Here is a 72,089-nt window from a genome sequence, read left to right on the forward strand (position 1 = left end):
CGGATAGTTCTTGCCAACTTGCGGGTCATCTCCTGAAACAAACCTTCATGCATTGAGGGACTGCACATCTGCAAAAAGATTTTGGGACTCAATCCTTATTCCCTTTAAGTTATCACCTTCTTTCAACCTTAGCTCAACGGAATGGCTCAAAATCAACTGCCTCTCCACTGAGCTTCACTTATCACCCACCTCTTGGGCCATTGTCTTTCCCCTTACTTGTTGGACCATTTGGAAAAACCGAAACTCTGTCTTCTTCGAGCCCACTTCTCCTAACCCACTCAAATTACTTGGACCATTGCTATGGCCACTGAATGGTATCACCTCTCAAATACCAGTAAACCCTATGCCACTAAAACCATTGCTTGTAGTTGGAACCCACCTCCCATACATTGCTTCAAACTTAACACCGATGGCGCGACAAATGAAAACCATGCAGTCGCAGGTGGTATCATTCGCAACAATCATGGCAATTGGGTTTCCAGTTTCTGTAGATTTCTGGGCAAAACCAACAGTCTAACTACAGAATTATGGGCCCTTAGAGATGGTCTCAAATTGGCTCTTGACATGGGTCTCATATCAATTGAAGCTGAATCTGATGCTCTCACTCTTGTGTACATGGTATTAAATAATTGCAATGATCAACACCACTTTAGCAATATTGTTCATGACTGCAGGTTCCTCCTAGACAGCCTTGGATCACCAACTGTTAAACACATATTTAGGGAAGCAAATCAAAGTGCGGATGCGCTAGCAAATTATGGGCTACTTATGATGGATGAGAATTTTCATGTCTTCTCTTACCCTCCATCTACCTTTATATCACAGATGGTTATGTATGATGCTATGGAAATTCTATATCCTAGAACTATCTTGTACTGACCCAGTTATTTATTTTATAACAACCTTATATTTACCAAAAAAGAAGAGAGAGAGAGAAAAATAAAATGGAAGGAAAAGTGGGAGAGTAGTTCGTAAATATTAGTGTGTTAAATTATTTTTCTGTCTTAGGATAAAGATGAAATCATGATCAAATAATTGGAATAAGTTGTATTTAGTATTTTTAGTTTTAATTTGATTTGGATACTGTTGTATAATTTTTAGATATTTTTTATGCAATAAATGTTTTATTCAAATTATGTTATACAATGATTTTCACTGCTGTATATTAGAATTTTTAGACAAGTCATACCTAGTAAGACGGGCTGTGCATCAAACTGTAGTTTAGTGGTTGACGGTTTGTGCTAAGCGAAGATGATTCGTGACTTTCTGGTTTTGATAGACAAATTCTCTTGACGATGTATTTTTGATCAACTTATATCACAGTATCCAAATCAATAATTTTCTAAAGATTGAGTACAATTATTCTCAATTATGAGGTTAGTGGTGGGCTTGAAATCCTAGGATATTTATTTTATTTTGTTTAATTAATTAGTTTAATGTTCACTTTAAATATTTGCAACCAAATCTAAATTTCTAAAGTAAATTATTCATTATTAGTCCCTGTGGATCTACAACTGATATTAACTACTACTCTACAAAGTAGTAGTTATTACTTGGTTTTAAATAAAATATTTTGATGTGCAAACGACCATATCAAATTCCAAATAATTTATCAAATTTTCTACCAAACCTCTTACATGAATGTGGGGTTCACACAAACTCACATGTGTGTGGATCCCACACTCATGTGAGAGGTTTGATAGATTATTTGAGATCCCTAGCATAACTCATAAATTTAATTTTTATAAATTAATATCATTGAAAAGATATTAATGATATCTTTGAAAAGAGACTAATATTAAATATATAATTTTAAAATTTAGAATAAATAAAAAATACATTATTTTTAAAAATTGCATAACTAAAATATAATTAAAGTTGATATGAATAATAAGACTCTCTAAAATTACTTAAATAAAAAAATATTATTTAAGTCTCTAAGTAAAAATGTAAAAATTAAAACAATACAGTTATACTGAGTGCAAATGATAAAAAAAAAAAAAAAAAAGAAAGAAAGCTAACTTAACAAATAAAATAAAATAAATAAAAAATCATCATTTTACAGAATTTTCTCATTTTACATCAAAAGTTATTTTTAAAAATAGCACCATCTAAAAATAAGAATAAAAATAAAAATTGAAAATATCTCCTTATTCTTAATATATATATATATATATCTTTGTATATTACAACTCTACTTCCTCTACCTACTTTTTCTGCCGCTGATCCCTCTACCCTTCTGTATCCTCCCCTAACACTCTTTCATTACTCCTACACACACCTCCGCCACCCTCAACCGATCCCATAACGTTTGTCACGCCCCACTTTTATTACTCAAGTAATATTACTAAATCATTATTATAAATAATTTCAGAGATAACAAACTAAAGTCTCAATATCTTAATAAAGATAAATAAACGAAAATTCTGTCATTCGTATATGAAATAAATGCAACATGTGACATAATTAAATAAAATTGCCTGCAGGCTTACGTCATTACTCAAAAGAGAAAGGGTTCAACCCTTTTACAACAACAACATTCAGCCAATAGTTAAGAGGCCCCGTGACCAACAGATAAAGAAGCTCCTCAATCTTGAACCACTTCTCGACATTTACCTGAAAAGGATTAGCAACGTGGGATGAACATAAAATCCAATAAGGATCCCAACATGATCTTTAATAATAACAACTACAGATAGTTATGATCATGAATGCTTTATGTCATATAATATACATATGTGTTGGTTTATACATGAAAATATACTTATATAGATAATTTTCTCAAAATCATTCAATTTATCCAACAATCACAAAACCGTTGACTTTTCTTTTTTCTTGTTACCTCTTTATTTTACATTTGCCAAACGATAATAAGTATTTGAAAATAAACCCACGAAAGCTAATTACTTTTCCCCAATTACTGAACTTACACCCAATTCTACATTACAATTTCCGAATTGAAGTATCCTAAACGAACATGAAGACGATACATATAAAATACTCCTTGCATAACCATATAAGACAATTGACATCCTCCACGAAATAATCATCACCATGCATGAAACACATAAATAGAACTGAGATGATAATGAGAAACCTAACTATGTTCTACCTGCCTCAAGCACGGTAAGCTAATGATACACCTTTCCAATACTCACCCCAATTTGCCAGTCACAAGCTAGAAGGTAATGGTACCTCTGCTAAGTTCTCCAGGCACTAGCTGGAAGGTACTGGTACCCCCACATTCTCAGCGCAACCAATTTTCCAAGCGGTAGCTGGAAGGTAATGGTACCCTTTATTCTCAGCTCATGCACGTTTCTAACCATCACATAATTCAACAAACATAAATAACCCGAGTGTACTACATGCACATAATTTATTCAACATCATAATGTCATCCTCCACCGATGACCAAACACAAAACCTCTAAGTATAAATATATAAACACACGTAATACGATGATCTGATACTCATTTGACCTTAACAACATTGAAAAGTTTCAAAATCCAGCTTCAAGTTTAATTCTAGATTTACAATATGCCATGGTTTCTTCCTCTTATTTCTTTCTCTTTTCAAAATCAACTCTTTTATTTTCCAAATTAACACGCCCAATTCCTTTTCTTTCCAAAACCAAATTTCCACATTTCAATAAAACCACATCTATGATTTCCAAGCCACAACTCGACTTAGCTTAAGATGAATATCCAAAAAAAAAGAAAAAAAAAATTTCCATTACCAACATTGATTCTCCCTTTGTGCTATTAACACAATAACACAACTCAATATTAACAAAACACACACACTATTCAACTTTACCTCCTTTTTAATTCAATAGGTCAAATTATTAAATCAGTGCTTTCCCTTCCTCCCAGCATAAACACGTTGAACTACTCTCCAATTAACCCAAACAACCATTAATTTTACAATTCCAACCTTTAAACCCTAGATCCCCTTTATATGGTTTTTGAAAATTCAAAATGAACATGCTTTTTATGTTATGGAATAAAATCTACCACATGTCTATCTATAGACAAGGTATTGAAGATAAACAAAGGAATCCCTACCTCTTGAAGCGATGAGGGGAAAGCTGAAAAATCCACGGTGATGAACACACGATCCGTTTAGATTAAAATGAAGCCCTTGCGACCCTTTATGTTTTGGTCTAAGGGACTATGGGTCAAAGATGGGTAGAAGTAGGTGAAAACCAGATGGAAAGAGCTTGGAAGCTTAACAATGGCGGATGGAGAGAGAAGGGAGATGGCATCTTCGTTTATGTATAAGCAACAGTAGTTGTCAAACGAAGCTTGAGAGATTGTGATGGTGATTGGGGTTTTAATTGGAGTGGAATTGATGCCAGTGATCAGAATTGTACATCGATCGGATTGAGGGCTTTGTGACGAAGATGGAAAGAAGAGACAGAGAGAAGGATGTGTGTGTGTGTGTGTGTGAGAGAGAGAGAGAGAGAGAGAGAGAGAGAGAGAGAGAGAGGTTGTCAATTGACGACGATAGAGGTGGTGATAGTTGGTCGGCGACGATAGAGAAAAAAGATGAGAGACAAAGAGAGGAAGAGAAGAGAGAGAGAGAGAGAGGTGGTCAACGTAGGGTTTGGAGCGTAATTCATGTGTATATATATGTATATACTTGGGGTAGTGTGGTCATTTTACAGAAGCTTGTCCTTATGGATAATGAAAATAAACGCCTAGACCTTTCACCAACGAAAATTTAATCTTGGACTTTTGGCCCGAACGCTCTATATTATTGTATCAAATATTCAGTGTTGGTTTGGTTTGGTTTGATTTTTTAAATGAGTTTTTTTATTTTTATTTTTGGTACTCAGTCTATAATTTTGAATTTTTTTACGCAAAAGTCTACACTTTAAAATATTTTATCTATAAGAACAAACACCTGCAAATGATCAAACTGTCCATGTATATATATATGGTATATACGATTAAACCAAACCCTCTCACATTCTTTTCCCTCCCCTCTCTTTTTCTTCTCTCTTCTTTCTCTTCTTCATCAATTGACTACCTATCTAGGTCTTTGCTACCGCCGTCTTCTTCGAGATTCACGAACTCTGGCGACGAAGAACGAAGAACTCCGTCTCTTTTCCCTGCCACCGCATATGGTGTTTGTCAGTGTTCTCAGTTGCAGATGGTGTTCGCAAATCGATGACATCACTATCTCTTTTTTCTTCTCATCTTCTTTCTCTCCTCCATTGCCCTCCTTTGTTGTTCCGCTGCTACAACAATCAATCTATTCAATTTTACCGCCACCTTTTCCGTATTCGATCCACACCGATCTCTCTCTCTCTCTAGATCTGGCAAGGGGATTATGTCGATAGTGGTAGATTTGGATTAATAGAGAACGCTACTGATCTGAGTTGAAAAATCTTTTGTTGTTCTTAGAGATTCAAATTTGCCTTGTGCCATGTTATTGTTATAGATGATAATTTGTCAATGACTTTTTCTTGATCTCTATGCCTAGTTTGGGAAGACTAAATAAGTGCACTTTTTGACTTTTTTTGTATTATGTGTAAAAAAAGTAGAGAGGAGATGTTGATTGATATGACCAAAAAAAGATAAAAAGATGAAATAAGTGCACTTTTTTCTTTGTAGCCAAACTTGGCCTTATTTTTCAGCCATTTGTTGAGTATTGGTAATAAGTCTGGATGAAAATTGAGATTTTGTGGAGAAGGCCATCGATCTGTTCAATTGAACAAATCTCAAATGATGATGATGTCACTGTGGTGATCTAGTGTTTATTTTATTTTTTATTTTTGTTGTTGTTGATGATGAAGAAGAAACAGATTGCATAGATTAAAAAAAAAAAATTAACAAATTAAAAATTTTAGACAGATTTGTTCAAAATTTGAATAGATAATAAATTTTGAATAGATTTGTTCAAAATTTGAACATATAGTGGCTTTGTGTATTTGAATAACAAAGATTTCAACAGATAAAAAATCAACCAATTGAATTCAGGGAAAAATTTAAACAGTTAATAAAATTTGAATAGATAGATTTAAACAAATAAGTGAAAAAATTAAATAGAAAATAAAATTTAGAGAGATTTGAATAGATAATGGAAAAAAATTGAATAAATAGTCAAAAAATTTGAATAGATAAAAAATAATTTGAATAAATAGATATAAATTTGAATAGATAGTCAAAAAGTTAAATAGATAAAAAAAGTCAACCGATAAATTAAGGAGCAAAATTGAAAATAAAATATCCTACAAAATAATAAAAAGACTTCTCACCAAACTATTTCACAAAGAGTGAATCTCTCACCAACAAAAAATATTCACTGGACCTAATCCTTTATACCTTCCTTAGATTGGACATTTTAATAATTTTATCTTTTTTTTAATTATTTAATTAATTGATTTTTTGATGCTTTAATCAATTTGTTTTTGTACTTTTTAATGCACCTAATTAATATGCATTTAATCTAATAAAAAGTAAAATAAATTCATAGAAATATTTAAAAATCACTAAAAATAAACAAAAAATTGAACAAAAAACTGTGAAAATTTATTACAAATTTTTGTTCGCTTTTAATGATTTTTTTTTCATATTTTAGCCTTTTTTTTTTAAATGCATCTAATCTTGATATATCTAAAAAATATTTTTAAAAAGAGACGAAAATATGAAAATACAAAAAATCGATAAATAAAAAAAATATCTATTTAAAAATAATTTCTATACTTTCTATGTCATTCTTTCAACATTAATGATCCTCTTGGTAAAAACGAAAGCATTGATGAATCGTATTTAATTCGTAATAAATTTTAAAAATGTACAGTATACGTATACTCGGTGATGCTGTATGTACCATTGATGTACACACTGTACCAACTAATGTTATGTCATTATTACTGACCCCACTTATTATACAAATTATAAATACTCAAAATCTATAAAATTATGTCACATAATCTGTTAGTGTATTAGTTAGTATATTAATTGGTACATATAATATTATTTATGTATAATTGATTACAGATGTACCAACTCTATGCAACAAAGAGATCTTTTATGGACATTCCAACAATGTATGTAGGAGTTTTCTTAAGTGTGCAAGTGCACACCATGTGCCACTTACACAAAAAGTGTAAGTGTAAGGTATAAGTATAAGTATAAGGTGTAAGTGTAAGGTGTAAGGTGTAAGTGGGTTGCATATGGTGTGCAACCTCAAAAAAGGTGTAAGTGTAAGGTTTAATTTTTTACAAAAGGTGTAAGTGTAAGGTGTAAGTGTAAGGTATAAGGTGTAAGGTGTAAGTTGCACACCATAACCAAACTAGCCTTTACTTTTTGTCACCAAACCACCATTGATCCATTGCATTCATTCATAACTGTTTTCTGCCAAATCAAAAACAATTACAGAACTCAAAAAACTTCCAAGATAAAAGAAATGAAGAAAGACAGGTGGGTAAAGAAAGAATAGTGTGCATCCCAATTGTCAAAACCTCCCACCCAAAAAGTATTTTAAATGTTTCAAAAACAAAGGAAAATATGCTTCATCAGGAAGGTGCTGGAAAGAAAATGCTGTTTATACATCCAATATCAGTTTCATCTGAAGCCGGTTCATCACGAGATAAAATCATCTGCATTAAAAAAGAATAATGCTTTTACACAACCTGCTATTTCCACAAGTGAAATGGAAGTTTTTTCTACTAATATATAGGCTGAGTTCTCAAATCTATCCACAATGAGTGAAAATCAATTTCTCATTCTCAAACTTTGATATGAAAATTACTTATGGATATTATAAGAATCTGAAACTTCGACGTGCTTTTTTAGACTTGCCTGTTGCTGCCATTTAGGAGAACAAGACAAACAGGATCCTGGGATGAGAGATAGAATAGCTGTTGGACAATGTAGGCGCATGTTGTGATGCTGGAAAAAATGAAGCGAAAATTATCAGTACTAACTTCAAAAGCATTATAAGAAATACTTTGGGAACTTGGGTATTTTAATCGAAATTTTAAATTTTTGGCTATTTTAGCCTAACTAAAAAATTATCTTTGAGATGATGCTGCTTTTTTTTTTTTTTTTTTTTTTTTTTTTTTTTTTAAGTTGATTTAATGATGTGAGAGAATAAGTGAAACGATTATAGTTTTGATGTAACATTTTGTCCTATTGACTATTTTAGCCTATTTTATTTTTATAAACAATAGCCAAAAAGACTCCCAACCTAAGTTCTCAAACACCCCCATATATGATGCTGTATAATACCACTATTCCAGTTATAAAATAACTGCATAACGATTGCTTTGTTTTGCACATAAGCTGCTTATCCTTTCTAATGAACAGTATCCTGAATGTGCATATTCACTAATGCAGATAGATAATTAATTGTCTATATATTTATGGTTACCGTAAGAAAAATAAGTACTAAGTTTGTAGAAGAAGAAGAAGAAAACAGGTTAGATAAAGTGACGTAATTACCAAAAATGTATCTGTGCAAGAGATCATGTAATCAGGGGTGGAGCTAGGATTTCAACGTATGTGGTGGCACCCGCTGAGTGGACAGTGAGTCAACCAGGTCAGTTTAAATCTTTCAAAATTTTTTTATTTAATATAGGTATACCACATGATTGAATGATAAAATCTTAACCTAACAACCTTGAGATTATAATTTTAAGTCACAGGACAACCACTTAACACACTACGCTAACACTGTGTTTGATTGGAGAATTTGGGAAAGGATTTGGAAATAGAATGGGAAAAGGAAAGAGAAAATGGGGGTGAAATATAAATAAGTCTCCGTTTAGGAAGTGGGTTGGCTTTTTGACTTTTTTGGCTATTTTAACCTGGGTTAAAAAGCTTTGTTTGGTAATGACTTTTTGACTTTTTTGACTTTTTTTGTAAAAGAAGAGTGTAATGATTATGGGTTGGATGTGATATTTTGTTTGTTGTGTCTAAAATAACCTATTTTGTCTTTCGTAGCTAAAATAACTCCAAACCTCCTTGCCAAACGGACCCTAAAATATACCTATATTTCACCTAATTTTACACACTTTTTTCCCTTTCTCTTTCCGAATCCCTACGCTAGGTGTCCAAACTTTTCCCTCTCAACCACACATTAATATATATTAATTGAGAATTTATTTTTATTTTTTATTATTTTTTTTATAAGTATACCACATTAAAAAACAAGCAATTTAGTTTACTTGATTGACTTGAAATCATATTAAACCAAAAATAAAAAAATAAAACTAAAAGCAGTAAAATTATGTTACAGAAAATACATTGGTCTCTTGTGTGGATTTTTCTATAATTTTTCAATCAAATCAAACCACTGGTGAAGTTTTACGGGCCCAAGGAAGTTTTACGGGCCCAAGGCATTTTGAATAATCTATATAATAAGGGAGAAGAGTTTTTAAAAATGTCTTATGTGGCAAGAAATTGTCATAGAGATACATTTATGACCAACGGTTCAGATCAATCTTAATCAAAATCTAAGGGCCAAAATCAAAATCTAGCATAGTCAGCCTCTTTGGATTCCTCCTAACGAGTACCAAACACACTTCCCTATCTCTCTCTCACAGTCGTCCTCCTCTCTCTCTCTCTTCTCTCTGGTTTTCAAATTTTGATCTATTCTCTCTGGTTCTCTCTCTCTCTCTCTCCTACCCACTCTCCGTTCTTGGTTTTATGGCAACTTGGTTGAGATTTGTGTGCACTGTTTGATCAAATACAAGGTAACGCAACTAGCGAGAAAGAGATCGGTATCACTCATGAGATTCGAGGGCACTGTTTGATCAAATGCAAGGTAGATCTGTGTTTCTCGGTTCAAATTTTTTATGTGTGTCTCTTTGTATGATTGGGTCTCTAAAATATTTAACAGTTAGGGTCTGAAATATTTTCACTATGTCCTGAAAATGATAAATGATTAGGTCTCTGAAATATTTTTGTATGATTGGGTCTCTTTGTATGCCTCAAAATTTTTATGATTGGGTCTCTTTGTATGATTGTGTCTCAAAATTAATAAATGATTGGGTCTCTTTGATGCCTCAAAATTTTTATGTGATTTGTTTCTCATTTGGGTTTGATTGTGTTTCTCATTTATATTGCCTCAATTAAAATCTGTCTCTTTACCCCTCTATGTTTTGTGTGTGTCTTCATGCATACACTATGTTTGGTAAAATGCCTCAATTAAAATAGTGAGTGAATTTATAACATTACACGCTAAAATGTTTTGTGTCCGCTGAATATATAAAATGTATTATGTTTTTCCTTCTAATGTCCGCTGATCTGAGCCATGGTTGATTGCTAAACCCTTCTCCCTTTCACTCAATTTATAACATTACCCGCTAAAATGTCCCAAGGTTAAAATGCCTCTCTTTTTAATGCTAGCTGCTTATATAATTCTACATTTTTGTTGTTAAAATAGTGAGTGAATTTATTATAACAGGCCAAGGAAGGTTTAGCAAAATAGAGGTATATTCAAATTGGTGATACAAACAGTGGGAGTTGGATGTTATTTTTAATCTTTAATGGAGTTTGCTTACTTATATTTTCTAATCTTTGGAATGACATAGGCCTGAGATTGAGGCATATTACTTGGAATTAATCTTCTCCTGTCCAATCTTGGGATTAATCTAGACAAGGATGGTAAGTACAGGAAAATAAGTGTTTTCATTTGGTGATTGTTGGGAGTATGTGTTGAAAATTTAAACCAAAAAGAAAATGTGCATGATGAGGATTGAAAAAAGAAAAGAAAAAGGAAGATATACATAGATAAATCTCTTTTTCTTTTCTTTTTTTTGGTGAACACACAGACTAATCTTAGTAACAAAATGCCTTTCTTAAGACAATATACATTGGTAAATTTTGAATTACTTTGGAAATAACTTTGTGCTAAGTTTTGGAATCCCCCATTGTCAAAATAAAAATTGATGTCTAATTGTCTTTTAAATTGGTTTTTCAGGATTTATAAATTTACATTTTATTTAAGAGAAAACTAAAGTTGTAGGTTCTTTTCTCCTCTCTATTTCTGTCTTCTCTTTTTTAACCTCTTGAAATATGAGGACAACAAAATCGTGGTGTAGAGTTTTTGTTATCCCATTGTTCTTCTTACCTGGTTTAGTTAGTAAAGGAAAACAAGTGTTTTCATTTTTTGTCAAGTACATAATAAAGGTCGTAAAACTAGACAAGGAAATATGTGAAGAAAGTGAGTTGGACTGTGTGTGATGGCATTGGTTTGAAATATGTGAACAATTGATGTCAAGTACATAAGAAAGTGAGTTGGACAATTCGAAAGTTTATTACATACTATGTGACATTGATTTGAAAATACTGAACATTAGACATTTTTGCTTTAATCCATCTAATCTAACTTTATTATTATTTTGCAAATTTAATTTTTATTTTTTTTAATTTCAGGTATCGATATTAGAATGGCTATTGAACGACTTTCAAATCCTTTTAACTTTGGCCAATTTTTAGGGCAGCAATTTCATTTTTAAAATTGTCTTAGTTAATGTAATTGATGGCTTCTTACAAAAGTACAAAATAAAGAAGAAATAATCTTGGGATTAATCTTCTCCTATCCAATTTTATTACGGGTATACACTATCATCCCAACATTAATCTTGGGACAAAATGTTTGGAGCTATTGGGATTAATCCCAACATCAATTTTATAGCAACTGTCATCCAAACATTAATCTCAAAATGTTGTCATTGGGGTTTGAAGTAGTATTTTCATGTCATAGAGAAGAGATATTATATAAATTTTTCTTTCTTCTTCACAATGTTTTATTGATTTTGCAATTTTTGTTTTAATGATAGAAGAGTTTTCTTTTTCAATAATCTATTGTTTGATTGTTTTACTTGTTTTAATGATAGAGGTTTATTTATTTTCTATTTTTTAATTAAGGTGTGAATTGTTTTACCTGTTTTAAGATATTATATAAATTTTTCTTTCCTTTCATTTGCCTGAGATGAAAGATTTAAAACTTCCATTGCCTCTTTCTCTCTCTCTGATGCTTTTAATTTTATTTTTCGAGTTGTAGGCCCCTATTTGGGTACTCTCTCTCTCTCTCTCTCTCTCTCTCTCTCTCTCTCTCTCTCATGCTTTTGTGGTTTTGTGGATATGTTATGATTTGGTAAACAATTTCATCAATATTTTAACAATATCAATTGATGAGCGGTTCTCTTTTTCCCTTAAAATGAATTGTTTCTTCACTACATAGCCGTGGTGTGTCAACCTCTTAAACAATTTCGGTGTTCAAACAGTGCACAATATCAATATCAATATTGTGGCCTAATTTTTACTTTTTTTTGTTTTTTTGTGGAATCCAAATTTTGTTCTTTGTTGTGGCAGTGCGTTGGCTGCTTCCCATGAGCAAACAAAATGGATCCAAAAGGGTTGGTTCATATTTTGCTTATGGGAGGATTGAACAGTTGGAGCTATTTGAATATTTTATTTTTTTGTTTTTGTTTTTTGCAGCTGCTGTCCATAGCATTTTAATGCACCATGTTAACCCATTAAAGGTATAGTCTTTAATAGGATGCTTGGCTTCCATTGGGAATAAAATTGTTCAATCTATTTTTAGTTTACGAATTTTTTTTTAATTTAATATTGTCATTTCTAAGTTACTGAAAATGATAAATGATAAAATCTCTGAAATATTTTTTTAAAATGGGTCTCCAGAATGCCTTAAAATTTTTATTTGGATTTTCATTGGGTGTCTAAATTTTATGTGATTTGTTTCTCATTTGGGTTTGATTGTGTTTCTCATTTATATTTTGTGATTTGTTTCTCATTTATATTGCCTCAATTAAAATCTGTCTCTTTACCGTTCTATATTTTATGTGTGTCTTCATGCATACACCATGTTCGGTAAAATGCCTCAATGAAAATAGTTTAATTTTTAATGCTAGCTGCTTATATAATTCTACTTTTTTGTTGTTAAAATAGTGAGTGAATTTAAATTGGTGATAAGGTTTAGCAAAAATAGAGGTATATTCAAATTGGTGATACAAACAGTGGGAGTTGGATGTTATTTTTAATAATAAACAGTGGCAAATTTTAGACAAGGGATGATGGAGCTTGCTTACTTATATTTTCTAATCTTTGGAATGACATAGGCCTGAGATTGAAACTTTCTAATCTTATATTTACTTATTAAGATCATTTGAAACTTTCATTTGCCTGAGATTAAAAATTTAAAACTTCCACTGCCTCTTTCTCTCTCTCTCTGATGCTTTTAATTTTATTTTTCAAGTTGTAGGCCCCCAAAGTCCATCAAGGACCAAGGTTGAGAGCTGCAAGTTTTCTCTTTTCCAACAACTCTTTTCCAGTAAGTCTTTCCTTTATTCCCATTCTTAGTATTGTTAAATTAAGTTCCATTTGGATATTCTCTCTCTCTCTCTCTCTCTCTCATGCTTTTGTGTTTTTGTGGGTATGCTATGCTTTCTTTCATGTCTTGGGTTCTGTCAATTGATTTGGTAAACAATTTCATCAATATTTTAACAATGCCTTCAACAATTGATGAGCAGTTCTCTTTTTCCCTTAAAATGAGTTGTTTCTTCACTTCATCAATTGATGAGCAGTTCACTTTTTCCCTTAAAATGAGTTGTTTCTTCACTACATAACCGTGGTGTGTCAACCTCTTAAGCAATTTCCGTGTCCAAATAGTGCACAATATCAATATCAATATTGTGGCCTAATTTTTACTTCTATTTTTTTTTTATTCCAAATTTTGTTTTTTGTTGTGGCAGTGCGTTGGCTGCTTCCCATGAGCAAACCAAATGGATCCAAAAGGGTTGGTTCATATTTTGCTTATGTGGGAGGATTTGAATTGTTGGAGCTATTTGAATATTTTATTTTATTTTTTTTTGTTTTTTTGCAGCTATTATCCATAGCATTTCAATGCACCATGTTAACCCATTAAAGGTATCCTAATTCTTTAATAGGATACTTGGTTTTCATTGGGAATAAAATTGTTCAATTTGTTTTTAGTTTACAATTTTTTTTTTTTAAATTTAACATTGTCATTTCTGAGTTACTAAAAATGATAAATGATAAAAGCATATGTACTCATTTCTTATTGCAGAACATTTGTTATGTCATATGGTTGCTTGGTCTAATTATTAGTTCCCTATTATTTGTCATATGTCATTTTAGCTACCATTTAGCAGGTTTGTTTATGTAGTGTTGATTGAATTTTTTTTCTTCAATTTCTTTATGGATAACTGAAAGAGGAGTGCAGAGAAGTGGGGCATAATTGTTTGTTTCTTTATGGTTTTGATTTCATACGATTTGCGATTTGATTCAGTGAGTAATCAATACGAACAGGTTGTATAAATCACAAATAGCCATGAATCGTAGGTGAATCGGTGAACCAAATCGGTGAATCGTGAAGTGAATCGATTCGATTCGCTAAAATCGATGTTTGACTTTCCTTTTTAGTTTTTTATTGTTGGAAAAGGGTTTACATAACCTTTTTAAGGTCTTTAGGATTACTATATGCCATCTTTTGACTTTCTCCCTCCCTCTTTTGTTAGTTTTTCACATCTCTTTATCCCCTTAACATTATATCCGTAAGTCAGTGGAGTTTTGTTAGTTTTATTTATAGATTTATTTATTTTTGTTGTTGTTGTTGTTATATATAAAATTAAGATGAATCTTCTTTTTGAATTTTGCAAACCCTTCAGCTCCTTCATCTGTGTTGGACACACACACCTTTTATTGTTGTAGTTTTTTGTCTTTTATTTTTTTACTTTTTATTTTATCAGGGAATTAGTTGTAGAGAAATTATCAATTCATTTAAGGCTGATGTTTTTATTCTTAATGCTTTGTACATGTGATAGAGGCATCAGAATTTGGTGAGGAGAATAGTTCTAAAGGCTCCATCAATAGAGGTAATCAAGATTCCATCCCTTTTTTTGCTTCTATTTTTTATTTTTTGTACATTCATGATGTTATAAGTTGATGATTTAATCTTTACTTGATTTCCATAGTTCAAAGACCAACTTCCTTATGTCACTTGGAATAAATTACAACCTATTTCCTATTATTTTAATTAAATTTATTGTTATTCATTCCATTCTAAGGATTTCAGTATAGTTTGCAATAATTGAAGTTCAAAATAATTAGTTTTACCACTATAATTTCTGCTACTACAATGTTCACCAAATGTTTGATAAATTGTTTCTCGATTTGATGTGTTTAATGTGTTTATTAATTCACAGTGAATGGAAGGTGAGGGGGAGATTAATCAAATGATCAAACTTTTGATTGAGGAAAAAGTTCTCATTTGCTAAACTTTTGACTGGGGTGAGGAAAAAGTTTCCCTTTGCTTGACTGTGTTGAGTTTATGAATTTATCTATTTTTTGGATAATATTCTCTTTGCTACTTATTTTTATTGTTATTTATTGTTTTTGGGAAAGACCAAAAAAATTGGCAGTTTTTTTGTTTTTTGTTTGCATTATTTCTAAATAGGTTGAATGCTCTCAATTGGATCTCGGTTGTGAGTTTATGAAATCTTTCTTTTGAGATTGTGGTTTGAAGATTTTTGAAATGGGTACTCCTTCCATTGTGGTGCCAAAGATATCCATGAAGGTCATCAAAGAAAGAGCGGGTGCATAAATATTTGCTACATAGATTAAAAAATAGAGATGGTGTGTGTGTGTGTGGGTGTGGGATGAGGGAGAGTAGAGATAGAGGGAGGCAAAAAGTGGAGATAAATGAATAAAATGGTTTGAGACAAATTGCATGTTGAAAAGTTATCTACCTATGTGCTGAATTCCATGTCTCCAAAAGATTGACATTCTCAATTTTAGGAATTAAATATATTTGCTGAATCATTAGTGCTTGATGATGAAAGGAGGCATTTATAAACATTAGTGCTTGATAATGTGTTTAAGAGCTAAAATCTAATAATGTGTTTAGAACTTTCAATTAGTGCTTGATGTTTTCAGATTGATGTAATCCATAGACATATATGCTTGATTTGAGGGTTAGCTGATTGCTCAAAGAGAGGTGGTTTTGTTGATTAAGGTTTAGTTTCTTCTATTTTTTTTTGTTTGTTGATTTTTACTTTCTATTTTTCTCTTTCTTTGTAATTAGCAAGAGAGAAGTGTAATATGAAGAGTCTGAGACTTAAGCTTAGGAAAGTGAAATGAGTGTTGTAACTAACTAATACTACTAAGACTTTAGTGTAATATGTTCATGACATTGATAATCATACATTTTATTTAACTAATTGATACATTTTTCTTGCTACATTTTGGGTTTTGATACACTTTAATTTTGCACAATGGGGGTGAGTAGCAATGCACGATTTTTCTTTCCATGCCTTCTCTTTTTAGACATTACCTTTCAATAGTTGACATGAGAGATGGTTTGTTAATATTGCAATCACTAAGATTATATTCTTTTTAAATTTTAGCCGAAATTCAAATGTGACCAACCTCTTCAATTAGAACAAGAAAGATTGATAGCTTGGGTAAGTATAACAGTAATGGTATAAGAAAGGAACAATTTTTCTGTGAAATTATTTTATGAATAAATTTTTCATGTACTACATAAAAGTTGGACAGGAAAAGATTAATCCCAACATTATTTTCACCGTGCCTTTAGGCACGGGCATACACTAGTATACCAATAATGAGAAGTGGGTAGCAAGTCTAAATCCATTTTTTAACTTGAGGCTGAATTGAATGTTTTAAGGACATTCCATAAGGCCTCCTGGGAACTTTCCGTTTTAGTAAAAAAGTCAAAAAATTATTAAATTAGCCAAAAAACTAATAATTCATACCAAAAAGTCAAAAATTCTCTTTTCTCTCTACTTTTTGCATATCTTTTCGTAAAAAACCAAAAAGTCATCCCAAATATACTAATTTTTTTTAGCTCGTATTTTAGCCAAATAGCCAAAAAGTTACTAAATTAGCCTGTTCCCAAACGAGGCTTAAGGTCATGTTTATTTGGACGGACTAAATAAAAGAGAATTATAATCTATTGGACTATTAATCTTGAGATATATAGTTCCTAGATTATTTGGTTAGAAATAATGTGTATCTCATGTTTATTTTCTCATGAGATTAGATATCTGAAAATCATGATCTTATTAAATTCAAGAATTGATTGGGATATTATAAAGAATGATAAATACTCAAAAGACTATCTTACCCTTTTCAATTATTTACTAAGTAATAACAATGTTAAACCCATCTTTAATATTTTAATTCCTTTTGGCTGGATTAAATAAAATTTTATTTCATTTTATTTTTTTAAAAATTAAATAAATTTATTTTTAAAAATAATGAAATTAAATAAAATATCAATAAAAATTTAACATTTAAATATAATACATAATTAAATCAAATACTTGGAGGGCAAATATATCATTTTTACCATTTAATTATCCCAACAATTCTATCCCATATACAATAGTCCAACATATGATGGATTGATAGTCCAACCAGACTCCTAATCTGGCCTACTAATTTGCAACCGAACAACGAATTCCATGATTTTAAAGAGCTATTACATGGGTTCCAAAAAATTTTAAGGGTAGCTTTACATAAAAGTAGGATTTCTCAAATTATTACACTGATACAAGGTTAATACAATGGACTGGTTTATAATCATGGGTAATCCCAAGAATTATACTCATTATTTTAAGGCCATATGAATAGTTTTAAGGTATAACAACATAGTATGTCACATGTTGAGCATAAAAACAATAACGAGGCCCAAGGCATAATGATATACAAATTTTGGTAAATCCACATCATGATGTTAAAAATTCATTAAATATTATCAGGTCATTAGTCGACCTAACATTTTAACTGTCCAAAATAAAAAATGCTAGAGATCCCAAAAATTCTATCAAAAGTTTTACCAAATGTCTTACATGGGTGTGGGACCTATATGGGACCCACATTGTGTGGGTCCCACACCCATGTGAGACATTTGGTAAAACTTTTGGTAGAATATTTGGGGTCTCTAGCATTACTCGCCCAAAATTGATATTAGCACAAAGAAATTCTGGAACCTTATAGGCCAAACATTTATAACACATCAAAACCAGTTCAACAATAAGCCAAGATTTTTATCCATATTATCAATGATCATATAACCAACAAAAAAGAAGACTAATTTCAAATAAGTGATAGAAGGATGGGGATTTCTAATTATGTCAATCCTAATTCCATGATTACATATATTATAAATAAGAAAAGACTCTAGCAGTTCTTACTTTATGATATATGAATTTAAAAAACAGCATGGTAGCATTAGCAGATGAAATTTCTTTCTTGGTACTGAAATTGGATAATGGTTGGAATACAAATACATGAAAGGATGATTACCTGCCAAAACATATCAATAAAACTATCCAAATGAATGCGCTTATCCAACTTGACTCTTTGTATGCTACCCAAACCTGAAAAAAGCATACGTAAGCAACCAAAGATAATATAATTAAATCTATACATTCACACACATCTCATGATACGCGAACACACAGATAGACATACAGACATCTTGTTTGACACATAATAACAGTTAGAAAGTTGGCTACTTGACATCAAATTCTACAGAGGTACAGAGATTCTGTCTATGTATGTCTTTAAATGTTGAAACCAAGATCACCAGATGTCGGGGCAAAGGGATGCCACTGTATTATTGAAGTGCCTAATTTTCCTCCTTTTACCAAGTACTTTCAGAAAACTGGGTGACAGGCCTTACTGAATAAAATATCTGCCTATCCGGGGTAACTACGAGCAATAAAGAATTTATCATAAAAATTCTTTTTCATATTATCACACTCAATGCACAGATTATTGCCAAGAATTAACCTTGTTGATTCCCTTGCAGCTTAAAAAAGAGGTAGATTAATCTTCAAGCAGCAATAGAACTGAAAGGATGAAGTAACAGAGAGTTGACACATACCGATAGAGCCACGACATTGATATAGAAATCAATTAGCGTTGCTGTCATCCACCTGTAAACATATTACTATTAATAAATTCACATTGTACAGAAACTATGTACCTATACATAAATTTTGAAGGCAGATGCACTTGACAAATGCATGTGCACATATACATGGATGCCTGTGCACCCCGATTAAGGCAGTGCTTCTAGGATCACCGGCCAAGTTCTGATAAGCAATAACGAAGGGAAAGAGATGTTCAAACAAATGACATACATCAGCATGTGATTCAATTATTCCAAAGCTATAGGTTTCAGGGATCAAGAAATGCATGATGTAAATAAGAACAAAAATATAATACGTTGCCGCTGGCCAATGATTGTCATCGTTGACACCTTAAAAGTTAAAACCACAATGATCAAAGGAGACCAGACACCTCAAAGACATAAGTTTTATGCACACTTTCTCATTGATCGAAGGAGACCAGACACCTCATCCATCACCATTAATACTGCCACCACATTTCTATCATAGCCATACTACTAAGTACTAACACCTTCACCCCCACCCCATCACCCACCAAATATTAAATATTTTAAGAAAAATGAAACAAGGAAGATGATTAGGTTTAACTACATCTTCATTCTTCTAAAACAATAGTCTGATTTACGGGATCCAAAATCAGAACGAAAAAACTTACGGTGTCAAAAGCTCTGTGCGAAATGGAGAGCCATCTGTCAAGAGAGTGTAAAGCAAAGTTCCCAGCATCAAAAAACCCAGAGCAGTGAAGATAATTCTTGTAGTTACAACAGAAAACCTCCTCTTGTGTTCCATTCCATCCCTAAAATAACAAAATTACTTAATGCATGAGAAAATCACATTATATGAGAATGAGTGCCAGAAAAGAATGAGGAAACATGCAAATATCAGGATGTTGCCCGGCAATAAAACAGAAAGGGCATGTTCACACAATAGTATGCAGTCATCTTATTCATTTTTAAAATCCTTGCATATATTCCTCTCATAAGTTCATAACCAAACAAGGGACTTTTGAGGCAATATGACCGAAGAAGGTAACTAAGAAATGAGTTACCTTAATATGCTTGAAAGATTACCAAATGCAGCAAACAACATTGTCTCTAGCATTGATGATATATTTCCAACTTCCATGAATACATCCAACAATATGTTTATACAACACTGTTCAAACTGGTGCAAATACACATATAGAAATAGATTCAGAATATAAAATTTTCTCACTTTCTTAACTCAATGTGGTAGAGAATTGTTTGTGGATTATTTATGAAATTTGGGCAGCAAATTAACTCAAAATGTGATTCGACTTCAAAAATATAACAATCCACATTTCTCTGTTCTCATTCACTGATAGCAAGACAATTCCTACATTCAACCAGTCAGGACCAACGTTCCAGAAAGATGATTGTTTTGGTATGTGGAATTCTAGGAACCATGGCTAAACCTCAACAAGCAGGTCAATATGCCCACTGAGGATATTATATCATGTTTCTCCTACTCAATGCAAGTAAATAAATACGGTCTATTGAAAGATAATGGAGAAAAGCTTCACTCTCAAATACTATGAAAGACAGTAGAAGAGAAACCAATAATTGAATCCCAAACCCAAGCTTCACTCTCAAACACTATGAAAGACAGTAGAAGAGAAATCAATAATTGAATCCCAAACCCTGCTGTAAAGCGGGAGTCTTGTGCTGAGTACGACCTTATTTAATTGACAATAAGCTATGATCTAAATATGAATCAACCACTAATTTTCTTTTTTTCATTATTAATCAAAGTTTTTGGTACTTACTTGTTAGGGCGTCGCATTAAAACGTAATATATTGGATCTTCTGAAGATTCTCCAATTGACAATTTCAGCAATTGCAAAACAATGTAACAACATGTTGTAATGCTGTAAAAAAAACAAGCAACTTCACATCAAATCTGTAACAAAGATCTAGATTTCACTATGCAAGGAATATTATAGAAGTATACGATGAGGCAACATTGGTCTATTGCATTGACTATCTCAAAAATAAAATAAGGTAATAATCAAAATTTAAAAGTTGTGGGCAACTTAGAACAACATCATTTGGTTTTGAACAGTTTGACAAGTAGACTTATGGTAGTTAGGTTAAAAACCAATGTGCAGGATAACTAGGAAAAATGGTCAAATTCCTGCTAATAAAAAAATAAGAGAACTAAATTAAACAATTAAAAGAATGAAAGTTATAACTAAAATTTTCCAATTATTACCCAATTGGAACTACCATAATGGCAATTTGCACAATGTTATTCCAATTAATGCTACCATTTTCTCTAAGAAAAAATATGACAAGAGAAAAGAGAATATTTTGCCTTTAAAGCTAGGAGTGGCATCTATTTAGTGAAGAAGTTGGTGACAAGAATAATTTGAGGTTGAGAAATATAGTGTTTTTTATTTTTTTTTTATTTTTTTTTTTTTTTAAATTGTTAAAAAAGGAAAATAAAAAGAAGCAGCCTTCTCCTCACCCTACATTTTGAAAATATTAGATTCTTAATAAAAAAATCCCTGCTTATCAGACCTTACTGTCAGTGAAAACTGGAAGTACAATAAAAAGAACAGAAAGAAGCCTACCTTCCAAAACATACTAGCAGAACTACCCAAAGTGATGCACTGATCCAGTTCGATTCCTTGTAGGAAACCCAAGCCTGATACGATGAGCAGACAAGTACATAAGAGACCACTTCCTTTGAAAAGAAAAGAAAAATACTGATTATCAATTTCCAGACAAATTCTTTGGGAATGGTATGTTTTAACCTTTATTCCAAAGTATGCACATCTCTAAAGGATTTCAATTTACAAGTGAAACAAACCACTTATTCCTCCACACTGTAGCCGCCCCAAAAAAGACTAAAGAGAAAATTATGAAAAAGGAAAGATGGAACAGAACCGATGAACAGAGATAATTTGTGATGCATTACTTGTATCTTCGATGGAAATATAAAAATAATATCACAATTCATGCATTTAATTTTCCTGTACATGGGCAAATGTTTTGCAAACGGTAAGGACATTATAAACAAGAACATGCATATCCATACTTTAGAATCCAATTATTTCAACTTTGTTCCAACTCTAGACCACATTTCACTGCAGTGGTATAAATCTGAGTTCGTAAATTTCAAAACTTCATTTAGTTTGCGTTTCAAGGGCTGCTTGGCTCAACGGTTAGGCTTGTCACTAGTGTCTCTGGTGGCTTAGGTTCGAGTCATGAAAATAGCCTCTCAAAAATTGGGGGTAAGTCTATGTACATCTTGCCCTCTCCAGAGCCCACTTTAGGGGGAGGCTTGTGGACTGAGTCCGCCATTATTTAGGTTGTGTTTGAACTTGTGGATCATTAAAGGTTTATGGATCCAATGTTTTTTTAATGTAAAACATTATATTATAGATTTCAGTAATAACCTAAAATCTTCATATGAATAGATTTGAATTACAGTGTAAGCAATCCACCCCAAAAAGGATTTTAACATCACAAGAATCCTTATGAATATCTCTCCTCCACCTCTACTCAATTCTCCTTCTGGTATTTCAATACAACACAAATAGCTAAGCCTCCTAAATTTTTGTTTATCTTTACCTTACAACCCTTCATTTCAAATTCATCCATCCAAAAGCAACCTTAACCCATTTTCCAAGTGCAAGAAATAAAAAGAAGTATAAACTTCAACAATTAAATTCAAAACCAAATGGTAAAAGTCGCCAACTTTCAGAAATTCCTCATTAGATAGTCGAAGATAGCATTAGGTGAACAACAAAAAAACACATATGTGATCTTTGATCATTTAGCGATATATGATATCCTTTTCATACCCCTATAGCAATGACATTAATATAGAAATCAATCAAGGTTGCCACCATCCACCTGCAACAAAATTTCATATACCAAAATTTATCAGAATGATATTACTTAGAATCTCTTAATAATGCAAGCCATCAAATCCACAAGAGGAGTATAATCTTAGACAAAAATCATTTTTCCAAAAAGTAACAACTCTGAACAAGCCAACAAACTGAGGAAGTTCCATGACAATAGCAACACCAACAGTTTATAAGCCATTAATTTCCATTGCGCATGCATGAATGATGGAGGAAGAACATTATAGTGTTAGTCATAAAAGTAAAAAACCTGAATACTACCTACTATTCTCAAGATAAAGCATGCAATGGTGTAATTGGCTTTAAAAAAAAATCAATCAATCAATCATAATAAGCTCGTAATAACTAGGATTTTTCTTAATTGTAAAATTAGTTTCAAATCATCTTCTCATCGACTTCCACATTAGGGCTTGCAGACAAATTCTTGAGAACTTCAAAACGTTTCAAGCAAAATTGAATCAAACAAAGTATTTGTAATGCAACATAATATTAATGTAAATCAATGAATATGATGGTTAAGATTTATGGACAAAAAAAACTCCTCAGATTGACATTTGAAGCACCTTGATGAAACACCCCTAGGCCAAGAAATTGGATCCATGTGGTTGAATTTGCGTATTTGCTTCATAGCAATTGTTAAATGCCAAGGAAAACAAGTCAATCCATAAAGCCAACTTCAGGTATTCAGGATGTTGTGGGTGTATCTTGAATTCAGCTTGGATTTTGCTTATCGCCCGTTGATGACACGCACAACCTGATTAATGGGCAAATAGTATTTGTATTTGGGTATATTTTGTCCCAGTTTGCTATTTTCAGATCCTTGTATACATATAATGTTTTATTTTGGAGTTCGAACTTTTCAGCTTTTGTAACAAAGGTTTGTTGAGAGAGAGCCGGCTCATTGTAATTTCTACTTTCATAGGGAAACCCCTTGACCATTTTTTGACTAAGACTTACCGCCAAGCCAAGTAAATCCTTTGTGTGCTTGTTTGTTTGTTCTGGTTTAACTTTTCTCAATTTTGCCCTTTCCATAACATACGAAACGGCTTTGATTGTTTAATTGTTGTTGTTGTGTTTTTATATTTTTACAGTTACATATTTTCTTCCCTTTTTTAAAAATAACACTGAAATCCAAAATAAAGTGGAATTTGATCTTAGGTCTTTGGTATAGTATCATCGAGTGACTGTACCAACTAAATTAGTCAGTTATACCATCTCCGACCCTTAGATATTTCAATAAATTTGAATTTGATGAAAAAGCTTACTTTTTGGGCTCCAACCATATTAGCTCTGTTTAGTAGAGCTGTGAGAAAGTGCTTATAACTTATATCTAAACAGCTTATAGCTTATAACTATGAACATAAGCTGATTTCTGACTTCCAAAAAGCTATAAGTTATAAGCTATAAGTTAAACCAAATACATCAAAATAACTTAAATTAAGCTGAAAACTGAAATAAGCTGATTATAATTTCTGTCAAACAGGCACATTATCAAACTCATATTATCAAATTAAAGAAGGATTTAACTTTTCATCAAATTTCGCAACTGACAGTTGAGGGATGATTGGGTGGACATCCAGTCGGTCAACCAGGTGGATGACCAGCCAGATAACGGGTGGACGATCGGATTGGAAAGATTTGATGAAAATTTACTCTGGGCCAGATGAGCCGTCAGGTTTGATGAAACTATTGGAATGCATCAAACTTTTACTCAAATTTTTATTCAAATTTGATGAAAATGCTCTTAGCACCTTCAATTTTATTGTTTATTAGTTCTACTACTACTTCTATCTACGCTACAAGGGTTTGGATTTTTTGTTCTTTGAAATGTTCGCGTATCAGTGCTTGAATTCGATCGGATTCGCAAACAAGCTTCAGACTTCAGAAAAAAAAAACGATACAAATACTCATGTGCACACAGATAGATAGAGACAGAGAGAGCATACGGGGTGAGAAGGTCTTTACGGAAAGGGAGGCCATCGAGGGAGAGAGTGTAAATGAGAGTGGCCACCATCACACATCCCAATACGCAAAATACAGTTTTCAACCCAATTGCCACCGATATTGCCATTGCTCTCTCTCTCTCTGCTTGCTCTGTGTGTGTGTCTTGTGTTGTGTATGAGAGAGAGAGAGAGAGAGAGAGAGAATGAAGTGTGAGCGACGACGAAAATGTGAGAAGGTCATGAGTCCACGTCTTCAGTATTCGAACGAACGGACAGGAAAATAGACGACGCCGTCTTCCACAAGCCAACACTTAAACGGCACCGTGTTAAGCGCCACCATTTGTCTTCTACACTAAACCCGTTTGTTTTCAAAAGTAGAATGAATGAGGTGGACAGTGAAAGGATTAATAGTAAGAAAATTATTAGTGAGGAAATTAAATAAAATTATATTTACTTTGATAATAATTGTTAGTGTAGGAATTGTTAAATTATTTTTATATAAAATAATAAAATAAACAAAAAATATAAAAACATTAAACATTAATGTTTTAAAAAAATGCTCAATATTAAAAAAATTTAAAAAAATAAAAATAAAATAAAAAATTTTCAGAAAAAATAAAACAAATAAAATAATAATTTTTATTTAACAAAAAAATATAAAAAAATTAAATATTAATGTTAAAAAAAATACCCGAGATGTAAAAAATAAAATAACAATAAAAAAATTTTAGTCCGTCCGACTATTTTTCTAATACTAAGTCTTGGAGGCCCATCCAAATCTCCTTGGGAAGGCCCATCCTAATCCGGAGCTCACCATCAATCCCCTCCCCATCTTTCAAAAGAAACACAATATTAGTGGGTCTTACCTCACTACCAATCCCAATCCCCCTCTAACTCTTCAAACAATCGGGGCCTAAATCAAACCGTTTTTCAAATCCGTTCGAAATGGGTGGAGGCTTTTTTTAGTCCAAAACAGAGTCGGATTAAAACCATATCCCAAATCAAAGAAAAGAAAATGAATAAACGCTCTAGCAGAAAATATTTTTTTTTATGTTTGAAGGTGGTGGTGGTGGTGGAACGGAGGCAGAGGTGGTGGGGCGACGACAGCGGTGAGCGTGGTGATGGTGATGGTGATGGTGATGGTGATGGTAAAGATGAAAGTAATGATAATAGTGTAATGACATTGATAAAATATTAGTTCGAAATTTTTTTTCTATCCTTTAAAATGAAAAATATTTTCTACCAAAATAAATTTATTTTTCATTTACTATAAAAAATATTTTCTGTTAATTTTCTTTTCTATTATACCAAACACCAAAAAAATATTTTTTAGAAAATGATTTCTATCCAAACAAATGGAGCGTAAATTTTTATCTTTTATTTTTATAAATTACATTGAAATTAGAATATAATTCCCAAAATGAAAGAAAGACTCAGGTCGAGGGAATTAATTACCTGACTTATTAACAATCTCACGTAACTGAAATAAGCAGTCTCATAGGAGCATCCGCATCAGGAAGCTAATGTAGAGACATCAGTTCATCAGTCTTAATAAATTTTTTATAAATTAAGGTTTTGTTAAATTTACTACAGTATCTCAACAAAAATAAAGAGGCACGGTTCATTAGCTACATTATTTTTTATTATATTTTCTGAAGCAAATTTGGGTCAAAATCTTTAAACCAGTCATCCACTTGGATGTCCTCCCGGATATCCAATCGGATGTCCCGTGAGTGCCTGTAGCAAAAGAAAAAAAATGTCAAAAATTAGTTTAATCGGTCGACCGAGTAGTCGACCGGCCAATCAACTGACCGGTCGACCGGTCAAAAGCATTTTTTTTTTTAAGAATTATTTTGTGATGCCTCATCAATTTAATAATTTAAAAAAAATAACAAATACAATAAGAAATTAATGTTTTAATAAAATTGAGTTAAAATAGAGAGTCTGATGCAGTAAATACTAAAAAAGTGACTAGTTAAAATAGAAAAAATGAATTTTGGATTAAATTAACCTAAAAATTTGGAGAGGCATATGCAGATGCTCTAAAGAAGATTAATTGTTAATCCAATCTCATAAATTTGAATGTGAAAAGACTATTGCCCCTATTTTATAAAATGGAGAAGCTTCTCAATGGTTGAAAAAATCAATTGGATTCTGTAGGTCCACTATGGTAGGACTTGTTGAATGTTTTATTTTTGCAAAAAATTACATTAATCAGATATGAATAGTCACTTAATCAGATCACATTTGTGTCAACACTTTATTTTTAAATTCATATTTACCATTGACACAAATGTAATTTAATCAAATGACTATCAGTATCCGATCAATGTGATTATTGACACAAATAAAATACTTGACAAGTCCTACACATTAAACAATTTGAATTATTAATATAGGCTTCGTGGCAGGCTTATGAAACCCAACAACACCTTCCCGTCTGATATAGACCGGAAGGAAGCCATCCCTTTTACAAAAGCATAACAAGTCATCTTATATATAACAAAAAATGTAACACAATTTTATAAATTTAATGAACCTAATTTATCTTACATCATCAATCTAATACTACCATACTAGTAATCCCATTAATCACTGTGCTCATAATCATAATCATTAGCATTATCTTAATCAACCTAATTCAAGAATCAAACACCAGTCAATTGGACTAAACCTTTCAATTCAAGGATGGGAGTCATTAGATAAACTTATCGTGCATTTGGCATTAGTATAGGCTTTGAAAGTAGAAGACTAGATTAAGAAAATCCTAGTTTTAATATTTCAACTACTGGCCTGCCCTTCCAAACTATTTAAGCCCCGGTTTGGTTTTCTTGTTGGGACAAGCACATATGGACCCAAAAAAAAAAAAAAAAATTACAAAATCACAAAATGACAAAACACTTGACTTTGGATGAAAAATTACCAAATTAACCCATATACAAACAAAAAGTAAAAAAAGCATCATTTCCAAGTGAAGGGCAATTTTGTCATTCCAATGCAAAAGAGCCAAACAAGAAAACTAAACAAACAAAAAAATTCCAAATTAAAAAAGTCAAAAAAGCCAAAAAATCAACATTACCAAACAACCCCTAAGTATTATTTAAGGTTCACAATTGGCTTCAATCCAATTGAAGTAAAACTGAAAAGTAGAAGTCAAATTGACAAATGTCAAAACTTGGAAATACAAGAAGTCAATTTGCATCAAAACTGAAAAAAAAAAAGAAAAAGAAAAAAGGTTAATCAAAATCCAATACAAAATTACACAACGTTGGAAACTTAAGTTTGACAAAGCAAGGCTACTTCTGAGAAAGAAAATAGAGCAAATAAACAAAAAAGTCAAAGTTGTAAGAGCTTAGTATACAGTGGGTACAAAAAAATGGGAATGAATCACAAGGACGACAAATAGGCAAAAAATTAGGCAACCAGAGGGTTGGTTGCAGATAAATCTGTCAAATCATTTACTAATTCCAATTCAACATGCACAGCCGCCTTGTTGCTCTGTTTCCGAAACAGCCTCGGGGATGCCCTGGAAGTATCTGAAAAGTCAATATTAAAAAGAAAAAGAAAGAATTAGGAACGGAGAAAGGCTGTTCGGGCATTACTACATCATAAGAAGAAAGAATTCCATAGGATTCGAAGAACAAAAGTTGCATTTGGACTGGTAGATTTGAAACAAACTGATATATATTTGATTGTACCGTGAGTACAAAATGCAACAACCCTTAAAAATGGATTTAAGGGTCATATATAAGTGAATGTGAAAAAATAACAAGGGAGTTATTTGAAATCTGTTCCACTCGATTGTAGTTGTACAGCAAAAGAACTCGTTCATATCTTTGTAACCTTTCCTCAACTATCCTGATACAAGTTCAACAGCCAACCTATCCTAAACTTCAATTTGAAGGTTGAACCCCCTTATTTCAAATCCATCAAATCCAAAACACAACCTTACAAACCATACAAGTAGTATATCACAATACACATTTTTAATTAGTAGTAGGATATAAAACCAAGATGAAGACATATTGATCTCCAAAAGTGCCATGAAGACCCTACATTTTACATTAATTGGTTTCTTTCCATCTCTTTCCCTTTTTTGCCCCCACGTTATGTTGGATAACTTGATATACAATATTGGGTTCATTTCCTAGCAGCTTACGCTCTTTTGGAATTAGTGTAATCCAACACAGTATTAGAACTCTAATTTTGAGAGATCTTAAAGTTTTAAGTCTCTCCATTTGTACGTGGTCCCCTGTTTCGTTATGTTTGTTCCTTTAAACTTTGGTTGGTGGGTTGTTTTAAGTCTCTCCATTTGTACGTGGTCCCCTGTTTCGTTATGTTTGTTCCTTTAAACTTTGGTTGGTGGGTTGTTTGTCTCTCCACGTGCAAGATGAGGTTGCACGTGAAGAAGGGAGTTGAATACCTTGATATACAATGTTGGGACCATATTCTTCAAACTTAAGCTTTTGGAATTAGTGGTGAATGTTAACAAACAGTTTGAAGAACCATGAGAATTATTCAACTCCATTGCATAACACACAAATTACTTCATGTGTATATGTGTGTGTGTCACCAAAATTACCATATATAAACATGTAATTTAAATATTATTCACAAACTAAAAACAACAATGATAACAACGAACGAAACAATAATACCACAACATTCACCAAACTGTTTTAGACAGATATTCTTGCATGTTTTGGCCAACACCCAATAAAATTTAATGAGTCCAATTTCAAATTATGCATTGGCCATTCTTACATGTTTTGGCCAACACCCACCCACTAAAATTTAACTAGACCAATTTCAAATTATGCATCAGCCACTACAATAAATTTAATATTGTAGTCCAGGTTCCACATGTATTATATTTTGAACTAAAGAAATTAGCTTCTTCATAAAAGACTATACGCAAAACCACAGCAGCAATAAAGAACTTTGAACACTTAATCCAAGTTTACTCCGAAAAGCAAATATAGCATGCCTAATGAGACTAGGTGTCAATTCGAAAATCCCAAGATATGAGTACTTTATTCTCTTGGTTTTCAATATCATTTGCATCAACAAATTACTCAAATGCCACATTCATAACTTGGTTATTTTGAGATAAACATATTAAATGCTCAAATGTGAAAACTTTTGGAGGCTTATAGTTAGAACATAGTGCCAAAGTTTGTTCTTTTATTGAGAAAGCCTTACTTTACCTCAGGCATATTAACTGCCTTCAACTCCTCTAAGGTAGTTGTTACAGCCTCTAATCTCTACCACAGAACAAGTATATCACCATTGCAATTTATCTAATTAGGATCAGCACTAAAATTTTGTCAATGAATACCATGACCACTCTAGTTATTACTGTTATAAAACTATCACAACTAAAACCATTCTATCATCACAATAAATTACATGGCTACCACAAGGTACTCCACCAACATGACAACTACAAGAATGATAGAGGTGGCCTTGGATGTGAAATAGATGAATCATGATAACCCACTAATTATGTCCTCCAACCTTTTCTACACACCTATACCTCATATAGACAACATTTCCTTTAATTATTCCGTAGCAGTCCCATGCCTGATTATTTGAACTTGCTTAGTTAAATCTCTGGTCCCCTTTTTAGCCCTTCATATCATAAAATTTGAGGCTGAGCGGCATAGCAACAAATATGTAGATTGATTTGACACGGAAAACAATATATCAGAGAAGTACTAAGGAACAACCAAGAATGATACAAAGAATATTGAGGAAGAACCCGGACTTGGGAAAATGAAGACAAATGTGAAGGAAGATACAAGGAGCATATATATTTAAGCAATACTGGGGATTTTTTTTTTTCTAATATCAAAGCCTCATTTGAAAGTTTCATTAAGCAAGTCTCAATTAAATTTTTTCATTTCCAAGATGCGCTATATAGAAGTAAAAACGTGAGAGATCCACCAAAAAAGCAACCCAAAAAATATAAAGAGAAACTCCTTTCCAACATTTTACACAAAAATATTATTGAACAAAGATCCAGCAGATAAATTAGGGTAAATTACAAACACACACCCTGAGGTTTATTTAAATTACAAATTACCCTGTGATTCTAAAAATTATATTATGCCCCCTAAGGTTTCTAATTTCCATAACAAATAGATCATTTCTTAATAAATTATCAAGTTAATTAACAGCTTTTAATAATGCTAAAATTTTATTTCAATTAATAATTGAGATAATTTTATTATTGTATAGGTGAACAGTTAGAAATTTTACTTTTTCAATTAATTTTGTTAAATAAAAAATTCTGACAGGGAGGTAATTGTAATTTTCCAAACCACAGGAGGGCAATTCGTATTTTAAGCAAACCTCAGGAGGTGTATTTGTAATTTACCTGATAAATCATAAAAATGGCGAAGAATAATAACCGAAACCAAATAACAAAACAAGCAAAAAATGTACACCTAAGCTGAGTCATCAATGGTGAACCTGTGACTATGCTCAGTTCCTGACATTTATTACTACTAAAAATTCTGCTTAGTTTCTAAAGCATCACTGCAGTACAAATTAGCAACCATGCTTAGTTCAATAAGAGACACAGCATGCTTTTGGAAGTTCATGTATTGAAAATTTTCAGTATGACACCACATTTTTGGTAATATTTTGGAGTAACATGTGAGATAGTTGTTATGTGAACTTCTGAAAGATGTGCTAGTCATTATGCCCCTTGGTTAAAAAACTCAATAGAAGTGTAGCACTTGTGAATCATTAGATGAGTGCATGCGTATGTGTATGTGTGTGTGTGTGCGTGTGTGTGTGTGTGTGAGAGAGAGAGAGAGAGAGAGAGAGAGAGATCCAAGTAAAAATTGGGGGATAACTACCAGATCTGAAAATTGAAATCTTTTCAAAGATGCGATTAAAAGACTCTCGGCAACAGATATCTCGGCTCTCGCATCGATTAAGAACGTAGCGAAATGCGCCAAAATTAAATTTTTTATTTTTATTTTTATGGTGTCTTGATTTATTTTCTTTGAGTTATTGATTGAAAATTCGTGAAAGAAACCGTTACTTTTTAAAAAAATCTCATTATGACTCCTCGAGCATAGGTGATGTTTCCTCTTGCCAGGCCGCAGCCCAGCCGCAGCCAAGGCAGCAGCACAGGCCGCAGCACATGCCGCTGCCAAGGCCGCGGCGTAGGCCGCATCCCTGGCTTTGCACATCAACCTCGGCTAGCAAGCCATGCCACGGCCTTGACAAGCATGCCATGCCACAGCCTTGGCCAGTATAACATGGAGATGGGTACTCAGTAATTTAACATACAAGAGATCAAAGTATAAGACCATAAGACTGCCCTGCTTAATATCTAATATAGAGTCAAACCAATAATTACCATTGAGTCACATTAGAAGTCAGAATGATTAAAAGTGAGAGTACATGGAACTAATTCCTAACTCTCAAACATATCTTCCACTAGGAACATAGAAAACATGGAATGCAAACTTTCAACTAAAAGAAGTAATGCACCTAATAACTATTGAGGAAAGAAAAAGAAGGAAAAACATGTGTACAAAACAATTGCATCACGATGCACATACGCTTCACGAGAAGCATAATTCTTGGAAAGACTCCACTTCCTTATACTAATTTTCTATGACCTAAAAAATGGGAACTATAAGTAACAAATTATGTAATCATTAGCTATTAATTATTTTTTAATTGATTTTGTGCTTAAAGGATCCTTCGAAGTAAAAGATCTGTATACTTTATTCATAAGAATTATAAGCTAGAACGATCTTAATCCTAGCCTAATTGTAAAAATGACAAAGGAGTAACAAAAACTGCAAGCAACGACCAAGGGTAACAATTTTAAACCACCTTAATCAAATGAGGGAATACTATACTGTTTTAACATATTTAACAAAAATAATAAGTGTTCTATAAGTAATATGCATCCTTTTACAAACAATTTATAACCTGTTAAACTGCTTTATCAAATAATGCAAGATCCAAATAGCAACATATGCCTACATTTTTACACAAGAAAAAAGCTATCACGTGCACAATCACAACAATTGGCAATATACAACAATGATATTTTTTTCAATACACATTAACCATATTCACCAACAAACAGAATTAATAATCAACAAGTAACAATTTAAATATTGGTACAAAGTCCTCAATATGAACTTACATATCCTGCTCATGCTCATTGGCTAGCGCAGTTTTGGCAATAGACAGGAACGCAGCATCAACATTGATATCCTCTTTCGCAGATGTCTCAAAGTAAGGTATGCCTTTTGAAGCACACCAGTCCCTTGCTTTTTTCTCAGAAACCTGTACATGGATATATTATTATTACCAAATGGAAAAGAACATAAAATATTTAAACATAACAGTCATTGTAATTCCTTACCACTCGACTATTTCCACCATCTATGTCAATCTTGTTTCCAAGTAATATAAATGGAAATGTCTTGGAATCAGGTGGATTTGCCTACATACAACACAGTGGAAATGAGCTAAAGCTAAGAAACAGCTTTAAAACCACAAGGAACTAACACCTATATTCTGAATACATGAATGTGCACGTAGAAGTCAATAAAAACATCAGAAAATGCAGGGAAACTGTGACTTAACATATAAACGCTTTGATCTAGAATTAGGATTTTTCACAGGCATTACATTTTCAGAGGATTCTGCTGATATGTCATATGTTTTTACCAAGTAGAAATGAATTATCCATTGGCTAAGGAGTTAAGCCCCACCTTAGCTTACACTCACATGCGATCTAACAGCAATCACTGAACTTTCCACATAGTGTCAAAAAGTAAAGGTGTTGTTGACACATTTTCCTCTTCAAACACACTTCTAGTACTTCCATTGCACCTCTTTCATTGGTTCATTTATAAGAAAATAGAAGAAAGAGAATTTGTCGATGAACAAGTTAAAAATAAGAAGAAAACAAGATAAGGCAATTGACACAAAAAATGGATGCTCATATACCCCTAAGCATTGCCACTCAAAGTTAAATGATACATGTCGGTAGAACAAGCGAAGTCAGCCTTCCAACTAGAAGTTTAAGAATAGAAATAAATATCTTTCTGGTGATTAAGTTTTATGTTCGAAATGAAATCACCTTACTCCGGTGGCAGAAATAATCACATATTCAGGTTAAGGATACAAGAAGATATGGGCACTGATAAAGAAAATTCCAAGTAAATAGAATATAAACAATCAAAGACTCTGGTATATCTAACATAGATGTTACATGGTCTTTGGTAGAACTCAACCCAAAAGGTAGCTCAAGAGGTGAGGGTGCCCTCACGCTTATATGCTTAACATTACTTTGGTACTCGGATGATGTGGGATTTTGCTTCACACCCTCCATCATGCCCAATGTGCTCACTTGAAAGCACATGCAACGTGTAGGCTAGGGACACGCACCCTATCCTTCCCTGAGTATTTCGGCTCTAATACCATGTTACACGGTCTTAAGTAGAACTCAACCCCAAAAGCTAGCTCAAGAGGTGAGGGTGCCCTCATGCTTATATACTTAACATTATTTTAGTACTTGGACAATGTGGGAGTTCACTTCACAGTATTTATTGGGAATTAATCATATAAACTAAAAAAGTTATAAGATTTTTGAGAGACACTATCTTTCTTTGATGATATTTCAAAAATTCTAAACTTCTAACTTATAATTGTCAAGATAAGAAAAAATCAGGGTTATACTCAGTGAATGGACTTGGGAGCAGACTCGACACAAGTTAGCCTCATTCTATCTGCTTTCTTCTGCTCTAAGTAGTAGAAGTATTTGAAATTTTTTATCATATTTTTCCTAACAATTTCTTTTCAATACACATTCAAATCAAATGCTATACTAGATATACCAAATTGATGTAGTCAGACAAGTGAACTAAAGTAACCAAGGAGGGTGTGATATTTGTTCAAACTTCAAAAAAAAAAAAAAAGAAAAAAAAAAAAAAGTTGTGCTCATTGCACAAGACTCCCAAAGGTCTGGCAGAGTTAGTAGGTAGCTAGCCATGCACCCACTTTTTGTGGAGAGGCTTATTCCCATAACTCCAACCAGCACCACATCACAAGGGCGGAAAGCACTTGCCATCGCTCAGCTCATGACATCAATTTATTCAATCCTTGAATTTGGAAGAAATTGTTTCCAAATTACTAGTATGTTTTGGAAGTTACTGGACATGTACACGAGCATCCAAGGAGTATCAGATCGATATGATCATACTATGACTATGTTTATGTATGCGTGCTTCATAGATCACTTCCCTTGATACATCTTTCTTGATAATACAATCAACCTTGAATTTAATATGAAGTTAAAAAAAAATACAAAAGGGAAAACAAACTTTTAATAATACGTTAAATTGGTTTTTCCTAAATAAATGTCATAATTTTAAAAAGCCTTAGGTAAAGCACAATGAGCCCTTTAAAACTCAAGAATCTAACCAACACAATCTGGATAAAAGGTAGTAAGTACTTTTAGGGAGGTTTCAGTTTCAAGCTTTAAACATAAACATCATTATAAATGCAACAACAAGAGCACTAGACAAGAAACTAGGCACTCAAATCCCAATCTTGAGAGGAATTTTGTTGACCAAAATGAGGTGACAATAGCAAGAGAAATGATACCATGACTATGCCCCTACTCATATCCAAAGATTAGATTGGTATAGCCAACTCTACCCTCCATGAAACTAAACAAGTTATGGCTAATAGTTCAAGTGTAATTGATCCACTTATGGAGTAAAATGCTCAGGGTGCCAATGAATAGGATGAACCAGTTAACTCCTTTGTAACAAATGACCAACAAAGAAAAAATCCAGTAGTACTAAATACTAATCTACTTCCATCTCCTAACCCAATTGCATTGAGTTACATAATTAAATTTGTAGTCCTAGACTTTCCAACTTTACCAAGAATGTATTTACAGGAAAAAAATGATCAGCTACAAACACCATAGCTATGATATTGTCAAATATATATAAAGAAGAAATCAACACAAATAAAACTCTGGCACAGAAGCACAGCATAATATCATCAACAATTATACGGTATATCCTAAATTAAACTCTAATTGACTCCTGTGATACAAAAAAGAAGATGACAGTCTAAAACAGCTCCATGTATTTTAACATTCTGATTTTTTTTAATTATTAATATCTTGTTAGGCATAATATGTAATTCAAACCATAGACCTCAGCAGTTGTTAAATGATGCATTCATACATTCAGCGAGAGACAGATAGATTAAAAGATAAGCACAATTACATTTATTTGCATGTATGTATGTACAAAGAGAGATACAATTACTGAATACAGCATACAGGGAAACAACCTGTCAACCCAAAACATGTAACACATATGAAAAGGTGTTACACTGCAGCAATGAGGTAAAGGAGGAATCAGAAAAAATACGACCACCTACTTGTTTGAGAAATTCTTCATGCCAATTGTCAAGAGTATCAAATGATCTCATGACATTAACATCGTAGACTAGAACACAACAATCTGCCCCTCTATAAAATGCTACACCAAGACTCTGAAACCTCTCCTGCCCCGCCGTGTCCCATATCTACCAAAGGAAAATGCACAGTCACGCAGGCAAAATATACCCTTGAGAATGAATAAGATCACCACTGACAACCAAAAATAAAAAATATATATATATATATATTACAGCAAACTCACTTGTAAGGTAACGAGCCTGTCGTCTATTTGTAGTTCTTTGGTGACAAAATCAGCCCCAATTGTAGCTTTATATTGCTGACTGAACTTCTTATGTACATATCTAATAAGTAGTTAATGACCCACAAATAAGCTAATTCAGAAAACACAATGCACCACAAATCACAAGCACAATGAGCTGAATTATAGTGGTCAGTCAAGATTTTGGAACTATTTCAATACATTCCAAGATCAAAACCCATAAGAAAAATCAAAGCAATTTTCAAACCCACGAGAAAAACAAATGCCTTTGCAATTACCAATCAATCAACATTGAAATCTAGCAATATGATCCAGAATACACATTGAATTCGAAATAGAATGATAAAACATTGTAAAGATTGAGCTAAAATACAATGCGATCTCCAACAATTCAGGAACACAAAAAACACATTCGCAGACAATTTATATCTCATAGATCATCAAATCGTTACTTGGAAAGGATACTGATTCATCAATGACGTCTTACCAACCCTTGACCCAACAAAATCAATAAAAGTAAAAGAAAAATTAATCAAGAATAAACAAATCAAGTTGTAATTGAACCCTAGAATTATAAATTAACAACAAAAAAAATAAAGAAAAGGTTTGAAAGAATAGTACCCACTGTCGCCGAGGACGATGACCTTGAGCAAGGTTCGTCTACGCAACGACATGGCGAGCGAAAAGTCGAGAAGCTTTTTTCGAATCTGCGTCGAAAATTTAGAGAGAGAAAAGCGGTTCGTGTTTTATTTTTTTAGAGAAAGAGAAACAAACAGAAAAAAGGGGCGCCAACTTCGATTCTCTCTCTCTCTGGGGTACCGACAAACAAACATAACATATATTGCTACTAAACGCGCCGGCCAAATTCGTAGTTGAGCTTTTGTTGGAATTGTGGTTGGATTTTAATGATGGGGCCTGTGGCTATGTTTGATTTGGATAATTTTGAATAATTTAATGATGGTAACTTTAAGGGTGTGTTTGGTAACGTTTACGTTTTCAGTTTATATTTACAAAAATTTTATAAATTGGTTTTTGTTTATTTTTTATTTATTTTTAGAAAAACATAAACTACAAACGCGTTTGGTAATTGACAAAATTTTTAAAAAAATTTAAAAATATAAAAAAGAGTGAGAAATGACAAGTGGTGGCAAGTGGCGGCGGAAGACGGTGGTGGAAAGTAGTGACGGTGGGTGGTGGGTAGCTGGTGGTGGTGGGTGGTGGTGATGGGTGAGTGGGTGACGGTGGCGGGTGGTGGGTGGTGGTGGTGTTGGATGAGTGGTGACAGTGGCGGGTGGTAACTAATGGGTGGTGGTGGTGGCGGTGGTGGTGGCGGCGGGTGGTGGGTGGTGGCGGGTGGGTGGTGGTGGCAGGTGGGTAGCGGATGGTGGGTGGTGGCGGGTGGGTGGTGATGGTGGGTGAGTGGGTGACGGTAGCGGGTGGTAGCGAGTGGGTGGTGGTGGTGGTGGTAGCGGTGGCGGGTGGTGGGTGGTGGTGGTGGTGGCAGCAGGTGGGTGGCGAATGGCAGGTGGCAGGTGGTAGCGAGTGGGTGGTGGGTGGTGGTGGCAAGTGGGTGGTGGGTGGTGGGTGATGGTGGTGGTGGTGGTGGTGGTGGCAGGTAGGTGGTGAGTGGTGGTGGCAAGTAGGTGGCGGGTGGTGGTGGGGGGCGGTAGATAGTAGTGGCGGGTGGTGGGTGGTGGGTGGTGGCGGGTGGATGGCAGGTGGGTGATGGGTAATGGTGGTGGTGGTAATGGTGGTGGTGGTGGCGGCGGCGGCGGCAACGGCGGCGAGGGGTGGGTGGTGGTGGCGAGTGGGTGGCAGGTGGGTAGTGAGTGGTAGTGGTGGCGAGTGGTGGGTGGTGGTGGCCGGTGGGTGGTGAGTGGTGAGTGGTGGTGGTGGTGGGGGTGGGGGGTGAGTGGTGGTGGCGAAAGACGGTGGTGGAAAATGGTGGCGGGTGGTGACTAGTGTTGGGTGGTAAAAAAAAAAAAAAACTAAAAACTCAAAACGGAAACACATTTTTTGTGTTTTCATTTTTTAGCCAAATTTATAAACTGAGACCACTTATTTATAAATCAAAAACTTTACCAAACAAGTTTTTATTTGAGTTTTTTAAATTTTTGTAAATATAAACAGAAAACTGAAAACGTAAGTGTTACCAAACAACACCTAATTATTTTGTAAGGATTTGATTTCTGTTTTATTGTCATTCCAATTTGAGAGAGTGCTTAGATTTTATAGGCTTATTTTGAAATTAAATTTAGGTCAAGTTTGGTAACATCAAAATAATTCATCTTTTTATCTTTTTATTTTTTTTTATCACATCACCTCTCTACTTTTTTGTACATCTTTTCGTAAAAATATAAAAAGTACACTTATTTATTTTTTGTACATCTTTTCGTAAAAATACAAAAAGTACACTTATTTAGGTCATCCCAAGCAACCCCTTAATTATTTGAATTGTTTATTTTTTAATATTTGTTTAATAAAATATTTATGTAAAAAATTAAAATCAATATTTTTAATCATATATTTTTTTAAAAGAATACATGACAAATATGATTTCAAGAATAATTATTTATTTTTTGTAATACAAATTTAATTCAAATATATAGTCACTAATATCTAATTATTTTGATTTTTTACATAAATATTTTACTCAATAAATCTTAAAAAGTTAACAGTTCAAATCATCAAAATTGATTGCGCACTTGTAAAGTCCAAATGATCTCTTAAGTTGAGATGAATAATTAGAAAAAAGCCAAATCCATTTTGTAAGGAGTTATATACAAGTGAACAAAATTTGAAACCCGTTACTATTTTTAAATCAAACTTAAATAGTTAACTTCTCAGCTCGTTTATCCTCCTTAGGCCTCGTTTGGCAAGAGGCTATTTTAGTTAATTAGTCAAAAAGTTACTAAATTAGTCAAAAAGCCAACAACCCATACCAAAAAGTCAAAGATTCTCTTTTCTCTCTACTTTTTGCACATCTTTTCGTAATTAGCCAAAAAGTCATCCCAAACATACAAGTTTTTTTTACTCACCTTTTTAGCCAAATAACTAAAAAGTTACTAAATTAGCCTGTTCCCAAACGAGACGTTAGTGGTGGGGTTCATTATTGGTTTCATTATAACAATTCAATAACAATTAAAATGTCAAATCAATTTTTCTATTGACTTGTTTGTTTTTTTTTTTTTCTTCATAAAATCTACAAAAAAACAAGCTGGCCGTGGGAAGCAAGATATAAGTCGACTTTTTGATTTTTTTTTTTAAAATGTGTAAAAAAAATAGAAAAGTGATGTGATATAAAAAAAAAAAAAAATTAAAAAATTACTTTTAACCTCTTTGCTAAAAGAGGCCTAAATCACAAAATCTACATGAAACAGTATTTATAGTCTTACCAGGAAAAAAAAAAAAAAATCTATCGTGGATTAGGCGTATCTCAAATTTTAATTTAAATATGAATTTCATATTTCTATTTGTGGGCCTCATTACATGTCTTATTTCAATGATTAAAAAAATGATATCCTGTTTTTTATTTTATTTTATTTTTGGTACTCCAGAAAAAAAAATGATCTTAATGTCCTATTTCAATGATCCAAGTTATTTATTTTTTAGAATCCTTTGTTCATATCATCAATGAAAAAAAATATAAAAAATCGAGTTAGTTATTTTTTTAAAATGATATGCACAAAAAGTCTTAAATATGAACAATCTGAATTGTTAAAACATGACTCATCATGGACCCCCATACAAGGTCATCATGTTCAAATAACTTGATAGGAAGCTCAATACCATAATCTCAAACATTATGCATGCAATATCATCAAATGAGAATAATCATGCACTACTAGAAAAATAACTTTTTGCATCTAGTTTTTTGAGACTGATTATTTGACTGTCGCAAAAAAAATTATTTACAACGTCAGATCAACCGAAGCAAAAACTTATGAACCCACTCAGCCTAAGCAAAAACTTATGAACCCACTCAGCCTAAGTAAAAACTTGCAAGCCCACTATTGGGAACCCACTCAGCTCAATTTATATTCTGATTGTATAAAACTTGCCCTAGACTCTCATTTCCCCCAAATCTGATTTCGCTCGATTATGTCTGAGTAAGAGAATCTGATTTCCCTTTCTCGATTTCGCTCTATAGATCACCATGGTCATCTGAAGAAGAGATCTCCAACGGTATGAACTCTCTCTCTCTCTCTCTCTCTCTCTCTCTCTTTCTCTTAGTGACTCTCCTCGAATCATTCATTCGTATTTCAACTTATTCATCTCTCTACTTCGATCACTTGAACTCACTGTAATTCGTATTCAACTTCTTCATCTAAACTTACTATAATTCGATCACTTTTTTGTCAATCTATTGATTTTTCCACAAGGCAGTCTGATTCTAGAAACAAGCTTTGGTTTGAATCAATCTTTCCTCATCTGCTACAAGTACAAGCTGAACCATTCAATTTTTAATTGTTATCGTTTCACCTTCCAATTCTCATCTCTCTCTCTCTCTCTCTCTATATATATATAGCATTGCCGTTACATACTTGCTTGATATCACCTCATTGGTTGTAATTGATTGTGATCATATGTTATGTAGGAATTGAGCATTTTTTTGTTTGATTTTATGATATCTTGCTAGTTGTGTGCTGTTGTTTTATCGAGACAGTAGAACTGTATTTCCATATGTATGCATTCTATGGAGCTATAACTAAATAGAAATAGACACTTGATTGTTCAATTTCTTCTGCATAGTTGAATTGTGCCAATCCAATAAGGTTAGATATTACTTTAGTCCCAATGTCAGAGATCTTGCATTCATGAGGGCTAGCTTGAAAGGGTATCTATAATTTGATGAATTATCTCGCAAACATGTATCTATGATTTGGTGAATTTTCCTTTTTTGTGGTTAAATTTAATCACATTAGCAGGGATTGTATTTGATTTTTGAATGTTGAAAGTACTGGAGATTAGAAAACTCGAAGCATGATGAATGTAATGCCCAACCCACTAGACCGACCGTAATTGACCCTTCAAATCAATTATGATGAATGGTTGATTTTGAACTATATTTTCTTACGTAGTGGTGATGATATGTACGGTATTTATTGTTGTAGCCTTTGGCAGGGTTGCGTAATTCATATCTCCACCTGGATTGGGTGGGTCATCAATTGGCAATAAATAACTCTTTCCATCAGGTTACTCCTACTCAATAAATAATTGTATTTAGTTGTGCCCTGCTACAAATGTTCATCCCAAGCCCTAATAAAATCGGCTAGCGGTCTCCATTGGTTACCAAGCCGGTGTTCAAACCCTAATTTTATAGTGATACCTCAAGTATGGTTTATAGAAAATAGAATAACATTTCACATCTGCTATGAACATTTTGTAAGCATGCTAATATTTCTTTTTCCTATGCTTCATGTGGAATTTGTCTTTGGTTTCAATGTACCATGATTTTGCATCTATTAATGGAAGCCTCCTTTCTCCAGTCTATAACTGAGCATGGTGCACTTTCGTGCTTGCTGAATCTGTTAACCCATAATCATAAGAAGAGCATCAAGAAAGAAGCTTGTTGGACAATCTCAAACATTACTGCTGGAAATAAGGAACATATATAGGTAAGCATTTAACTATTTGCAACTGAAATACTCAAATTTAACTACTAGAAATGCTCAATTGACTGCTCCTTGGAATTTTATATCTATTTGTTACACCAACAAGTTGATGATCATGACTTTACTTTATATGAATTTACCTCATTTTACTCGGTTACAGTATAGTATCGCCATTTTAATTATTTCAAATTAAAATAAAATTCCAAAAGAAATGTATTGTCAAAACCTTAGGAAGAAAACAATGTGAAATAACAAAAGAGCACATTATCACCTATTACCTTGAAGATTTATTTGTTAGCTTGGTAGTAATTACACTAAGTGGCTATTAGCTGTTTTTTGATGCATCCATCTACATTGACAAGGAAATTGTCAAATTTACATAATCTAACATGATACATGTTAGGTTATACATATGCATTTGGCTTCATAAATTCAGTTGATTCAACACAAAAGAGCACATTAATACATGTTTGCATTTCATGATTCACATTATAGCTAATAATGTCTGGGACAACTTAATATATACAAGAACTAAAATGAATTAAGGAAAAGAAAATATAAATGGATGAAGAAAAGAAACATACACCAATAGTGCCAAAGCCTTCCCTAACTATTCAATAATTGCCCATTGTACACTAAAGATGGTCTTGGTTTGATAAAAGGTTTCCAAAATTTTTCATTGCTAATTCTTAAATTACATAGTGAAGTCAGTAACTTGATGTGAACTTCTAAATACTGAAGTCAAATTTCTTCTTCTTGTTTCCTTTTGGTATTAATCTATGCTAGGACAAAGATTATGTTATTCATGTTCATTTTTCAAATTCTTTGGTTTATTCATCAATCTGATTGGATTGGGTAACCATTTTCTTGTCTATTTATTTGTGCAAATTACGAATTGGCATCTATATTTTTGTAATTTACTCCAAGCAAAAGAATTTAGAGAATGAACCTTTTTTTTTCTCTTGACAATTTCTTTTGAAATAGTTTTATTTTTTTTTATTTCAAGTTAAACTGCATTCAATTTTCAAGTCACGTGTATATGTTGTTGTAGGTTTTGTTGAGGGAGTAGTTGTTATAATTGAGCGGGTGATGTTTGGGAGCCAAACTGAGATTATGTTGCTTTTTTTTTTTTTTTTGAGGACTTGAATCTTTTAGTACAATATATTGATGGATATTTGTTTTACATGTATGAAAGTTTATATTTTGTTTGCACACTTACGTGTGAATACGTTAATATTTCTATTATGAGTTTAAATAAATTTGTTAATTTTGTTATTTTTTATTAAAAAAATTGTTAGACGCTTGCAATTGATTTTTTTGTTGTAGCAAACGTATATATGATTTTATTATAAAAATAATGATTTGCGACGGTAAAAAAATAGTCGCTAAAAGTGTTTTTGATTTTTTTTTTTTGGTGACAGCAAAAAGTAGGTTAGGCAGTCACAAATAGTTTGTGACTGTTATTTTGTAGTCGCAAAAAGTATTTGCCACTTCCACATTAGCGTCCCCAATTTGCAGTCGCATGGACCGTCGCAAAAGGTTTTTTGCGACTGTATTTTTATTATTTGCAATGGCTTGTGACGGTTGCAAAAAACATTTTTTTTAGTAGTGATGTCTCTCTTTTTTTCTTTTTTAACTTGTAAATATACATTAATTGAACTATATTGTTGGGTCTTGGTAGACCCATATTGATTATTTGAGAATTATTTATTTTGTAAAATCCTCTAGTCAAATTATTTATGTAACACATTATACTAATCAAATAACTATAATCAAACAATTATATCACATTTAGGGTTGGTATGCGGATTGAATTTTTTAGTATTTTTTGACTTTTTATTAAAAAAACATAAAAGAAAACTAAAATAACGAATTAACTTCTTGTATTGACTTTTTGACTTTTAAACTAAAATAATATTTTTAAAATAAGCAATATAAAATTTTATTCAAAGACAAAATACACATCATCACACTCCTCTCATTGCTCTCTCGCTTTCATCATAAGATGGTGTGGTTGTTGTTTGGATCAATTTCGAGATCTACTTCAATAATCCAAACCGTTCACTTTTTAGAGTATATTGAGTAGAACATACTTATAAAAAATTAAGTTGATCGAATATTGTTAATATTTCATCAAATTATATTTACATAGTATGATTAAGGACAATCATGAACATAAGAGAAATTCTTTACAAAATGAAGGTTTAGTGCCCAAGTCTAAAAGAGTCTTTTGTAATGCCCTGAAAATATTATAATAAGATCATTCCAAGACATATGTTAAATAACAACAGATGTCTGAATAAATGTTCCCCTATTTATAAGGTTTCATCTCTTTACAAAAGTGTAACACATGTAATAATACATTTACAAGTTCTAACCCTGAATCTATAACATGTGTCATCGGTACAAAATATGAAATAAGAGCAAACATATATGGTAATGTCCTATTGGCTTCAACTTTCCAAGTCGGTACTTAGTTACAACAAAAGTGAGTTTAAACTCAATTTAAATAAAGCCCTAAGCTTGTACAAAATAAATACAACACTCAACAAAAAATAGAAGCTCTTGGCTCCTAGTTCTCCCAAGCTATTGCCTTGGCGGAGGCATATCATCAACACCTAAAAATGATTTTTCATACAGGGTGAGTTAAAGCCCAGTAAAGATACTCTAACACAGTGTATGAATCTTAACAAAGTTATAAGGTGGATGCATATGCAATGCTTGTATCAAAACATTTTATATCTCTTTTCAAACCATGCTATGCCAAGTTATATCACAATTCAAGAATCTGTTTGCTTTACAACAAAATCCAGGGCGGTGGATACAATACTGGGAATCTCTAGGACGTGTCTACAAATAAGCTATAAGCACTACCAATTTGTCATTTTTACAAGTATTAACCGGAAGGCTTAACACCTAACTGCATGAGTTTCTGAATTTTTACCAAGGACACACATGCCAAGATAATACCACAACTACACTCCGACCCGGATTCACCAAAGTATTCACCCATTTTTCTCAAAACAACAACAATTTTCAACGTGTTAAATATGTTACAACGCTCAATGCAAATGGATGAGAAAAATAGTTTCAATTCACCTAATTCTCATGCAATTTCTACAACAATCATAGCTATCCTCCACTGATAGCCCAAAACAAATATCTCTAAATAGATAATTAATTTTCAACCTAGAGATTCTTTCCAACATTTCCAATTAGGAGTGATAATTCATAACCAACTCCACTATCATCATCATCATTGTTCCATTTCCATAAAAACCAACATCAATTTCATTTTCTCTTAACAAAATCAATTTTCACAATTTAGGGCAAAAATCCCCTTTCTTTAAAAATAAATTCCATGGGTAAATCCATCATTTAGCACAGCCCAACTATTTTTAACAAGCCATAATCATATACAAGAGCATAATTTGAAAACCCCTCTTTGGTTTCAAAACCAAACCCTAGGTTTTATCTAGAAATCCCCAAATCACTATCTTATTCAGAAAAGTAAATAACTAAGTTAAAATCATAAAATGGGTCAAAGAAATCCCTACCTCAAAGACGAGAACCAAGAAGACAAGAGTTGAAACTTGACGAAGTAGAAAGCGAGCTTTGCTCCAATCAAAACGAAGCTCTAGATGAACTTTACCATTTTTTTTTATCAAAGGGACTATGGTGTAGAAATCAACGGATCAAGATGTATTTGAGTTTTAGAGAGGGTTTCTAGAGAGAGAGAGAGAGAGTAAGTAGATCTAGGTTTTGATGTGTTTTAGAGAGAAAGAGAGAGAGAGAGAGAGAAATGAGCAAATGACTGAAAAATGACCCCCTTTGGACTGATATACACGCAGATCGCACAAGCGCAGGAATGGTTGCTCGAGCGACTAGACACAAAGAAGACACTGCTTGAGCGTACAATGCATCCCTTCAGTAGTTCAGACCTTTAAAAGTTCGCTCGAGCACAAGAAGTGTCGCTTGAGCGTAGATATCAAGCTCTCAGTAGTTTGTAGACTGTAAAAGACCACTCGAACATAATAAGCGTCGCTCGAGCAAACAAGAATCAACTCTTTGAAAAACTAACCTCCAAACCTGTTTCAAACTTAACCAAAACTTCCAACAACCAAACTAACAAGGAATAAGATAGAAGAAGACATGAACAACTATCAAGACAAGAAAACCCGAATTCAAGACAATAAACGGGTCGGGTTTAAACTAGAGTCGCTATACTTTTTTCCCTTTTAATAACTAAACTTTTGTCTCTCAATCTATTAAAAGGAAAAAAAAAGAAAGAGAGATTAAATTATTGCTATTTCTTTTTAGGGGTAATTGCATCCCAGTGGAATTTTGAAGGAAAAAAAAAATTACAAATTCATGAAAAAATTTACAATTTTAATTGTTAATATTTATAAACTTTCTCACTAATTTATAATTATTTTTAAAAAATTACACTGATATGATATTTCCCTCTTTTTACTCATTAAACTCAATTTCTAGGTGAGGAAGTCAAAAATCCGTGCTTGAAACTTCTCTTTAGCATTTGATTATGGATCATGATCTACAAACACCATGACAAAATTAACGAGTTTCGTAATTTTTTGACAAATTTACATTTGACAAAGATGACTAGATATTACTATAATTGTCATAGTACTTTTGAAATTTTATATTTACTAGAGTTCAGGAGATAGCTCATGATCTAATCTGACTGATAATAAGTTAAAATTTTGTACATGAAATTGACATGTCTTAATAAAACGTATTTTTATTACTATGAAATTCTTAAAAGACGTGGACAAGATCCTTTCTTTGTCTTTCAAATTGGCATATTATTTACATATGATTGTCGGCAAATTCTTTTATGATACTTGTATTCCAATCAATGCTGTGAACTCTATTTATTTTCAGACCATGTTTGATGCTGCAATTGCTATTGGTCCTGGATATAAGATCCATACTTACCATCAAGTTCGAGTTCCTTTATTGAGAGACTAAAAAAAAGGCTTCAATTGTATATTGACTCTTTAAAGAGCTCGTGGGCTATGTTTAGTGTACTATTTTAGGTGATGGTTGGAGTGATGGTAGACAAAGAACTTTGATAAATTTTTTTTTGATAGCCCTATGGGAATTGCTTTTGTAAAATCTATTGATGCCTCCGATGATGTGAAAGATACTTCTCTTCTTTCTAGATTGTTTCTAGACATTATTGAGTGGGTGGAAGTGGCTAATGTTGTTCATATGGTGACGGATAATGGAGTAAATTATGAAGCCAATGAGGTACTTGTAAATGCAACTTACAAGTTCTAAATTAGTTTTTATGTGCAGCTCATTGCTTGAACTTAATCTTAAGTGAAATTTCTAAGATGAATCATGTGCATGAGCTTGCTGCTGGAGCATCAAAGGTGACAAGGTATATTTACAGCAGTGTATGGTTGTTAGCTCAATTGAGAAAGAAGAAGAGTAGGATTGAAATTTTGTGCCCAAGAGCGACTCGCTTTGCTACTACTTTCCTTGCATTGCATAGTATTCATGAGTATATGCATGATTTGCAAGCTTTGGTGACAAGTAAGGAGTTTGCAAGTTCAAGGTTTGCCAAGGAGAAGAAAGGAAAGGATGCCATTGAATCATTTTAGATAAACAGTTTTGAAGGGATTGCTTGATCATTGTTAAGTTTGTTGAGCCACCCATGCGTCTCTTGTGTGTTATTGATGGAGATGAGAAGCCATCCATCAGATATGTTTATGAATACATGTATAGGGCGGGCAATCAAAGGTATTATGGATATTTTCAAGAGAAACAAGAGGTTGTATAGGCCATACACAACAATCATTAAATCTCGTTGGGATAATCAATTGAGGAGGAACATTCATGTTGCAGCTTATTGTAGCTTGCTTTTCGTGCTCCTCAGAGGGGTTTACTTTCCTTGGATACGATAACCCTACAGTTCAAACTCTCGTGGTTCTGAATCTAATTTCACGAGTGCAATGTGAAAACAGAATAAGCAATTTTGGAAAATCGATTTACAATCAGAAATGCCAAAAATGGACTACATTGCTAGATTACAGAGTTGCCACTTAAATATTTTTGAAAAATTTAGGAAACATGAGACTAGTGCTAAAGGCCACTTATCTGTCTTCACCAAAGTATCTTGGCTCAGGAACTTAGGTATGAGAGGGGAAGGTCATGACTTGAGCAGCCCACTCACCTGATCAAAGATCGACTTCTACTAATTATGATGTGATTCTTATGTATAGTATATGCTCTTGTTTCGATTATTTAAGTTAGCTTTACTATGTGATGCATGCAAGTATAGACTAATTTGAAAAAGTTAGAACACTTTGATTTAATGTGTGTTTTGAAAGGTATTTGAATATGTACCACTTGAAAAAGTGATCTCATATGTACATTTAAGCAAATCATCCTAACTTAAGCAATTATCCTTCATCAACAGGCAGTTAAACAAGTATATCACTTGAGTACTTAGTCTCATGGTATTTATGCTTGATATGACAACAATCACACACATGCAATATGCTAAAGCAAAAACACTCACCTAGTACTCAACCGAAGCAAGCCAAAAGAAATAAAATAGTTAGAAAAATGTATGCTCTAATATGCAAGTGACTAATGCAACACATACACAATGCAACTACTAGGCTCTACTACTAGCATGGCATGTGAGTCAATTCAAGGTATGCGACAAAGCACGTATTCGAGTAAAGAAATTTGAAATTGACATTGACATTGATTAGTATGATGAGCCGAAACCTTATGTATGCAAGACAAATGGATGCTAGTTATGAAAAATGCTATTTAAACATGATGCTATATGTTATCCATCATAAGCAAGGAAAGAAACGGGAAGAAAGAAATGGGGGTTAGAAGACATACACAATATTACAATTTTGCCATCGCGCAGGAGGGTCCGAATGAATGTTCGAATTAATTAATTATTACAACACCAAAATTTAACTAGCTATTCTAACTAATTATTACAACATGGAATTAATTAACTAAGTAATTAACTAAGAGCTATGTAAACTAATTAAACTCAAGCGGTTAAGGAACTACATGTGCTAATAAGACATCCTACCAAAAACGCCTCTGTTCTGTTACTAGAATTGTTCTATTTGTAGAAAATACTTCAATTTTTGCTTCAACTTCTGCTCTGTTTTGCAGGAAAATGACACTACCTGGCTTAAAAGAGGTGGCCGCCTAGCCAGGGAAAGTGGTTGGCCGGATTCAAAGGGTGGCCGGCCGGCCACTAATTTTGATACTGCCTTGCTGCATCAAAAAAGAAACAGAGCAGAAACAGAGTGTTTTTAGGGGATGTTTATCCTTTCTGCCTCTCTCTATTATGAAACCGATCAATGGGGGGGGGGATAGAATTGGTTCACAAATCATCAATGGTAGCAAGGTTGTTGCATGATGATCCATGATTCGATTGGACAAAGGCTTAATAAGTGAAAATAAAAGACCAACAAAACCTCCTCTCTATTATGGAATTGATCAAGAGAAGTGGCAGACCTTGAATCTTGAACCATTATCATTACTAAAAAGTATAAAATGACTTAAGACTCAATGGTTTCAATTAACGTCTGATTGAACCCAATTTGATTTTATTATCTTGTGCCATTTCAGTCCAATTTTATTGCCTCTTTCACTTACATTTCCATTCATTAGTCATTTTAGTCCAAGAATGAGAATTAAGTCCACTAAATGGAGAGAACTGTCAAACAATAAGTTGTTTTAGGCATGAGAGAGATGTAATGCCTTGGTAATAAACCTCCGAAGAGATTAAACCATTAAGCATGGAAGGGTCTCTTTCTCAAGCTTGAACAACCTCTCAAACAAATAAAAAAAAAGTCAAGAAATGAGGGAGAGTGTAGAGGTGATTATGTGTGAATGTAAGTATGGAAAACATGAAATAAATTCTACCGACTCAAATAAGTTAGTATCTAATGCCCAAACCACCAAACCTATGAAGACCACCACACTATAAGGATACTATACAAAGCATAAATGAAATAAACACACTAAAACAGTCCTAAAAATAGCAAAAATAGTGCTAAAATTAGCATGGAAAAGCTAAAAAAAATAAACCAAAACAATGGAAAAATTAAGCTAGTAAACAAGCTTAAGGAGGGGTGGCTAACCTCTCCACTTTTGGGACTTCAAAACCACTTTTTTAGCCTATAAAAAACTCTAAAAAGTAGTAGGAAAAAGTTGGAAAATGGATGGGAAACACAAGGGCAAAAGATTGGAAAACAAGGTTCAAGGAAGGGTGGTTAACCCCTTTACCTTGGATGGCTTTAAGCCACAAGTTTCAGCCCATAAAAACAGTAGAAAAATAGTCCAAAAACAACAAGTAAAGATAGGGAAGAAGTAGTGTAAAGAAGCTAGAAGTTATACCTCTTGAAGAGGAGTGACACTTTGATTCACAAACCAACAATTTCTCACCCTCAAGTGCTGAAATTCAAGCTTAAGAACCTCAGCAAGAAGCCTTACAAATTTGGTTTAGGGAGTATAGATAGAGTGTATATAAGTTGCAAGGTAGAAAGAGAGATATTTTCAAGAATTTTGCACTTCACAAAACCTAAAAACATAAGGTATGACTTTCTATATATAGAACAATTGGTTGATATCTCGGAAATATATGTATTGATCTAGTTGGTGCAGTGCTTGCACATGGGGGGACAACTGGCAACAAATATCTGTTCTACCAAAACACCTGGCCGGCCAGCCGGCCAGGTGGGGGACGGTCGACCACTAATTTTTGGCCAACTGGCCACTAGTTGGTTAACAGGCCTTTGAGTGGTCAGGCTTGAAAAAAATTCTATTTTGGTTGAAAAGTGGTACAAGGTTTTTAGGCTTCTAAGCCTCAAAACGAGGCTTTCTGCTAAGGAAATTAAGTGTTTGTACAACATATAGATTCATCATTGGGTGGTCAATCTGAGGCGTCCAAGTCTTTTGAGCGGTTAAAAATGGGTGTCTATATTTGCCCCCTCTTTGACAAAAATCGAAGTTATGAAATGACGTGAGTGAATGTCAAAGCCTAAAGACGACCCATTTTGACAAGGCCGTAAGACTTGGGCAAGCAATCAAGACATAAAAGTAAATTGGTTGAACTCGAAAGTTGCTTACGTATCCCTTTGCAAAGAATCAAACCAGCATAGTTCAGGGCCAGAATGCGACAGGAGAAATAATGCGATGCAACAGTTGAGAATATGAGCATACTGCCCGGAATTTATGAAGATGAGATTCGATGCAATGTAACAATTGAATCAATAAACGAGAAACAATCTTAACTATGCTTTCGCATATTAAAAACAATCCAAACCACACTTCCACACAGAAAGGTTAACAAGAGACAAGCCAGACTACACTTCCGTGTAGAAAGGTGAGAAACGATCCTAACTCCGCTTCTGCGGAGAGAGGAACAAAACAACCCAAACTACACTACCACATAGAGAGGACACAAGAACAAACAAACTACACTACTGCATAGAGAGGTAATCCTATTACACTTTTGCGTAGAAAAGACACAAGAACATCCAAACTACACTACTGCGTAGAGAGGTGATCCTAACTACACTTCCGAGTAGAGAGGACAGAAGAACAACCAAACTACACTACCGCATAGAAAGGTGATCCTAATTACACTTTCGCATAGTGAGGACACGAAAACAACCAAACTACACTACCGCGTAGAGAGATGATCTTACTACACTTCCCCGTAGAGAGGACACAAGAACAACCAAACTATACTTCTGCGTAGAGAGGTGATCCTAACTACACTTCTACCTAGAGAGGACACAAGAACAACCAAACTACACTACCACGTAGTGAGGTGCAAAAACAAATCGAGCGACACTAGCACATAGCGAGGTACAAAAATAAACCAAGCTACACTTCCACATAGCAAGGTACCAAAACAAACCAAGCTACACTTCCGCGTAGTGAGGTACAAAAAAAAACTAAGCTACACTTCCGTGTAGCGAGGTACAAGGGAGAAAACCCAAATCACACTCACGTCACAAGGGTGGATACAAGAACTAAAAAGCTCGACACACACGAATGCAACACAATTCGACATAATTAATGCGAGTACAATAATGATGCATGCTCCATGTAACCAAGATAAGTATGCGAGTTACGATGCAATGCATGTTCTATGTAAATAGGTATGCAAAATTGAAAAGATAAGCAAAAAGCGGTGTCCAAAAACACTCTGCAATAATTTGTGACTTACTGTTGGGGCTCCTCAAAATGCTAAAAAAGGATACAATTTGCTCTGACTTGAGATCAAGACACATTCATGCACCGGAGAACCAGCAGGAATTAGAATGGTGCAACCGGAACACAATTTTGTGGTCTTCAGAATTCAAACCAATTTCAAATACCTCAATTCTTTGTCCCAAGATGAAAACAAGATCTTTTATACACAGTTTGGACAAGAGGGTAGCAAAAACCAGCTCTGGACCACAAAAGGGGCCGACCGGCCACAAAAAGGGGACGACTGGCCAAAAAGTGGACAGCCGGCCACCCGTGGCATTTCGGGGCCAGTTTGGGGTTTTCGGCTCGTAGCTCCTTTAAAACACAACTTAAGCATCATTTTCTCATACCTACACATCCGAAAACACCCTCCCTCTCTCTCTAGGTGCTCTCTCTCTCTCTCTCTATCTAGTTTTTCACTTTATTTGTGTTACCCAACGAACCACACAAACTTTTTTTTGTATAACCCTCTTGGCCCACTTCACTTTGAACCGATTGGATTTTGTTTTGGTTGAGCTTTTGGGGTTTTCATCACTTTGGGCTTATTTTCCTTGGGTTTTTCTTGGATTTCACACTTTTTCTCCCATTTTCTCTCTCCTAGGGTTGACTTTTTTAGATTTTCTACCATTTTCCCTCATTTTCTCCATTTTCGCCACCTTTTCACCCACTTTCCACATGCGCGGATGATATCCCACATGATGGCACCCCGCTCGAGGCACTTTATATCATTTTTCCTCATTTTCTCCATTTTTCGCCACCTTTTCACCCACTTTTCACATGACAGATGATATTCCACATAACGGCACCCCGCCTGAGGTACTTGTACTTCCACTTATCGCAGTGGTGGAGGAGCCGATAGTTGTTGAGGTCGATGGAGCGGCGGAGGACATCGCTGTAGACTTTGAGGCAAAGGAGGTCTTTCCTCCAGGGCTTGAGCCCGAGCTACCGCCACTGAGGTTGAGGCCATTCGACCCGGCCACTTACCACCCTCAGACCCACGCTATGGCCCCCTAAGGCATGCTGTGATTTGAGGACTTTGTTGGCGGCGTGCTTGAGGATGTTTTGTTGAGCAAGCGGGCCTCTTACCTTTCTTACAACACTGCTGAGGTACAAACTTTACTTTCATACACTTTACCTATTTCGCCATTTCATTACTGCCTTTCATTACTGTATTTCATTCTGCTCATTCTTTCCTTGTCACAGGGTGACTCTCGCTCTTGGAGAGGATACGGGGCAGTGATAGCCAGAGATTGGTACTAGGAGCTCCCTGCTCGATTAGTGAGCAGGTCGACGAGGTAGGCTTCGGCCTATTCTTCTTTGGGCTTCCATGATTGTTGGTCACCCAGGCCTTACTTGGAGCCTTGGTGGAAAGGTGGTGGGACACCACCAACTCCTTCCACTTCTCTTCCACCGAGGAGATGATGATGACCTCCTTCGATTTTTCGATCTTCATTGGCTTGAGAGTAGGGGTGATCTGATCCATTTTGACATGGATATGGGCCGATGAGAGGTTGCATGGATTTATTTACTCGGGCATGCCCTCTATTGGATAGGCCGCCTATGGTGTACTATAGCTGGTTTTATGATCACTGACGCAGGAGGAGGTGGAGCAGTATACACGGGGCTTTTTGATATACATCCTCGGTACCACCTTGTTCGCGAACAGGTGGAATACCGTATGGCTGCACCTGCTGAGCGCCCTTGTAACATTACCCCAGGTCCGATTCTATGACTGGGGTGACGCTGGCCTTGCCACCCTATACGGATACATGAGGTTTGGTTCCCGCATAAAGGGGAACAAGGTCAGAGGCTATTGGAGAGCCTGGGAGGTACACACTACACTTTCCATCTTAGTTTCCATTTTCTGTTCATACATTATACTTTATGTTTTATGTCTTCATCATACATTGTGCTTTCTGCTTTGCACTTTCTATTTTTATACTGTTCACACATGTTGACTCACACAACTGATCTCTTCTTGCAGCTATGGGTTTACGCCTACTTCCCTACCCTTTCCCCAGTGTCGATAGATAAGATAGCACCAGCTGTACCCTACTTCCAATGGCACGATGGTAGATGCCACCGTAGGCACCGTGACGACACCACCTTTGCCTACTACCACCGATATTTTGGTATGGTGGTGGCTTGTGAGGTAATCTAAAACTCATATTCATTTCTACTTTGTTTCCGTTACTATTGCTCTGATCGATACTCTGACAACTGACAGCAACTAATAACTGTGAATTCCCCATTTGTAGATCGATTGATAGCCTTAGGTGATGATGTCGGCTGGGGTACGAGACCAGTATGCTGAATCTTAGGCTACATCCCAGTATCGGATCCTACTAGAGGGTCCATTTTGCTAGGCCTGGTTTTTGGGTGAGCAATTCATACGCTAGACCCTGGGCCTACCTGCCCCAGTTGTTCTTGCTTTGCCTCCAGCATCCATGAGAACAACCGATAGCCTCCCAGTTGTGGCTATCGTTCAGTATATGGTAGGGCTGGACGCCGATTTCTTCAGAGGGGAAGGAGATTACTCGAACTTCATCCGGACTCATCTCATGTTGCCCCTGACCGAAATTCGTGCGGGCGATGCTGCAGGTGCCCTTTTAGCTTGAGAGGCTACTCATGAGGCCGAGGCTGATATTGAAGGGATCCCTCCACTATGCACGTAGCCGATTGGCCAGTGATTCCTATCGCGATTCCGTGCTGGCAGCCGAGTGGGACGGCCTATCAGATTCCAATAAAGCCACCGGAGGCGGAGCATGGGTATGTCAGGGCTCCGGGTGCACCGCAGGTATGGACCGTGCTTTACAGCTTACATCGCTCATTTCCCCTTTTGGATATTGATTGTTCAAATTCACTTGCAGGCGCCTATGGAATACACAGACGGTCTTCTCCAACTGGTTGCCTCCCTGGTTCACATAGTGCAGAGGAGAGAGACATTGCTTGCTCGCTACAATATCCATGTATTCTCTTTTCTTCTCAAGCATTTCATTGCTTACTCGTACTATTGTGTACCACACTACACTGACATGCCATAGTCACACTAATATGCAATACTCACACCATATTCTAACATACATTCTGATATTGCCTCACATTACACTGACACACTACACTTTATACAGAATCTGCCTCTACATAATACTCACACTTCTGCATCATACTCATACTGCATACTACACTCTGCATCATACTCATACTGCATACTACACTCTGCAACATACTCATACTGCATACTATGCTCTGCAACATACTCATACTGTACTTGATACTCTAATGCTTGTTTTTTAGATTCTACCTGTACTAATGGCACCAACGGCACCGCCAGCTGTAGACACCCTATTTTTGATGACCCTTATGACTTGGACATCCTCGCATGCACACCTGATGATGAGTTTAAATGTTCGTCCAGTGCTTGAAGTCCTTAGCAGAATGTCACAATTTTGAGCCTTTCAAACCCTACACCTTTTTTGTCTCATTTTTGGATCATGCCTTGGTCTTTCTAGCCTACAACCTCTGGTGGCCTGTCGGCCATCATTTTTGGGTTGCCGGCCACTGATGTGGCTTGCCAGCCACCAGTGATGGTTGGCCGGCCACCTGTGTGTTTTGCAGATATTTTATGCCAGCTGTGCTAGCTATTTCCACAGATGCATGCATCTTCACCCACGTGTAGGGTTGGATGTTTTTGAGGGAATTGCTTGGTTCTCTATATATAGAAGACCTCTCATATTGTTTTGAAAGTCAGAAAATTTTGAGTTTAAAAATTTTCCTCTCTCTACAATTCTCTCTCTCTCTCTTTCTCTCTACCAAATCTCTACACTTTAGCCTACAATTCTTCAACCTTTGCCTATACACCCTTAACCAAATCTCTTCACCTTTGAGCAAAGGTACTTTTGAGCTTGGTTTGAGCTCTAGAGGGTGTTGTTTGCTTGTGTTGTTGCTTGGAATTGCTTCTTCTCTTCAAGAGGTATAAGGCTATACCTATTCGCTTGCTTGCTTTGTTTTTATTCCTACTCTTTTTCCATTGTTTTAGGCTGTCAAAACTCTATGTTTTTTTGGCTAAAGCTTGGGTTTAGGAGCATTAAAGGTTGAGGGGTTGATAGCCCTTCTTTATACCTTGTTTTGGAGGCCTTTGCCCTTGTGTTTTCCACCCATCTACTACTTGTTTTTGAGCTTTTAAATACTGATTTTCAGAGCTTTTTCAATGGCCAAAATCATGTTTTAAAGTCCAAATTTGGAGGGGTTAGCTCCCCTCCTTGTTAGCTTATTTTTCTAGCCATTTGTAGCTTAATTCCTGCATGTTTTAACCCCTAATTTAGATTGTTTTAACTCTGTTTTGGGTTGGTTAAGTCATTCGAGTCTTGTTTTGTATGCTTCTAATGTAAATGTCCTCACAAGCTTGGTCTTTTATGCCTTTAGACACCACTTGCTTGAATTGATTGCATTGTTCTACTGTTTTTCTCACTTAGTTTCAGCAAGCATAATCTCTGCAACCTCCTTCATTTCTTCACTCTTTGTTTGCTTTGAGGGTTGTTTTAACCTTGGGATTGTTTAAGCTTGAGATTGAGGTCCATGCTTAATGGTTTAACCCTCTTTTGGGGGTTCATTATCAACAGCATGACACCTCTCTCTTGCCTTAAACTACCCCTTGTTTGACACTTCTTTCTCTTTTAGAGGACTCAACTTACCATTGGACTTAATTAAATTAAAGGATGGTTGGTAAATTAAAATGAGTACAGTTAGGACTAAAAGTAAGCAAGATAATAATTTGGTTGTGTTCAATATGACGTTAATTGAATACATAAAAGCTTGAACCATTTCATACTTGTTAGTGATGAAATGATTCAAGTCTCCAAGGTCAATTTCTTCTCTTGATCATTCATGAAAGGGAGGAGGTTTGTGTTTTTTTTTTCTTGCATTTATTGAGCATGCACTCTTGGGTTCACAAGCCATCATGCAATGAAATTGCTTGAATTGGTGGTTTGTGGCTTAGGTTTACCACTCCTTGGATTTGTTTGTGAAAAGGAGGGGTGAGTTGTGCAGACAATCCTTGAAAATACCCTATATATGCTCTATTTGTCCTCTGTTGCAGCAAGATGAACCTAGGCAATAGTGGCTGGCAAGCCACTTTCTATGGCCAATAGGTCACCGGCAGACCAACTCCATGGCCGGCTGGTGGCCAGCAACCTTCATCTTTGGCCGGCTGGCCACTGATGCAAAACTCAGCAGAGTGTTGGTAAAGTAGAGCAAAGTTGTTCTAAAAATGTTCAATTATGCAAACAGAGGCATCCAGGAGCAAAACAGTGGTCTTTTTAGGTGGAATCTGAGCATGCGCATGCACATCCCTCGTTTACCAAGGAGGAGTAGTTAGTTGCTTAGTTTAAATACTTATTATTAATTACACTTGTGTTGTAATTATTTAATTAGTTAGTTAACTAGTTAGTTAATTCAAAGTGTTGTAACAATTAGTTAAGTAGTTTAGCTGGTTATTCATTTCGTTTTATAATAGTTAGCTTAATTAGTTGCTAATTAGCTTAGTTTATTCATTTGGACTTTCCTTCGTGAGAGTGCAATGTAATAATGTGTATGTCTTCCAACCCCACGTCTTTCTCCCTTTTATTTACTAGCTTACGATGGTTAGATTAGGGACATCACGTTTCAATTAGCATATCGCATGTTTTCATCCATTCATTTGTCTTACATGCACCGAGGCTCGGTTCATCATTCTAACTGCATTGTTGTTTCAATACCTTGTTGAATATGTGTTTAAACGCATGCTATGAAATTGTTGCAAATAACATGTTAAGTAGCCGAGCCTATTTTAGTTGCATTATTGCATGCGTTGCATTAGCCATCTTGCATAGTTAGAAATCATGCATATTTTTCTAACTCTTTTGTTTTTAGCTTGGAGTACCAGGTGAGTTTTTATTGCTTTAGCATACTTGTATGAGTGTGAGCGATTGCCATGACTAGCATGCTTGCCATGAGGCTAAGTGCTTACTTGTTGAACTATTTAAGTGCCTATGGATGAATGCTTGTTGCTTGAATTGGAATGATTCAATGCATATACGTTTAAGCCTACATTGTCAAGTGGCAAATTCACAAACTTCAAGCCCACTTTGTTAAGTGGCAAAATCAAACCCTTTTCGAAAAAGGCAAACATGAAATTGAATTGTTCCAATTTGAGCAAACTAGTCTATATCTTGTGTGCGCACATCACATAGTAAATGGTAGCCTAATAAACCGGAACAAGACCATGTAATGTAAATAAGATTCACATGATGATTAGTAGAGGCCGATCTTTGATCGGGCGACCGGGGGTGCTCAAATTCATTCACGACCTTCCTTTCTCGTACCTAAGTTCCCGAGCCGAGACAATATTGGTGATGACGGACACGTGGCCTTTGGCACGAGTCATGGGTTTCCTAAATTTCTCCAAAATAAAATATTTAGCTGGCGACTCTATATCTGGCAAAGCAGTCCATTTTTGGCAATTTGATTCAAAATCAATTTTTCAAAAGATTTGTCGGATTTGGACTCTTTGGTGTTTATCAATTTCACATTGCACTTGCGAGATTAGATTCAGAACCGCAAGAGTCCAAACTGTAGGGCTTCTTTCGAACTTCCGAAGGGGGAACGAAAAAGCCGAGCTACAGCAGCATTGGCGGCACCGGTGGCACCTCCTCTAGCGGCGGAGAGGAGAGGTAGACAGACCCCATCATGCAGCCAAGATGAACATCAAGGTCGAGGCAGAGGTAAGGGTGCGTGGGGTTGGAGCAGCGAGTCCCAGATAGACAAGACCTCCTCCTCCTTGGAGCCAATTTTGAGTGAAGATGACGTTGAGACTAGTAGCACCGAGGAGGCAGTGAGCCGACACTCTAAGTCTAAGAGTGAGAATGATGATGCTGACTTGGGGTCAGGGAGTGAGGAGGATGCCGAGACCGGCTCTAAGTCAGGGAGTGGAGATGGCGATGCTGGCTTTGGCTCGAAGTCTCACTCTTGTGATGATAGTGGCGCCGACGGAGACAGTGCCCCCGAGTCCTTTCCTAGGAAGAGGGCGAAGAGGGCCTCTCGAGCTTGATGCGACCGGTGCAGATTTTTGTACTCTTTTGCTTATTTTCTTTTGTTTTGGTAGTTTAGCACTTGTATAGCTTCAGATAAGTCTTTACTTTTGTTTTTGAAAAACTTGTATTCCTTCTTCTGTAAAAACTATGATCGAGGTAAAACCCTGCAGTTTTATGAAAGGAGTTTTGTTTTACATCATGAGCATTGCACCACACTTGCATAAAACAAAAATGAAACTAAATTTGAAACTGAAAATGCTTGTATTAGAATTATGTTCGTAATAGGATATTGAGCCGACGACCGACTAAAATACAAAATACAACTTGATAAATGAAGAACAAAGTAAAAACAATCTAAACACAACTATTTACACTAGCTAAAAACAAAAGACTCAAAACAAGACCTCAAAGCTCCAAGACCAGAACAAAACCACACTGCCTAACTGCCAGGCCAACAAAAAGTGGTTGGCCAGCCACTAAATGAGACGGCTGGCCAATAGAGGTGGCCGGCAGGCCAGGTGTTATGGCTGGACAGTTGACATCCACTCACACAACCTTATCCTCCATAAAAGGTCTTCTTCCGCTGCTTCTTCGACAAAACCTTATTTTTGCTGCTATTTCTTCTTAAAATGGAGATATTCCTTGCCAAGAAGCTCAAGGATTGGATAGCTACTTTGGACAACAAGGTAAATTTCTGGGGTTTCAGCATAAACACGCTTTTTCCGTTGAACCGTACTTCACTTTGTTTTCTATTCCTCCATGCCGTGGTCCGATATTGGGACTCGGTTACACATGTATTTCGCTTCAGAGCACAAGAAATGTGTTTGACTCTTGAAAAATTTCAAGCATTGATGGAGTCTTGGCGTGACGAGGAGATCATGCCCTAGCCCCGTTTTGGCCATGCACGGGCTTTGGAACGGATGTGTGGGCTTACTTTGCATGAGGCTCGATCATTGGCTTATGACAGGGCACTAGATATACCTGGCTTGATTCATTGGTTTTCTGACATTGGGGACAGAGGTGACTTTCTCTGGCGAGGTTACTGGCAACATGCCATATGTTTATGTATGCTTGCGCACTTTCTTCTTGCCCCCGGTTGTGGCGAAGCCAGCATTAGGTTGATCGAAGTGGCTCAATGCCTGAAAGAGGGTAAGAGTTGCATTAGTTTGGCACTGGCCGAGACCCTGATGGGTTTAAATGCTTTTCATTAGCGAGAAACTACTCGGTTCGTAGGGGTTCGCTACTTCTCCAGGTATTGTTTCCCACCCTTTCTTATTTTTTGATTCTCACATCACTCAACACTCATTCTTTATTCTTCTCTCAAGCCCCTTTTTTACTTTTTCTTTCCACGCATATCTCTCTATTATTTAATCTCTCATATTTTTTTTTTCATCCCTTCCAGATATGGTTAATGAATGAGCTAAAAGTGGTGGACCCTTGGCCCGAGTATTTAGCCCGAGCCTACTTCTTCTGCCAGTGGCTAGTGGACTTTCCCTTAGAGGGATGGTGGTGCAACTGTATGTGCAGCAAATCTGCAGTCGACATAGGTTGGCATTGCCCCTGGCTTAATTTGGCTGAGATGAGCTACAGCACGTCCCGACAACTGGGTATACAATTGATTGGCCTTACGCACAACATGTTTTATTTTTCATTCCGGTTTAGATGCCAGTTCGAATATTATCAAACCCATCCAGGGGAGGGGGTAGAATACCCGACTCCATTCCCAACTCGTGCTTCAAACCTGACTTGGTACCTTGCTGCTTGGAGGACGAGAAAGCTTCTGGCACCTGCGGTTCGCTTTAGTTACACCCTTTCCGGCGAATGCTTGACTTGGCTCGAGGATGAGGCATAGTTTGGGCCAACTTTGGTTGTAGAGACTTCTGCAAGCACGAACATAGGATGCAAGACCACCTGACTTATCTATGCCCCTAGTTTATTGCTATGACTTTTCTTTTCAAGTTTTATGATGTAAAAGTAACTTGATTTAATTAAGGAGTTAGAGAATGTATTTGTGTTGAAATTAATGGAATTAAAGTTGTGAGTACTAAAAATTTTCCTTTTGGTCCAAAAAATGGTCTAAATTGTAAAAAGGCAAAATTTTGAGAAAAATCAACTTTTATTAAAACTTTTCAAAACAATTTCGGGAATGGTCACCACCTGACACACACAGAATTAGTCCTCAAGATGCACAACCCCGAATTAGAAGATCATAACTGCCCACAATTGCATTTATTATCACTGCTCTCCATTGCAACTGGCCCTTCTGCCGAAATGAAGATAACACAACCAAGCACAGACGATGGACAAAGATGGCCCGATCAGACAAAATGAATAGGATAGTTGAGTTGGAGATGGTTACGGCCGAACTTCGGAATGAAGCTGCCTACGTATCCCAAAGATGGGAATCAGGCCTTATGTAGTTCGGTTTTAATTCACTTGAGTATTAACTCTCTCATTTTGCGCTCTAACTTTTGCCAAAGCCGTCTTTCCGAGTTTTCGACCTTGCGAGCTCTGTTTTTCCTTATTTCTAATTTTTTATGCTCTAACTTTTACCTAGGTTGCCCTTCCTGGTTTTTGGCTTAGCGAGCCTCTTAGGAATAGTATTTCTTCAACTTGTCCATATTAATCAGCTGTGAGAACTCCAGGCCATCTAGATCCATGAGGATAATTGCCCCTCATGACCAGATAGATTTGATGATGTAAGCACCAGTCCAATTAGGTTGGAACTGGCCCCTAGGGTCATGGATGGGAGCTCGGTTGTCTTTGAGCACCATATCTCCTTTCTTGAGATTCTTGGACTTAACATTCTTGTTAAAAGCCCTAGCAATTCTGCGATGGTGGCCTTAGATGTGATACAATGCCTTCAACATTCTCTCGTCAAACAACATCAATTCTTCGAATCTGCTCTACTGCCAATCCACCTCCGCTATCTGACACTCAGCCATAATTCTCAAGGACAGTACTTCAATCTCAATTAGCAGAACAACTTCCATTCCATACAATAGAGAATAGGGGGTCGCCCCTATGGATGTCCGGATTGATGTTCTGTAGCCCCAGAGTGCAAACGGCAGTTTGTCTGGCTAGTCACTGTAAGTTTCCACCAGCTTCCACAAGATGTTCTTGACATTCTTGTTAGCGGCCTCAACAGCTCCATTGGTCTATATGTTAATGACTTGTGAAAAGCCACGTTATATTTCTCAAGCAAATCCGTCGCCTCTTTCTTAAGTGTGAGCCGTTATCTGATATGATCTCCTTCGGAACAGCATACCGGCAAATGATGTTGTTTTTAATAAACTTGGCCATATGTGACGCCTTCAACACAAAGTAAGATTGAGCTTCCACCCACTTGGTAAAATAGTTGATTGCCACCAAGATGAACTCATGTCTATTTGAGCCCTTTAGCGAGACTGCCTCGATGACGTTAATTTCCTAAACTAAGAAAAGCCATGGCGAAGTCATGTTGTAAAGGTTTGACGGCGGGATGTTCATGCGATTAGCATAGATTTGACATTTGTGGCATCATTGAACAAAGTTAATACAATCCTCCTCCATAGTTGACCAATAATAGCCCTGCCTGAGGATCTTCCTAGCCAATATCACACTATTCATGTGTGCTCCACACTCCCCTCCATGGATGGCCTCCACGAGTCGTTTCAACTATTCTTCTTCAACACAGAGCTTGTGCATTCCTAGATGGCCTATCTTGTACAGCTTATCCCCACAGACGATGAACTGGATGGCTAGACGCCGTATTCCCCGTTTGTCCTTAGTATTTGCCCCTGGTGGATACATATCCTTTTCTAGAAAATTCCAAATGTCGTAATACCAGGGGTTTTTGTCTTGAACCTCATTTATTGTGGCAATAGTCTCATAGGTAGGCATGTACTTATGTTTAATGATGATTGGATGCATCTTCACTCCCAGTGGGATGTCTACCATGGAAGATAAAGTTGCCAATGCATTAGCGAACCGGTTGTTCTCTTTTAGAATATGTGTGAATGTTAGTTTTTCAAACCTCGGAATCAAAATATCCAGGGTCTGATGATAAACCTTCATTTTCTCCTCTTTGATTTTCCAGTCTCCGTTAGTTTGAGAAACAACCAGATTTGAGTCTCCGATGACGTCCAACCTTATTGCCCCTAGTTCTAGGGTAGCTTCCAAACTTGCAATACATGCCTCATATTCTGCTTCATTGTTGGACACTTTGAACCGGAGTATGAAAGCTAGGGGTATATGGGAATCATCGAGTGCTATTAGCAATATACCTATCCCATAACCAAATAGATTGGATGCTCCGTCAAAGTACATTGTCCATGTTTCCTCTTCTACCTGCAGAATGTCTTCATCTGGGAACAGGTACTCTACTACTTCATCTCCTGCCACTGGATGGTCTGCCAGGAATTTCGCTACAGCTCTCTCTTTAACTGATTTATACGTGATATACTTGAGGTCAAACTTGGAGAGAAGAAGCAACCAATGAGCTAGCCTACTCATAAGTGCAGGTTTCTCAAAGAGATATTTGATGGGATCTAATCTCGAAACCAGAATTATAGAGTGAGCTAACAAGTAGTGCCTTAACTTCTTGGTAGCCCATACCAAGGCTAAGTAAGCTTTCTCTAGGGGAGTGTAGCGGGTCTCATAGTCCAGCATCTTCTTGCTCAAATAGTAGATGGCCTTTTCCACCTTATCTTCAGATTCTTGAGCTCGCATCATTACCGAAAAATACAGAATCAAAGGCATCCTCGACTCTAACTTCAACCACACAGGTGGATTCTGAAGGTACTGTTTGACCTGTTCAAAACTGAATTGACATCGATCATCCCATTAGAACTTCTTCCTTTTCTTTAGGAGACCAAACGGTGGTTCACAAGTCAAGGTTAATTTTGAGATAAATCGTCTTATGAATTGCACTTTACCTAGAAAGCCATGCACCTCTTTTTCAGTCCTCGGTGGTGGCATTTCTAAGATGGCCTTGATTTTGGAAGAATCTACTTTAATTCCCCTCTATGTGATTAGAAATCCTAGCATTTTCCTGACGTCAGGCCAAAGGTGCATTTTCGTGGATTCAACCTTAGTCGGTACTCCCTGATTCGTTGAAAGAATTTTTCCAGTGCGGTGTAGTGGTCTTCTCGCTCTTTGGACTTGACAATCATATCGTCCACATACACCTCAACCTCTTTGTGGATCATGTCATACAGAATGGTAGTCGCAGCCCTTTCATATATAGCCCTAGCATGTTTCAACCCAAAAGGCATGACTTGGTAGCAGTAGGTACCTTACGGCGTAGTGAAAGCATTATTGTCTCTATCTTCTGGTGCCATCAGAATTTGATTGTACCCAGAAAACCCATCCATAAACGAAAGCAAGACATGGCCAGCAGTGAAGTCTACCAACTCATCGATGTGCGGCAGTAGAAAGTCGTATTTTAGGCTAGCTTTGTTTTGATCCCGGAAGTCGATACAAACCCTGATTCTGCTATCCTTCTACGGAACTGGGACGATATTGGCCAACCAAGCTGGATACTCAGACACTAACAAAAATCCTGCATCAATCTACTTGGTGACTTCTTCCTTGATTTTCAGTGCCCAATCTGGACGGATTCTGTGTAATTTCTGTTTAACTGGTCAGGCCGCAAGGTCAAGAGGGATCTGATGTTGTACAATCTCAGGGTTGATTCCCGGCATGTCTTCATAGGACCCCGCAAAAACATCTTTGAAATCTTTTAATAAAGCGATTAAATGCTCGCGTTCCTCCGAAGACAACGTGGACCCCGATCTAGACCAAGCGTGGATCCTTCTCTGTACCCACATTAATGGCAATGATTTTATCAATATAGGGCTTAGCACGCCTCTCGTCCTCTCGATTAATCAAGTTTTTCAAAGCCAGAGGAATTTTTTCCTCTTCGTTTTCATTAAAATTCTAAAAATCTTGGTCAATGCAATAAATTAGCGGCACAGAGAAGTACACAAAATCTGCAGTGTTCTCATTCATAAGTTCTGGCTCTTTGGTTACAAAAGACTCAAAAGAGAAAGAAAAAGAAGACCTCGACAAGACCTTGGCATCCAGGTTACCACCCCCGGGAATGCCAGACTCAGACTTCCCTGACTGACTTAAATCTGATCCCGACTCCACAAACTCGGTGGAATCAGATTCTAGCTCAACATCCTATTTAGAACTAGAAAGAAAGCCCTTCTCCAACTACCAAGCAAGACACGGTGCCCTTGATGCATCTAGAATACCACTAATTGGGTCCACACCTAGTTCTTCCTCGATCATGGAGACAGTAAAATTATCTCCCAAGTTCTCCATGCTGGTCGCCGGATCTGTCAGGATATTAGCTAATGCTGCCCCTACTTCAACCTCGCTGTTGTTTGAGTCATCTTCTTTGTTTCAGCTAATGCCTGGTTCAACCCTTTCTTCATCACTGTCTTGCAGCTAATGATCAAAGAAAATCTCGAACCCAGGGACATGCTTCTTCGTGGAATCCACCCAAGGTTCAGGAAAGCCGTAAAAGGGGAAATCCTCTTTCTCTCTAACAAAACGCCCATTCAGAGTTCCTCGGATTAGCCTGTGGATAAGCTCACAACGCTTCCCAGCTTTCTTGGCCTTGGCTTTGTCCCTCATTTCTTTCCACTTTCTTATCCAGTCCTTTTTGGTGGGTACGTAGCCCAACCCAAAGGCATACAGGTTGTGTGGCACCTGTGCTAGTGTTATAACACCTTTCCGTTAGCTCCTTCCGAGCCCCACTCTTAGAATATGCTGCAGCTTGTTCATGAAGTAGATGGACTGGGTACTGACATACATGCCTTTGTTCAAGGCTAATATTGTCTACACTACTCGGGCTTTCACTAGAGTGAATCCCGAGAGGAATACATCCTCATCACCATGATTGATCTTTAGCAATGGTGTAGTTACTTCTGGCAGTAGATGTATGGATGAGTTCCCAAAAACGATTGCTACTCCTCCCTCATGAGGATACTTCAGCATTTGATGGAGGGTGGAGGACATAGCCTTCACGTGATGTAACCAAGGCCTCCCTAACAACAGGTTAAAAATAGCTGGCACATCCAGTACATGGAACTCGATCTCTTGTTCGGATGGGCCCACCTGGACCCACACTTTCACTGTCCTCACGACTTCCTTGCTCGTGTTGTCATATGCCCGTATCACCTAGGCCATGGGAACAAAGTCTACCAATTTAAGGCCTATCTGGAAAGACGGGCATTAATGGCAGAACCGGTGTCTACTAACACCATTGGTACCCACTTCTCTCTACATTCCACAGATATGTATAACAACTTGTTATGAGCAGACCCTTCCAGCCGCAGCTCTTTGTTAGAGAAAATGAGTATTGGCTCCACTTGGAAAGACGACCCACAAGTTGCTCGGGCATAGTATCAATAGATAATTTAGCTTTATCTATTGCCGACAATACTACCTATTGGTGCACTTGTGAAGCCATAAGGAGTCCCCAAATAGAGATATCGGCTTGGATCTTCTTGAGTTGCTTTAGAACTAGCTCCTCTTCCAGCTGTTTCTCCTTTACTTTCTCGACCTCCCAGTCCTTTCCTGATGGCTCTGCTTGATCCAGGTATGGAGGTTTAAAATACCGTCCATTTCTAGTGAGATGGTCTATCTCCTCAGAATACCATGTATTATCCGGGATGTAGTCTCCCCAGTCTTCCAGATATAGATCACTATCGTCCCACAACTTGCCATCAACTGCCGACAAATAGTTTTCTAGTTTCACTTGGATCATCTTTAGAGTACAAGTGTCCCCTACAAGGTGACACGCTATTGCGGTTTTTTGGCTGTCTTCAATTCTTTCTCTCTCAAACTGCTTCAGTGCAGCTTCCTGTTCAGTAGTATCTGTGGTCTTCACAACACCCACTTCTTAGGTTAATTTTCCCGCACATGTGCCCTCTGGCAGTTTTTCTTTCTCATCAGCCTTCCTGGCTACCACAGCTACCTCAGCTTTCTTTCCCTCCTGTTTATCCCCAGTTTCTCCTTCATCGTCATTTCATCACTCAGCCACCTTGTATTATCAGTTGACTTATTAAGATCAAACCAACCGATCTACACATCGCTTGTTCATCGAAGAACTGCAGGTTGTCCAGATCTTCTTCTAGGTCTGCCAGATCGTCCAACCCCTGGTTCGGGCCATCCTCCATGACTACATTAATGTCTTCTGAAGTCAGCAACACCACCTCAGGCTTGAGTTGGGTGATATGAACAATGTAATAGCTTGGGTCGTATTCCCTTTCAGATGAGTCCCTGAGACATTTCGATGACAAACTAGTACCTCCCTCAGAGGTCAACAACTTTTTTATTGTAGGTGTTGTCAACACTGATCTGTGAGACTTAGTTTGTAGGTTGGATGTGTCCCTTATGCACAAGTCTGTGCCCTTAGGAACACACAACATTGGTTTTGGTAGATGAGAGGGTGTAATATAGATGCTGGGGTCATAGGAGGTGGATAGTGTATAGATAAGGTGAAGATTTCGAGGTGGGAGGACTTAGTTATGGATAGGGAGCAGGTTGGTGGTTACATTTGGTTTCTGGGGTGGGGCGATGGCCTTGTTGTCAATGAGAACTTGAATCTCATGAAGCAAGCGGAAGCATCGATTGGTTTTGTGACCATGCTGCTGGTAGAAAGCGTAGTATTTTGTGAGGTCATGCTTGGGCGGAAGAGGGTTGGGAAATAGGCGAGGCTCTTAGGGTTTTAGGTGCCCTTTCTTAATCAGCACCTGCATGGCTTTGGATATGGTCATGTATAGTTGGCTCAAAGTTATACCCTAAGGTTGGGTAGGGTTGGATGATGTTTGTGGACCCATGTTGGCGAAGGGGTCGGCAGTTTTGGTCGTGGTGACAACACTTACTTCGGATGGCCTTGCAGTTGTGCTATTGCTGGCAGCATTGGAACTACGAACAAATGTCCTCTTAGCTAGCTCCTTATCATCAGTAAAAAAACCCCTGTTTCATGGCATCTTCAATTTGAACCCCCATTTCATGAAGCTCTTTGAATGTAAATATAGGAAGAGCAATCATTTTCTGCAGCAGTTTGCCATGTAGGTTCCGGACAAACATTTTGATATGGTCTTTCTCTGAAGGTCGCGTGGTCATCATGGATACTTTGGCTTTTCATCTTGTCACAAACTCGGAGAAACCTTCCTTTGGCTCTTGACGAGTTGCTTCGAGATCACGACTTGTGACCTCAATTTACATGTTGTAAAAGTACTAAGCAATGAAGGACTCGGCTAATTCTTCCCAGTTCTGGTTTGTAGAATCTTCCAACTTGGTGCACCAGATGGCCGCTATACCTGACATAGTTCGACCAAAGAGGGATAGCTTCTGCAGTCAAGTTAAATCCATGGGTCGCAAGATATCTGAAAACAGCCGTAAATGTACCATTGGGTCCCTGGAACCATAAAAGCGGTCAATGTGTGGCATCTTAAACCGCTTTGGTAAAGTAACCACAAATTTGGTGTATCCATTCTCTATGTTTGGAATAGAGTTGACCCTTTGCTCTTTTTTGAACAATTTCTCTAGTTTGTTGACTTTGAGCCGGTTGGATCAACCTCGAATTCGAACGGTGCCTCGGTCTAATAAGTCGGGGCTCTAGAAGCTTGTGCTGGGGTGGGTTTTGGTTGGATTGGGAAAACCATAATACCCTCAATTTATGGATCTCGAGTAGTGGCAATATTAGTAGTGGTGCTGGGCATAGGAATATCCGTGGTGGGGACATGTAATGCAGAGGCCGCAGCTAGCTGCGGATGTTATTGCTGTAACCTAGTTATGACCTCGGCCTGACGGGCCACATCATGCTGTAGTGTGTTAACTGTTCATAGCAGATGGAGTATTAATTCCTCCATATTTGCTGGGGCATACTGCGCCATTGGAATAGGTTCTTGAGCTGGACTAGAAGTTGATGACTATTCTTGAATTGGACTGAATATAGGTGAGCTGAGAGGTGATTGCTGTAAGAAAAGGATTGGCGAATTTTGTCTAGTCCTCCTTTGCCTTGCAATTGTTGAGAGTGAGGCAAATACAGACTGTCCTCGAACAAGATCTCCGACCTTGCAAAGTCTTCTGACTTGAGTCCAGAGTACTTGGGGGATATCAGAACCATCTGAAGCTATGGTTTTAAACTACCTAGCAAAAGAAATAAAGAAAAGAGAACAGTAATCAGAAACCGGACAGCACCTCAGCCAAGATGTTATCAACATAGACATGATCAAAGTTGTAGGACTGTACTCCACACTGAATTCTGCCCCCAAAACAGATACCAACTCTACCACTGATATGAACATTCCTGTACAGTCTCACTGTAAAGCACATACCAGTTAAAAGAGAGCCAAAACTGCCCTATAAAGGGGTAGGGTTACCATGTCCTAGTTTTTGTCATGAACTAGGGTTTCACTAATTTAATCAAGCGGTTTCACTCAATCTTGCATACGAGTGAGCATCATGTCCTAGTTTGGAGTAGTCACTATGGCTTTACTATACGCAGCTAGGATGAATGGTCAAAAGGGGTACTTCAGCAAGACTACCTAATATACATCTCGCACCTAACACCGAGAAGTGAAAGGAGGATCAAGTGGTACAACGGTAGTCCAGATCCAAGGGTTGTGTTTCCATCATGGTAGAGCCCATGACCAGCCAGCCTTTTTGGCAAGCTTTTTAGGCAAGCCTCTAGCAAGCTGTCCAGGAATAGCAGATGAAAAACATAGTGACTTTAAGCACCGATGCAAATGCAATGCAAAGAGCATATACATGTAGATAAAATTTTACATCATGAAGTTCAAGTCAAGTTCTCTACTTGTCCCCAGCGGAGTCGCCAGAAATTGTAGCGTACTTTTCATGCTCCTCAGAGGGGTTTAGTCTCCTCGAATACAATAGCCCTACAGTTCAGACTCCCGTGGTTCTAAATCTGGTTTCACGAGTGCAATGTAAAAACAGAATAAACAAAAATGAGTCCAAATTCGGAAATTTTGGAAAATCAATTTACAATCAGAAATGCCAAAAATGGGCTGCATTGCCAAATTACAGAGTCGTCACCTAAATATTTTTAGAAAATTTAGGAAACTTGAGACTTGTGCCAAAGGCCATTTATCCGTCATCACCAAAGTGTCTTGGCTCGGGAACTTAGGTATGAGAGGGGAAGGTCATGGCTTGAGTACCCCACTTAGCCGGTCAAAGATCGACCTCTACTAATCATGACGTGATTCTTATGTATAGTATATACTCTTGTTCCGATTACTTAGGCTAGCTTTACTATGTGATGCACACAAGTATAGACTAATTTGCAAAAGTTGGAACACTTAGATTTTATGTGTGTTTTGAAAGGTGTTTGAATATGTACCACTTGAAAAGTGATCTCATATGTACATTTAAGAAAATCATCTCAACTTAAGAAATTAGCCTTCATCCATAGGCATTCAAACAAGTATATAACTTAAGCAATTAGCCTAATGATATTTTTGCTTGATATTGCAACAATCACACACATGCAATATGCTAAAGCAAAAGCGCTCACCTAGTACTCAATTGAGGCAAGCCAAAAGAAATAAAATAGTTAAAAAAATGCAAGCTCTAATATGCAAGTGACTAACACAACACATACACAATGCAACTACTAAGCTCGGCTACTAGCATGGCATGTGAGTCAATTCAAGGCATGCGACAAAGCACATATTTGAGTAAGGAATTTGAAATTGACATTGATCAATATGATGAGCCGAAACCTTATGTATGCAAGATGAATGGATGCAAGTCATGGAAAATGCTATTTAAACATGACGCAATATGTTATCTATCATAAGAAAAGAAATAAAAGGGAAGAAAGAAATGGGGGTTGGAAGACATACATTATATTACAATTTTGCCCCCGTACAGGAGGGTCCGAATGAATGTTCGAATTAACTAACTATTACAACACCAAAATTTAACTAGTTATACTAACTAATTATTACAACACAGAATTAATTAACTAATTAATTAACTGAGAGCTATGTAAACTAATTAAACTCGAGTGGGGGTTAAGGAACCACATGTGCCAATAAGAACATCCTATTGGAAACGCCTCTGTTCTGTTACTAGAATTGTTCTGTCTACATAAAATACTTTTGTTTTTGCCTCAGCTTTTGCTCTATTTTGTAGGAAAATGACACTGCCTAGCTGAAAAGAGGTAGCCGCTCGGCCAGGGAAAGTGGTCGGCCGAATTCAAAGGGTGGTCGGCCGGCCACTAATTTTGATACTACCCTGCTGTATCAGAAAAGAAATAGAGCAGAAACAGAGTGTTTCCAAGGGATGTTTATCCTCTTTGCCTCTCCCTAGCATGAAACAGATCAAGGAAGGGATAGAATCGGTTCATAAATCATCAATGGTAGCAAGGTTGTTGCATAATGATCCATGACTCAATTGGACAAAGGCTTAATAAGTGAAAATAAAAAACAAATAAATCCTCCTCCCTATCATGGAATTGATCAAGGGAAATGGTAGACCTTGAATCTTGAACCATTATCATCACTAAAAAGTATGAAATGACTCAAGACTCAATGGGTTCAATTAATGTCCGATTGAATCCAACTTGGTTTAATTATCTTGTACCATTTTAGTCCAATTTTAT

The 72,089-nt window shown here is 35.9% G+C and overlaps 2 protein-coding genes and 1 long non-coding RNA gene across 10 annotated transcripts; 1 reads left to right on the forward strand and 2 right to left on the reverse strand.

Moving 5' to 3' along the window:
- Window positions 1–7,313: 7,313 nt before the first annotated feature.
- On the reverse strand, window positions 7,314–25,499 carry LOC114264493 (uncharacterized). 4 transcript variants are annotated; one of them, XR_014364777.1, is made up of 10 exons: window positions 24,782–25,022; window positions 22,770–22,821; window positions 21,534–21,607; window positions 20,727–20,828; window positions 19,596–19,736; window positions 18,819–18,964; window positions 18,330–18,403; window positions 7,812–7,901; window positions 7,561–7,609; window positions 7,314–7,364 (listed from the first exon to the last, which is right to left on the reverse strand). XR_014364777.1 is itself a non-coding variant. In XM_082921475.1 (10 exons), the coding sequence occupies exons 1-9, from the start codon at window positions 24,904–24,906 to the stop codon at window positions 7,606–7,608; spliced, it is 714 nt and encodes a 237-aa protein (XP_082777601.1). In that variant the 5' UTR covers window positions 24,907–25,028; the 3' UTR covers window positions 7,314–7,364; window positions 7,561–7,605. The 4 variants fall into 4 exon arrangements, 3 of the variants coding, with proteins under 3 accessions (XP_082777601.1, XP_082777599.1, XP_082777600.1); XM_082921475.1 differs by having other exon boundaries at window positions 18,913–18,964; window positions 24,782–25,028; XM_082921473.1 differs by lacking the exon at window positions 7,561–7,609 and having other exon boundaries at window positions 18,913–18,964; window positions 24,782–25,499.
- Window positions 9,191–16,994, forward strand: LOC114310630 (uncharacterized). 2 transcript variants are annotated; one of them, XR_014364779.1, is made up of 6 exons: window positions 9,191–9,777; window positions 10,547–10,619; window positions 12,459–12,502; window positions 13,243–13,311; window positions 14,825–14,875; window positions 15,206–16,994. It is a non-coding gene; the product is annotated as an uncharacterized LOC114310630 (long non-coding RNA). The 2 variants fall into 2 exon arrangements; XR_014364778.1 differs by lacking the exon at window positions 10,547–10,619.
- Window positions 25,500–27,853: 2,354 nt separating the features above from the next.
- LOC114264491 (ras-related protein Rab7) lies at window positions 27,854–37,424 on the reverse strand. 4 transcript variants are annotated; one of them, XM_028205109.2, is made up of 7 exons: window positions 37,126–37,424; window positions 36,970–36,996; window positions 36,487–36,586; window positions 36,224–36,370; window positions 33,180–33,260; window positions 32,958–33,100; window positions 27,854–28,314 (listed from the first exon to the last, which is right to left on the reverse strand). In XM_028205109.2, exons 1-7 carry the CDS (start codon window positions 37,176–37,178, stop codon window positions 28,251–28,253), a joined length of 615 nt encoding a protein of 204 aa, XP_028060910.1. In that variant the 5' UTR covers window positions 37,179–37,424; the 3' UTR covers window positions 27,854–28,250. The 4 variants fall into 4 exon arrangements, with proteins under 4 accessions (XP_028060910.1, XP_028060911.1, XP_028060912.1 ...); XM_028205111.2 differs by lacking the exon at window positions 27,854–28,314 and adding an exon at window positions 30,101–30,431 and having other exon boundaries at window positions 37,126–37,361; XM_028205110.2 differs by lacking the exon at window positions 36,970–36,996 and having other exon boundaries at window positions 37,126–37,361.
- Between the last annotated feature and the right edge of the window lie 34,665 nt (window positions 37,425–72,089).

This window comes from Camellia sinensis, chromosome 3, assembly GCF_055761805.1.
Source record: "Camellia sinensis isolate YWXY chromosome 3, ASM5576180v1, whole genome shotgun sequence".
NCBI classification, from domain to species: Eukaryota; Viridiplantae; Streptophyta; class Magnoliopsida; order Ericales; family Theaceae; genus Camellia; species Camellia sinensis.

Coding starts and splice junctions, on each gene's coding strand:
- LOC114264493 (XM_082921473.1), bottom strand. CDS start 24,906: ATGGCAATATCGGTGGCAATTGGGTTGAAAACTGTATTTTGCGTATTG. Junction 22,822..24,781: donor CGTAAAGACCTTCTCACCCC/GTATGCTCTCTC, acceptor ATTTTGTTGCAG/GTGGATGGTGGCAACCTTGA. Junction 19,737..20,726: donor TTAATGCGACGCCCTAACAA/GTAAGTACCAAA, acceptor TTGTTATTTTAG/GGATGGAATGGAACACAAGA.
- LOC114264491 (XM_028205109.2), bottom strand. CDS start 37,178: ATGTCGTTGCGTAGACGAACCTTGCTCAAGGTCATCGTCCTCGGCGAC. Junction 36,587..36,969: donor AAGACGTCATTGATGAATCA/GTATCCTTTCCA, acceptor ACTACTTATTAG/ATATGTACATAAGAAGTTCA. Junction 33,101..33,179: donor ATGGTGGAAATAGTCGAGTG/GTAAGGAATTAC, acceptor ATCCATGTACAG/GTTTCTGAGAAAAAAGCAAG.